Source organism: Antechinus flavipes, chromosome 2 (assembly GCF_016432865.1).
Source record: "Antechinus flavipes isolate AdamAnt ecotype Samford, QLD, Australia chromosome 2, AdamAnt_v2, whole genome shotgun sequence".
In the NCBI taxonomy this organism is placed as follows: Eukaryota; Metazoa; Chordata; class Mammalia; order Dasyuromorphia; family Dasyuridae; genus Antechinus; species Antechinus flavipes.
The window spans coordinates 568,831,316-568,902,182 of NC_067399.1; the positions used below are offsets into that span (position 1 = coordinate 568,831,316).

Consider the following 70,867-nt stretch of genomic DNA (forward strand, 5'->3'; position numbering starts at 1 on the left):
TTAATTTAATGTGTTTTTCATGGTTGATTTTTTATGTATTTTCCATATTTTTCAGTATTTTTCATAGCTATTGTTTCATAAAGTTTGATAGTTCATTACATCAATCTACTTTTTTCCAGTTTTTTTTCCCTACAGTTCCCTACAGAACTGTTTTAGATTTTTTGTTGTATGAGGAATTTTTCTTTTAACATTTCATCTCCTTGGGGATTTATGAACAGTAATAGGATCACTGGATCAAAGAATATGAAAAAAATGATAAATTTTCTTATTATAGGATCATAGATTTTTAGCTAGAAGGGTCTTCAGAGGCTACTGAATCCAACCCCCTCATTTTACAGATGAGGAATCTAAAACACAAAGAAGATAAGTGATTTACTTATAGTCTCACAGTTGGTAAGTATCAGAGGAGAATGTGAATCTAGGTCTTTCTGATTTTAAGTCACTAGATTATTACTCCCACTACCTCATGAGCTCCTCAAGGAAAGAGACTTTTAGCTCTTTTTATCCCTAGCAGTTAGCACAGGGCTTGGCACATAGTAAACACTTGATGTTTATTGACAGATTGACTCTGTCTAAATCTAGCAAGACATTGCCTTTTTTTCATTACAAACTGTTTTCTGGAATAGTTAGAACATTTCCCAGTCCTACCAATGCATACCTGTGCCTAATGTTTTATATTTCTATATTTTCTAATTTGCTAGATACAAGATGAAACACCAGGATTTTATTAATTTGCATTTATCTTTTCATTAGCAATTGGGAGCATTTTTTCCCAAGTGATTACCAATCATTTGCATTTGTTCTTTGAAAACTGCTTGTCAGTATACTTTGGCCTATCTACTGACCAATGGTTATTTCTCATATTTTTGTGTCATTTTGTAAGAGTTTGGAGAAGAAAAGGTGATATTGATAACTAAGCTACCATTCATGCTTTATCACTTCCAGAACCCAACTGACATTTTTTTAGAGGCTTAGGATTCTGAGTCAAGGAGAACTACACAGAAAACTACACAGGCTCAGGAAATTTGAAAAAAAAATAACTGGTTTCAATCAAATCGCCTTTCTCCTTAGGCCTTCATATGGTAAGACCTTAATATCTTCCTAGCAGTAGAATTAAGCATCAGGCCTCAAACCTTGCTGCTTTTACCTCTACTATAAAAATATAAATTATTACTATTATAAAATATGTTATAAAGTATTAAAAAAGGAATGATAGCTGGAATTTACATAGCACTTTGGGGCTTAATAATAATAACAATAGCTAGCATTTATATACACCTTTAAGTGCAAAGCACTTTATATCTATTACCTCATTTGATAAAGTATATCTTAGAAAAGTCTCTATGAACAAATCTTAAACCCTGTGAAAGTAATGACCCTGCCACTGACCTTGAACTTCTAATATCTAGAATTTGCCCCTGTGTTTGCCTATTGATAACCAAGCTTGCTGTGTGTATATAAGGAATTCTGCATGAGGTAGATTGAGGTAAATTGAAGGATCACTAATTAGATGGACATGCAGAACTATAGTCTGCTAGAGCTAAAAAGAGCCTCAGAAAGCAACTAATCCAAGGCCCTCATTATACAGATCGAGAAATTAAAGCCAGAAAAAGTGAAGCCTCTTCTTACCAAATGGTTCTTGGAAGATCTGAAATTTGAACTCAAGTCTCCCTCATCAGTTTTGTTGTGATTTTGATTTCTGTGTAGGGTTACCTCCTTTGCAGTTATGCCTCCTACATAAACATATATGCACTAATACTCAAAGTAATTATGTGTCTTGGTTCATACCGACTCCCAAGTGTATATATTATATCTAAGATACATCTCCATGTGCATGACCTAGGATATATATTCCCAGAAGAATAAAGGCAATGTGGGATTAAATCTAGTTAGTGGGAATGGAGAACCACAACCTAAGACAATTGTTATCAATTCAGGACCTTGGCTAATTCCAGCCAAGAGAGAAACATAGTTAATTGAGCATATTAAATAAGGAGATTTGCAAAAGATAATCTCTCTCCTCTCAGCTTTCAATATCTCACTCTAGGTCCTTTCAGGACAGAAAATTAAATTCCCATCTTTAATGCCATCTGAATTCAATCCCAAACACAATTGCCCTAGACCTTACTCTAAACTTCCTTTTTTTTTGGGGGGGGGGGAGGGGAAAAGGGAAGTTTCAAATGGCAAATCCCTGATAATATCTTGTTTTCCTGACATTCTATTCTATTGTTCCCTCAATCTGTCTCTGAGGAGTCACTTCCTTTTGACTTCCTCTGTATTTAAGGACCAAAGGACATATTGGAGGAAAGAGGAATTTTGTATCATTAGAACTAAAATGTTCTAGGGTTTTGAAAAGAAAATTTAAGATAGAAATGAGAAATGTAATCAAACTTGAAACCATGAAGAATTAAGCTTTTTGTAGCAAGACTTTGCATCTAAGACTATCTTGGGTAAAAAACAAAGCCAGGATAATTTAGGAAGGTTAGCACATCCTTCAAATAAAGACTGATCTGGTCTATCTTTAATCTTTCTAAGGATCACAGAAATAAGGATATTTTCCCCAATGTCGCACGGGTCATTCAATACCTTCCACCTTTAGTTGGGGGAGGGAGTTAGAGAGTAAAAGATCATCCCTTTCACTCTCTATATGATTCAAGGAACATAGCTTGCAACAAATAAGAAGCATTTCTAAGCTTGGGCTATAAGCCATATAAGAAGTCTCCTTGCATTTTCTTCCTACTCCAGCACCCCCTACTTAAGGAAAAATTGGTTCAAATCAATAGCTTAACCCTACTTCTCCTGGGAAAAGTTTGTGGTCTTCCTAAAGGAAATGTCATTGATATCCAATTCAGAGCAGGTAGTTCCCAAGGGAAGGTGGAAGATCATGGAGTCTCCCAGAGACTAGACATGTCTCAAGTCAGAAAGGACACAAAAAGAGGTCTGTGTGACTTCCAGATCCCCTCTGTCCCCAAGCCCCCTGCCTGTCTCAGGGGAGGGGAGGAATGCCTCCTCCTTTTCTCTTTTCCACTTTCTCATCCCACATTCCAAGACACCAGGCTGAGCGGGAGCCAGAGTGGGAGCCTCTGTACTGATTTAGCATTCTCCCCAGCTTTGATTAATGCCAGCGTCTGTTTATAGAGTTACAATCTCCAAATTAGGTTGCCAAAGGCATCCCAGATCTGGACTGGAAACACCTCCTGGGCTGAAAGGAGCCAAAGCTAAGCCCAAAGCAGACGTCTTTATTCAGCCATAATTGACGTTTAACAGAGTCTGTAACTTCGTCTGGATGGATAAAAAAAAAAAGTCCTCTACTCTCCCCCCTCCTTTCTTTATGTTCCCCCCTTTCATCTGGCAGTCAAAAGTATAAGAGACCAACTTCAGGGCCCCACTCCATCACTGTGCAGAGGGGACTGGGACAATAGTGTCCAGGACAAAGCCCATTCCTGGCACTGCACACAGTGTCTTCTAGTAGGTCTATTTACCTCCTAGAGTGTTTTATGCTAATCCAGCATCCAGCATCGACCCCTTCTGCATACTGATGGAGCTGTCCTCCCCTCTCCTCCCACCCCCAGCTCAACCTGTTGTCTGGAACAAGGACCATGAAGTGCTTGACTCACTCTAAAAAGAAGGTATAGGGGTGTGGCGATGATAGAAGCGCTTAGAAGAAGAAGGCTAAATTTTCTCCATTATTTCTCCTTCTATTAAGACACTTCTATTCCAGGTCTATTACCTACTGATTTCTTCCCCAGGCTGATGGGAGCAGGTTTCTCCTTCATGTACCATGAACATTAATAGAGAAGGGATTGTTCTGGTCTCTGTTCTGTAAGTAGAAGGGGATAGAATGAGGAAAGAATAAGGGGGAAAAATTCTACAAAGAGACTTGAAATTTAAAAGACCAAACATGAGAGATGGCATAGATCAAACAGTAGAGATGTCATAGTAGAAAGAGAGAATCAGCAGACCTGCATTCTGACTGTATTATCTTGAGCATATCACTTAACTTCTCAGGGATCAGTTTTCTCATCAGTAAATCAGGAGGGGGTGGAGGGAGATAGAATTAGATCTCTCAGATCCTTTTCATATCTAGTGTTTTGGCTAGAAATTCATGTCTTCACATCATCGTATGATATTTTAAAGGGGAAAGAGACCACAGGTAATTTGATCAGAACTACATACACTTATGTCTGCATGTATGTTTATATGCATACAGATATGGTCTGTGCACACATGCATGTGCATGTGTGTATATATCACATATATGACATTTGGCAGATAGATAAATGGATGGATAGATGGATGGGTGGATAGCTAGTTCTGCTAGAAGAGTAAAATAACTTACAGAAGGACAAATAGTGAATAAATGGCAGAATCAGGCCTAGAGCAAGGATTCTCTCCCTCTCTCCTTGTCCATGCCCTCTCTTTCTTCATTCTCTTTCCCTTTTTTTCTCTCTCCACTTTCTCTCTCTCTCTCTCTCTTTCTCTCTCTCTCTCTCTCTCTCTCTCTCTCTCTCTCTCTCTCTCTCTCGGAGGGACACACACACACACACACACACACACACACACACACACGATACCAGTGCCAGAAGGGTAAAAAATAACAACCCAGATCAAGCAGGGAATGAGTCACAGAGCCAGGACTAGAATAAAAGTTTCTTTGCTCACAATTGGGGTTTATACCCCTATACCCTTCATGTCCCTTGGACAGCAAGAGAGGCTTTTTGGAGGTGGGATGGGGCAAGGAGACTATAATTTCTATATTAATGAGCCCCAGGCCATAATCTTCCCTCAGGGAATGATATCCAGCTTTGTTTCCCACCCTCCTTTTTTTTTCCTGAGGCAACTGGGGTTAAGTGATCTAGGGTCACACAGCTAGGAAGTGTTAAGTGTCTGAGACCAGATTTGAACTCAGGTCCTCCTGATTTCAGGGTTGCTGCTCTATCCACTGTCATACCCAGCTGTCTCTCTTCTCTTCTTTCCATATATATATTTAAAGTAGTATGTCACCCTATGAAACTCAAGTCTCTTCTCCCAACTCCAAAGAATCTATCGAGGGAAGTAGCCTGGAAGTACCATTGCTTAGCCTACTGAATACCCCAAAATCCCTCTGTTGGGATGAAGGATGCCACTGAATCCCACTGACCCCAGTGAATAGCATTACTTCTGTTTCCAGTTGTCCATCCTGTTCACTGAGAAATCTAATTTCCAATTACCACATTTCCTGTCCTTTCATTTATGCTGCTGTTTATCCGACTAGAAGGAGAAATGACAGGTTAATGGCAGCCTGTACAGGTCCCAGCATGGATCCCTGACCTTCCCTCCCAGGCTTGGTATGATCCGACAACACCCCTTCCAGGAGGAGGACAGGAACAAGAAATCAAAAGCCTGAGAGAGAGAAAAGCACCATGTGCAGGGATGGCCCACAGTCATGTGCCACTGTATTGAGAATGTCCCAGGGGATAAGAGAAAGGTGTGGGGGAGGGGAGTGGATTTGAGAGAGGCTAGGAAACTAGAGAGAGAGAAAAAGGGAGTAGGGGAGTTAGAATTTTAAAAGTAACTGGCCTCTGAATTAATTTGGTCTTAACTTTAAGATCCTTCCCATCTCAGATTAAAGGTCTTGGATAAGCACATTGTTGGCACACAAAAGATGCTCATATAATATTTATTAAATTCATTTGAATAGAATTGGGACTCCTATGAGAGACAGAATTAAGGGGAGGAAGATTACTTTCCCTGGGGCCGTAAGGTACAGTCCTGGTAAAGAGCCTCTTTTCTAAGTATAAATAACATTGAACCTGCCAAAAAATTTTCAAAACAAGCCTCCTAAGATTTTTTTTTGCATTAAAAAACATCAGATTTCCAGTGGAGAGTTATTGCAATGTGGTATGAATATAATTGGTGGGCTCACGTACCTGCCAAAAGAAGCCCCTTCTGAACAATATATGAAATTCTCTGAGCAAGGTCAATTATTCAAGAAGCCAAGTTCTTATACTCCAATAATGAATTCTTTTGTTTTTTTGACACTGAGGATATCTACTTGAAAAATATGAACTTTCTTTGTCCAAGGTCCTGATTGCTCTACTGACATGTCAATACCTAGATGAAGAAGGGAATAGATAATTCAATATACCCTTTTAAAATACTTTTTTTTAAAGGAGAATTCCCATGGACTCCAAGGAAAAGAGAAGAAAAATAGAGATCAGAAATAAGGATTTCTATTGGAGAAGGAAGAACTGTTGACCTGGCTGTCTATGGGCTCAGACATGAGTCCTTTGCTTTTTTTATCAGAGAAAATAAAATCTGTCCTATATCTAATATTTCGTTAGCCTGAATGCTTGCATAGGTAATGAGAGTTCTTTTCATTTTTCTGTAGGGACCTATACATGAACCAAATTCTAATTTTCATAAAGGAAATCCTGGGTTAGAGAATGAGTTAAATAAATGTTAGAGAAAAGCCCCCAAACTGAACTAGATCTGGATGAACCACTAGATCTGGATGAGGTCCAATTCTGGGCCACAGATTGTATATGTTTATGCCTTCTCACAATGTTATTAGAACCCTTTCCCTCCACGTTCTATGGTAGTAATATGACACAGGAAAAGCAGGATAATGGTATGATGAGTTAGATGATAGAACATTAGGACTGGAAAGTATTATAAAGATTATCTAAGTTCACTTCCCTCATTTTGTAGGTGAGAAAATTGAGATCCAGAGACATTAAAAACTTAAAAACTTTGTCAAAAGCCACACAGGTAATCCATGAAAAAAAAAGCAGGACTAGATCTCAGATATCTTCTTTTTTAAGTATAGTAGTGTCTAGGGTTACACCAAAGCATAGAATCATTTGAGCTGAATGATAGGTACCCTATAATCTACCTTCCTTCCTGAACCTCAAATGGGATCAGGAATCAGAGAAAAAGCAATTTCAGGCAAGTCAGCTATCAGGTCACTTAGTCACCATGAGACTAAGGTAAGCTGCCATATGGTTATAGTTCTGGGTTATGATGACACCAGAATCCCTCTTTTATAACAGTGCTTCTGTGCTCTTATACCTGTAAGGATCATTAGTCATTGGATGGATCCATTACCTCCTTATATGTTACTATTCTTTCTAGTCTCAGTAGATCCTTTTAGATCAGTTCATTGATTCAACAAACACTGACTAAACATCCAATACATGCATTCCATTATTCAAGAGGCTGGCAAAGGAGTTCCCTTTTACCAACCTACTCAGAGAGGCCTTGAAAAGAATGATACCCTATCTAGGGGAGAGAGTGAGGGAAAGGGAGGGAGAAAAAATTTAGAACACAAGGTTTTACAAAGGTGAATGTTGAAAACTATCTTTGCATAAATTTTGAAAATAAAAAGGTTTTATTAAAAAAAAAACAAGAGACAGTTTTAGAATTTTAAAAAATGATGCTTATAATCTCAATGAGCTAACTCCATAGGCAAGTGAAATCTTAGGAATTTGTGAAGGCAAAATATATATTCAATATCCCATCTTCACTTTCAAAATTACTAGTCTGAAGATTATCTTCTCTTTCTGCCATAAGCACTTCTTTTGTTAGACTTCTTTTTTTTTAATAAGTTTTTATTGACAGAACCCATGCCAGGGTAATTTTTCACAACATTATCCCTTGCACTCGGTTCTGTTTTGATTTTTCTCCTCCCTCCTTCCACCCCCTTCTCAGATGGAAAGCATTCTATACATGTGTTAAATAGGTTACAGTATATCCTAGATACCATATATGTGTGCAGAATCGAGTACAGGGAGAATTGGATTCAGAAGGTATAAATAACCTGGGAAGAAAAACAAAAATGCTAGCAGTTTACATTCATTTCCCAATGTTCTTTCTTTGGGTGTAGCTGCTTCTGTCCATCCTTGATCAATTGAAACTGAGTTAGATCTCTTTGTCAAAGAAATCCACTTCCATCAAAATACATCCTCATACAGTATCGTTGGTGAGGTATATAATGATCTCCTGGTTCTGCTCATTTCACTCAGCAAGAGTTCATGTAAGTCTCGCCAGCCCTCTCTGTATTCATCCTGCTGGTCATTTCTTACAGAACAATAATATTCCATAACATTTATATGCCACAATTTACTCAACCATTCTTTTTTTTTTAATAACTTTTTATTGATAGAATGCATGCCAGGGTAATTTTTTACAGCATTATCCCTTGCATTCACTTCTGTTCCGATTTTTTCCCCTCCCTCCCTCCACCCCTTCCCCAAGATGGCAAGCAGTCCTTTACATGTTGAATGGGTTGCAGTATATCCTAGATACAATATATGTGTGCAGAACCAAACAGTTTTCTTGTTGCACAGGGAGAATTGAATTCAGAAGGTATAAATAACCCGGGAAGAAAAACAAAAATGTAAGCAGTTTATATTCATTTCCCAGTGTTCTTTCTCTGGGTGTAGCTGCTTCTGTCCATCTTTGATCAATTAAGGCTCTCTTTATCGAAGAGATCCACTTCCATCAGAATACATCCTCAAACAGTATCGTTGTTGAGGTATATAATGATCTCCTGGTTCTGCTCATTTCACTCAGCATCAGTTCATGTAAGTCTCGCCAGTCCTCTCTGTATTCATCCTGCTGGTCATTCCTTACAGAGCAATAATATTCCATAACATTCATATACCACAATTTACTCAACCATTCTCCAATTGATGGGCATCCTTTCATTTTCCAGCTTCTAGCCACTACAAACAGGGCTGCCACAAACATTTTGGCATATACAGGACCCTTTCCCTTCTTTAGTATCTGTTTGGGGTATAAGCCCAGTAGAAATACTGCTGGATCAAAGGGTATGCACAGTTTGATAACTTTTTGAGCATAGTTCCAAATTGCTCTCCAGAATGGCTGGATGTGTTCACAATTCCACCAACAATGTATCAGTGTCCCTGTTTTCCCACATCCCCTCCAACATTCCGCATTATCTTTCCCTGTCATTCTAGCCAGTCTGACAGGTGTATAGTGGTATCTCAGAGTTGTCTTAATTTGCATTTCTCTGATTAATAATGATTTGGAGCATATTTTTATATGGCTAGAAATAGTTTTAATTTCTTCGTCTGAGAATTGTTTGTTCATATCCTTTGACCATTTATCAACTGGAGAATGGCTTGATTTCTTATAAATTAGAGTCAATTCTCTATATATTTTGGAAATGAAGCTTTTATCAGAACCTTTGACTGTAAAAATGTTTTCCCACTTTATTGTTTCCTTCTAATCTTCTGTGCATTAGTTTTGTTTGTATAAAAACTTTTCAATTTGATATAATCAAAATTTTCTATTTTGTAGTCAATAGTGATCTCTAGTTCTTCTTTGGCTATAAATTCCTTCCTCTTCCACAGGTCAGAGAGGTAAACTATTCTATGCTCTTCCAATTTATTTATAATCTCATTCTTTATGCGTAGGTCATGAACTCATTTTGACCTTATCTTGGTGTACGATGTTAAGTGTGGGTCAATGCCTAGTTTCTGCCATACTAATTTCCAGTTTTCCCAGTAATTTTTGTCAACTAATGCATTCTTATCCCCAAAGCTGGGGTCTTTGGGTTTGTCAAACACTAGATTATTAAAGTTATTAGCTGTTTTGTCCTTTGAACCTAACCTATTCCATTGATCAACTAATCTATTTCTTAGCCAATACCAGATGGTTTTAGTAACTGCTGCTTTATAATATAATTTTAGATCTAGTACAGCTAGGCCACCTTCATTTGATTTTTTTTTATTAATTCCCTTGAAATTCTTGACTTTTTGTTTTTCCATATGAACTTTGTTGTTATTTTTTCTAGGTCATCAAAATAGTTTTTTGGGAGTCTGATTGGTATAGCTATAAATAAATAGATTAGTTTAGGTAGTATTGTCATTTTTATTATATTTGCTCACCCAATCCAAGAGCATTTAGTATTTTTCCAGTTGGTTAGATCAGACTTAATTTGTCTGCAAAGTGTTTTGTAGTCTTGCTCATGAAGTTTCTGATTTTCCCTTGGCTTTTGTTAGACTTCTAAGTTTCCTTAAGTTTGAAACTTCCCCATCCAATTTTCATCTCCTCAGAGCCCAAAGTATTTACTAGTTAATATCATACATCTAAGATGTTAACTAATCTGACTTAAAAAAAAATTCTACACTAATATGGTAATAGGCCAAAACATAAGTGTGTTCATTTTGAAAGGGACCTTTTGGATTCACTATTCTTACACTGTACCTTTGCTGAATATGGCTTCTTTAATGTTAGGAATTTCATGAACACTACTAGAAAGAGACATATAAAAAAATTGATGAGACTTGATAAATTAAGTTTTCTGGTGTTAGAGACAAGGAGGTATCCAGTGACAAAGTCCATGCACCAGGCTATCTGTATCAGGATGGTTTTGATGTAGCTCTCAATAGCTGGGGGAGAGGAGTGAACTGATACTAAGATGAAAGACAACATTTGAAGAAAAGTGCTTTATTTGACATTGTGGGAGAAGAGGCAGGGAAGATGTGAATCTTGCCTACCATCCCACCAGCTTTCATAGAATCATGATTCTCAGAGTTGGAATAAATAGAAGAGAACATGTCATTCACTCTCTTGGTCAATATAGTTAAATAAGGAGGCAGCATTGCTGTGAGGAAGAAAGCTGGCACTTTGTGTCATAAAGATGGGCCATGGGGCATCACATCTGAAGGAAGAGCAAGAGCCTCCAAGAATGCATTGAATATTCTCTTACCCCCAACCAAAAAAAAAAATCTGTAAAGGTGAAACAAGGACAAAGAAAAAGTGTCAAAGAAGAAAGAAAAATAATAGTTAATATTTATATAACATTTACTATGTGCCAGATATATTATAGCTAAAAGCTATAATCATAACATTATTATACAATAGAAATATATTTAATTTAATCATATATTTATCATATATTACTATATAATATATAATCATTCTATAATAATAACAATAGTTAACATTTACATAGTACTCACTACCAGGTGCCAGGTACTGTGCTAAGCACTTTACAATTATTTTATTTGATCCTCACAACAATTTGGGGAGGTTAGTATTGTTCCCACTTCATAGATGAAGAAACTGAGGCAAATAGAAGTCAAATTATTTGCTCAGGTTCACATAGTTTGTAAATGATTGAAGCCAAATTTGAACTCTGGTCTTCATTCCAGGTCCATGCTCTATCTACTACATTATCTAGTTGCCCTAGAAGAAAAGAGGAACCAAGAAAGGAAAAAAAAAAAAAAAAACATCAAAAAGAACACCACTGGGAGAGTTTGTGTTGGTCAAATACCAGAAGTTTCTCAATTCTCATCATGGTAAACTCATCAGCCTGACCCAAGAGTTGGGACTCAGGATGGGGCAAGGGGCTTCAAAAAAATATAAAACATTTCTGAGTTATAAGATAGCTTAGCCAAGGGCACCTCATGCTGGCAGTTCTAGGAATCATCATATTTGACTTTCTTTTCTCTTCAGTTGTTTGATGATGTGCTATTCTTAATGATCCCATTTGAGATTTTCTTAGCAAAGACACTGAAGTGGGTTTTGCCATTTTCTTCTTCAGCTCATTTATAGATGAGGAACTGAGGCAAACAGAATTAAGTTGCTTGCCCAGGGTCACACAACTAGTAAGTATCTGAGACTAGATTTGAACTCAGGAAGACGAATCCCAGGCCCACTGCTCTATCCACTGCACCACCTTTTTGCCTTATTTTACCAGGTTCTAAACTTCCACAACACTTGCCACTTCCTTTTGCTTTCCAACACTTATTTACCTGTTGTATTGCTCTTATTAGAATATAAGCTCCTTAAAGGCAGGGACTGTTTTGATTTCTTACATTTGTATCTCCAGTGCTTAGCACAGTGTCTGGCACATAGTGTGTGAATAGACCTAAGGTCCACCTAATTGTTAGTGTATGATGGATGGTATAAGCTTCTTTCTCTTAGATTTAATGATGACTATACAAGGAACAGTGTAGTATAATGGGAAAGATACTGGATTTGGAATCAAGGATTTAAATTCCAGCCTATCTCCTGCTTGCTGACTCCGTAACCTTGGATCTCTTCACATTGGGTCTTTGTTCTTTCATATATAAAAGCAAGGACATTCAACTAGGTAGCCTTGGGCTCCCTTCCAACTATTATCCTCTAATCTGTAAGGTGAAGGAGCTAAATAAGCTCCAGTTCTTCTTCTCCTATGTCCATGAATTTGTTTTTTTTTTAAATATAATGTATTTTGATATTTATGTTTCAGGATAATTGATTTCTTTTTGTAATCTAACATATACATATATATATATACATATATATATATATATTTAAAGACATGATTCTAAGAAGTGGTTTACCTCTGTCTAAATCCTTTAGGTTTCATCAGACCGTATATATGGAGGTTCATGCTATATACACAAAACTAAGACTCTGGATTAGATGATTTCCGAGTTTTCTTCCAGTAGGTCTCTTGAACCTTTTAAATTTAGCTAGAAAGAGACCATTCGTAGATCTGAGGAAATAACCTTCTTTTTCTAGGACTTATTGGCTTCAGGAAAAAGGATTTTGATGAAGAGAAAGGAAAACAGACATTAAAAAGATTACTAAAATGGCTTCTTAACTTCCTGCCTCTTCTCTGGAACCAAAGGCCACTGGGTCCAAGGACTTTTGACCCATTCGGGTAAAAATAAAGGAAATAATTAGCTACTAGGTTCTTATCACCCTTACCTCCCAGCCCCTTGAGGCCACAGAATTGTGAGAACATATTAACCTAAAGACCAGAATTCCACTAAAGCTCTGTGTATATGATGGGTGGGTGGGTGGGGGGTGAGCTGTAAGGAAAGAGAATAGGAAGGGGCCTTCTTTGCATAACAAATGGAAAGCCAGGGCTGCTATGGAGAGGGAAGGCATGTGTGGGAAAAGAGCAGGGAGGTGTTTATAAATCTTAGCCAAGAATATGAAGCCATATGACCCAGCCCTAAACTAGGGATCTCTTGGGAAAAAGCTCTATGACTTTCCTTTCAGATGCCTAAAGAAGACACAACAGTGACATATTCCTGTGTCCATTTCTTTACTGCACATTCTCTGCTGCTGATAGAAGGAAGTGTCTCTACCATCCCACTCCTCTTTTTTTCAGCATTTGTCTCCCATAATATCACTAAAAAGGGTTGGGGTAGCTGCTGCTGGGATTATCCAGGCAGGCTTGGCCCCTGAGCCAATCTGCCAAACACTTCAGAGGAAAGCTATTTCTCCACATGGGTATCTTCTCAGAGCTTGGTACCCTTTAATCTAATGCTATATTAAATGAAGCCTGGTATTTACTAAGTGGCTCACTGAGCCTAACTGGTATGAGGTTAGAACAACCCAGGACTTTATTTCAGAGCCCTGAAATTTAAAAGTTGTTGGTAGTACTGCTCTTTGAACAGGTAAAAATAGCAGCTGACATGTAATAGATGCTTAATAAATCCTTGTTTTCTTTAGCATCTAATTAACAAGAATAATCAAAATAGGAAACTTCCAGATAAAGAGTATACCCCAATGGAGCTCCTCGTAGCCAGGACCCACCCCAATCCCTCCTTTATGTTTCCTCAGAAACAATAACACAGTGTCCCAGAGTCTCGATCCACACAGTGCCTTTTTAAAAGTATTGAATTTTATATATATATATATATATAGATATATATATAGATATATATATATATATATATATATATATATATACACTTAACAGTTACCCACAAACACAAACATTCTTTCCCAAAGTTTTGCCATGTTCTTATTCTCTTACCATCTCCACATCATTTTCCCCAGAAACTTAGATTCTCCTCATGTTCCCTAAGATCTCATGCCTTTTACCTTATTTTGCTAAATTCCAACCCTCCAGGAAATTAGGTGTCACAGTGGAAAGAGCACTGCACTTAAAATCAGGAAGACTCATCTTCATGAATTCAAATTTGTCTTCAGCCACTTAGTTGTATGACTCTGGGCAAGTCACTTAATACTGCTTGCCTCAGTTTCCCTATCTGTAAAATGAGCCAGAGAAGAAAATGGCAAACCATTTCAGTATCTTTGCTAAGAAAATCGAAAGAGGGTCATAAAGAGTTAAATACCTGAATAACACTTCCCACAATCTCTGTCAAGTCTCTGATTTCCAACTCTCCTTTTCCTTTTGACTTCATTAGAATATGAACCCCTTGAGGGAAGGGACTGTTTTGATTGTTTATTTTTTATCTCCAGGGATTAGTACTGTGTAAATACTTAAATAAACGCTTTAGCTAAGTCAAAATAATGCATTTTATCCTTACCTGTATCTCAGAATCTCTCTTTTAAGATATGGCTCAAATGTCATCTTCTGCATGTAGCTTTCCTATTTTCCCCAACTAACCAGCACTCTCCTCCCAACTAGCTTATATTATCTGTTATTAACAAAATTTAATAATTTTGTATCTAATTCATATATTTATTTACTTTATATTTACATTGTATGTAATTATATATACACTTTCTTCCTTCCTCATTAGAATGTAAGAGCCTTACTCATTGAATTATTTCATTCTCTGAATTTGTGTTTCCAGTGCTTGGTACCCAATAGATATATAATAAATATTTGTTGATGGAGGAGTCAATTCTCTATACGAAGGAGAACAAGAAAGAGGACTGTGTAAAAAACCTCACAGAAAGTCTTATATCCCAATACCTAAGGGATGTTCTCAAGTTCTCTCCTCCCTCAACAAAATTTGTCTTAAACATGTATTTTGGCTTTTGGTGTCTTGCCCCTAGCACAAGAATTACCAGTAATTATAGTTTTATCATTGAATCTTACCCATCAACTAGCAAGCAGGATGACCTGTCCTCCTTTCCCCCCTCAAAAAAAGCCTTCTCTCTTCTCTATGTTGAAGGTAGGGGAATGAGAGAATTGTCCTTATTCTTTTGCAAGCAAAAAAGGTACTAGTCACATTTTTAGATCATTGTCCAACAGAGATTTCTGGCAGTTCAATCGCACCACACACCATAAAATTATAGAAGAGAGATAAAGAATAGGATGGCAAATATGAGGTAGAGGCAACTCAACTCCTGGCACCATTTCACTCAGGACCACCTAGTTTTTCCCAAGTAAAGGTATTGAAGATCAGCCCACTATCTACTTACTCAAAACTTAACTCCACTAAATATAAATTTCAAGATGAATGGATGGCATTATATACCTCAGATATATATATCTAGATAAATTAGTTTAGAGAAGTGAGAGTAGGTTAAGGTTTTTTCCTTGACCAGATTAGAAAGAGTACGTACAATTGGCAATCCTGTACCTAAGGAACCCCAGGCCAGGGACAGGAAGAAAAGTTGGAGCAGCCCTTTGGGCAAGGAAAGCTTTGCCTGAGATGTTTCCTCTGTGAGACTGTTCTAAGGGATCAAGAGAAACTAGATGAAAAGGAGGAACACTGAAGCCTTTTTCCACTTAGGAAATCTTTGCCCCAAAATCTGACCAAAGAAGATCAGGAAGGAACAACTATATATATATATATATATGTATATATATATATATATATATATATATATATATATATATATATATATCTTTAAATCCTGTATTATATCTATTATTATCTATTGCTTTTATTTTCTAAAATATCTCTTCTGTTCTTCTGCATAGCCAAACATCTTTTATAATAAAAAATTTAAAAATAAAGACATAAAAGCACTACAACAAAATCAATAAACACATCCTTGTGACCAACAGTATCTGCAATATTACATACTCATACTTTCCCACCTCTGAAAAGAAGGGAAGGGAAATTCACATTTTCAGAGGGACTTGTAAGTCACAGCTTCTTTTATCATCATGGCTTCTCTTTTAACTCTTTAATCAGTCTCTCATTCTACCTATACCCTCTCAATCTGTCTCTCAGGAGCCATTCTTTAAAGAATAATAAACCAGGACTCCTAGAGCCAGGAGCCTGCATGGGCCTTATGCTATGGCCTAAATTATTTTTTGGACTGACTTGTATTGGGGTTGATCCTGTCCCCTACTCACTGCTTCCCCCCTTCCATCACAGCCCATCACCCCCAGAGAGATGAGGCCAGATTCCCGAGCAGCAGAGGAGTTACCAGGGAAATAAGAGTTAATGGAAAGGGCACAGCAAAAGACTTGCTTAGAATGACCTATAAACTTGAGGTAGAGACTTAACTAGAATGAGGCACAGGTCAAGCCCCTAATAAATCCTTAACTCAGAGCCCTTCATTCCCCTCATCCTAGAGTTGCCAGGGCTTGAACTCTGAGTGGGTAAAGATGAAACCAGGAAAGAAAGGGCATAGCAATGAGGGCACAATGAACTCTGTTTTCTTCTTTTTTTTTAGGCATTCTTTTCACTGTCCCTTCTTTCCAGGGTTTTGTTTATTAGTTCTCCTTAAGCCTCCTCTGAATATATCTTGAAAACAGGATAAATCCCATGAAGGCAGGAATCATAGATTTTCTCACTCCCTAGTTATCCCGTGATTTACCCAGGTATCCCCTAGTTTCCTAAACAATATGTGCTTAATAAATGTAAATGAATGAATGAATGAATGAATGAAAGGGATGAATGGAATGGGCCAGATAGAGAGAGTTAAAAAAAAAAAAGTCAGTGAATCTTTCAGAGAGTTAAATTACCTCCCATTTTCTATAAATCTTTCAAATCAACAATCAATCTTTTTTCACTTAGTAACAAGCTCTCAATCTTGAATGCTTATAACCTTCCTACTTCTTCTTTTCTAGGCCCAGAACCACTATGCTTCAGTTGTCATGGCAGCAAAAGTGGAATTCCCACTGGCACCAACCACAGAGTCCTGCTTAGGTATGGGCATCTTTTTCTGTTGGCTTCCAGGGTCATCTGGGTGTGGGGCAGGCAGAAACAGGCTGGCTTATGTGCAAAGTGGGAGAGACAATGTGGGGCAGTGAAAAGAACCCTGGACTTGGAGCCTGAAATGCCTTGATTCAAGTTCCAGCTCTTCCATTTATCAGCTATGTGACTGAGAAAATTGTCATATCTCTCTCTAAGTTTCAATTTCCTTTCCTGAAAAACGGTGATAATATTTGTGCAATCTTCCATATAGGGTTGTTTGGGAGTATAAAATACTAAATTAAGTCGGGGTTTTTTTTGTTGGTTTTTTTTTTTTGGTAAACAAGAGGAGTCAGGGATATTTAAAACAAAAATCATCAATAACTAGCTTTATACCTAATTTCAAGAACTATTTTCCAATTCAGTCCCATTCATAATTTCCTACTCCCTACTAGCTTGGCTCCATTATACCAAACCCACATTTCCTCAGTCTTGTAGCATTACTGATATTCTCTGAGGTAATATGCACACACATATACACATACACATATGCCATAGAGTAATTTTTTATTTAACTTTTTTCAATTATTAAAAATCTATTTTCTCTCCCTCTCTTAGCCCCTCTACTTATTTCCCTTCCAGATGTGCTTCTGACTCTTGAGCCTGTTGCTATGATTCAGTTGTCTTCTCATCCTGGAACTTCTACCAGCCCCTTCTCACTCAAAAACAGCCCTCCCTCCACCTTGTCCTTCTCCCATTGGCAGGTTCTTCCAAGGACCTTCATCTTGGGGGATAGGCTGAGGGAGACCATGGTTCATTCTTCTGACTGTGCTTTTAGACTTTGCTAATATGACTCGTCTACCTTCTTACTCTGGAGCTTCCCTCAGAACAAGTATCTTTATCCCTCTCCTTCCTTTTCAATTCCCTTTTATGTTTTATCTTTTTCCATTAAAACAAGGCAGGGCCGAGCAGAGAATATTTCTCTTTTTGCTTGTATTTAAATCCCCAATACTTAGCATAGTACCTGACACATAACAAGCATTTAAAAAATGCTTATTGCCTGCTGGCCCCCCATCCAATAAGAAGAAGGCAAACCCTTATAAGAAATATGCATAGTCAAATAAACCTAAATACTATATTGGTCATATAAAAAAATACATGTCTTAGTTTGCATTCTGAATCCATTATCTCTCTGTCAAAAGTTGATAAGCATTTTTTATCATGGGTCCATTGAAGTCATGGTTAATCATTGCATTGATCAAAGTTCTTAAGGCTTTCAAAGCTGATTTTCTTTATAATGTCCATGGATTCATTTTGACTCCACTCTTTAGCAGCACTCCCAACTAACTCCTTATTGCCTTCAATCATAAATTTTTAGAGTAGCAAATGAATAGTTTCCAGGTTGGTAGATGAACTAGGTCGATGTGATTATTATTTGCATCTTTCCACCCTAGTAATACTACAAAGTTAGCATATTACGTTAGAGCATGAGGTAAAGCAGTATCCCCTTTTTTCAATTCCAATATATTTTAGCTGTATTATTATTCCTTTGGACATTTAATTTTCTATACAGTTATTCCTTCCACATCACAACTTTCCCCAATGCAGTTTTGCTGTATCAAAGGTTGGGATAAGAAATCAAATGGGAATTTGAGGAGAGTTTTATGGAAATCTACAGATAACAGGTGAAGGCCAGTACATGGCATAGAGCCTATGACCAACTATTAACCCCAATTTAATAATAAGGTACCGTAAACCCCTTTAAAGAAAAGGAAAATTCAAACTTCCTTTTTGATTCAAAGGGAGAGACAAAAAAATGTATGTGGATTTTCCAGACCATAGGGGCAATGTGGCCCTAATCCCCATAATGTGGAAGGGATAACTATATTATATTGATAACTTTTAAGATATATTAATCTTGCTTTTCCCAATAAGACTCCAAATTGTTTGAGGACAGAGACTACATGTAGGCTTCTTTTATGCCTTCCTCCTTTCTCCCTGCCCTCTTTATTCCAGGACTTAGCATAATTAAGATCAGTGAGCTTCCCAGGTCAGGTTTGGGTGCAAAAGCAACTGGTTCTGACATCAGAAAAATTCAAGGCAAGAGTGTGGGCAGAAGGCCAGGTTGTCATCGGTTACTTGGAAGAATATCAAGGTAGATACTATGGTAAGGTAGAAAGCACTAGCCTACAGTTCTTTGAGAAGGGTAAGAATTATGCTGGGAGTGTACAAATGGATCTCTGATCTCACCGATTTGGAAAGTGACCCCAAGAATGTCAATTGCTTCCTATCCAAGGTGGGTGTTCCTCTGAATTCAATTCTTGTCAAACCAGTGTTTGCCTCAGGGGTCACCCAACAAGCTGGAGGCTTTCCTTAATTTTTCTCCCTATCTTAAGGATAGCAGAGGGCAGTGCTCTGATTGTCTACCTGACACTTCTCACTCTCACCAATCCATCACCTCTTTCTATTTTATAATTTCTTGATAAAAAGAATTTCCTGAGCTGGAAATATCTCTGTGAAATTGACAACTAGCTCCATGCTTCCAAAACAGCACTGCCCCTGGTTTATGCTATCTTTTTCTTTTTCAAAGAATCATAGGACTTAAAGCTAGAAGGAACATTAAGACTTAATTTTACAAAGGAGGAAATAGGCCCAGAGTAGCTATGTCACTTGCCTAGATTTCACAGATAGAAGGTAGGAGAGATAGACTTCAATCTTCCTTTTGTTGATTCTTAACCCAGTGCTCTCTCTACTACTCCAAAGGGTCTCATGTTCCTTTAATACAAATAATGCTTTTATTGGACATGGTCAATGTGGGATTTTGTTTGACTGTACTGATTATGAGGGGTTTTTTTTATTGCTCATTTAGGATAGAGGAGGGGAGAGGGAGGGAAAATAAATGTTTATTAATCAGAAAAGTACATTTGAATTAAACTTGAAAAAAATATATAGTGCTTTAGTTTCCTTAGCTCAAAATTCCTCTGAGTTGGAAGACAGAAGACATGTTGGAGCAATTGGCAATCTAAGCAACAGGGGAATGATCTCCTGCATCTTTGGGGTCCCTTTAGGTATTGAATTGCTATCCCTATCAGAAGGAAATTTTAAAAGTGGCTTGGAGAGGAAGCACACTCCAAAAGCTTTAGGGGGCTGAAGTTGTCTGAATGGATCGATCTTCAAATCTTATTTTGCTCAGCTCACATCTATCTAATTCTATAAGGCTCACCCCTGTATTTGTAGGCCTACCTACATTTCTGCTTCCTCTGCCACTCACACCTTTTTCTTCTCTCTTCTCTTCTTTATTCTACTCCAATACCCTAGACTCACTGAGTCTTTAAAAGGCATTTAAAAATTATCTGGTCTAACTGCCTATTCAGCATAGGAACCCCTCATTACACTTCCATTAGGATAGTTATCTAAGTTCTCCTTGATAATAGACTAGAAAGATTTCAAGTTGGAACTCTCTTAGTGTTTGTCCCCTCATTTGTTATACAACAGGGTGGGCTTGGTGGCATTTAAGATGCATTTCTGCTTCAAAACTCCTATCATTTATGAGCCTATGACAACAATAGGCTTCTCTGATGCACTCAGCCAATTCATCTGAGTTCATCTCAATCAGATGCCCAATACTGCATTTTGGGGAGTCTAAGGTACCTCCTGTGTGTCACTTGTTCATGGTAACTTTTTTTGCATTATGGAATCTTTTGACATTCTGGTGAGGTTTATGAATCCCTTCTCAGAATAATCTTTTTTGAATGAATAAAATTAAATACACAGGATTACAAGGAAAATTAAGTATATTAAGCAAAGGAAAACAAGTTCACAGACCCAAGGTTAAGAACCACTAGTTTGGATCATTCACTATACTGCCCAATCCTTGATTATCCATATTGATCTCTTTCTGCCAAGAAGAGCAAAAGCTTTATTACATTAAAAATATGTGCACCTACAAAAAGTAATGCTGACCACTATCTTTTGTTGTGTCCCCATCTTATGAGTTGTCCTATGTTTGTGTCTTACTGTAGATAGCATCCCCAAATACACTGCTAGGTTTAAAGAAATTATGGGAAAATAATTTTTAGGGATCTGGGGGAATATTTAAAATCTAGCCTCAGAAAGTGGATTGTTAATAGTCAAGGCATGCTAAATCAAAACTAAAACTCAGTTTATCAGATACTGCTATGAGGCAGCTAGGTGGTACAATGGATAGAGCATCAGCCCTGGAGTCAGAATATGAGTTCAAATCCGACTTCAGATATTTGACATTTATTAGCTGTGTGACCCTGGGCCCTTCTCCCCCCAAAATTGTCATAATGTAAAAAGCTTCTTTTTAAAAAAGCAAACAAAAGATGCTCAATAAAGCACTCTGGAGGACACTCTGCCCCAGCTAGCATCAGCAATATGTTTTCCCTCCTGACTTTGAGCTAGGTGTCCTATGGCCAAGATTCAGACTCAGGATCAGGAAAATCTGAATTTGAATCCGATTTCAGATACTTACCAATTACATGACCCTGAGAAAGTCATTTAAGCTCTTTGATACTCAGTTTCCTCATCTGTAAAATGAGGGGGTTTGACTGGCTGACCTTTCTAGCTCTAAATTTATGATTCAATAATCTATTAGGCCACAATGGGTATTTTAGTATGCATGGGACAGTGACCCTGGAAGCCTATCCTTCTCTCACAAAAGCCTTCAGAGTACAAGCCAAGGGCCAGGAGATCATTGGTTTTATCCTTGAATGGGACATCTGTTCAAGGACGTTCACTGAGATTGAAAAAGGCAGCCACCTGTGAAATGTCATATTCAGTGGAGGAAAAACCATTTCTGTGCCAGGGGGTGGGTACAATTCCCATCCTTAAATGCTGTCATTCTTGTCCTGTGTCATGCACAGCTTCGTGCATGTGTAAAATATGTGCATATATGTTTGTATATGTGCAGTATGCATATTACCCATAGGAAAAGCTAAATCCAGGGAGAGCTGCCTAGCCCATAAGCCCTGCCTTCTCTGCTCAGCTCTGTTCTCTTCCACTGCTGTTCTCTTTGCCTCCATCCCTAGCCCTCTCCACCCAGTGGTTCTGCCATAGTCCCAAGGAAAGATTGCCTTGGGCTTTCAATCCAGATTCTAAACCCTGGAAGGTGGTCCAAGAAGATCAGGAGTCTCAAAGCCTGAAGTTTTTGGAATTCCGGAAAGAAGAGTCAATCCTGTGTGGGGATAAGGGGATATGAGTATTAGAGTTTTCCCTGATGGGAGAGTCTAGGAGATAAAGGCCCATGATCCTGGGTCCCTCTCTCCTGGAACCTCAGCAGAGAATATGGGGACTTTTCACTCCTGGCCTGGAGGCGGCTTCCACCCTGACTGAGAAGGTCAGGGACATCTCCAGGTCCCAGTCAGGAGGCCAGGCTTGTTCCCACATTACCACATGAATAGGGGCACAAGCCCCCACTGTCCACTCAAGCAAACAATTTGGCTAGCAAATTGACATAATTACAAGAGACAGAGAGAAAAGAAAGGCAGTCCCCTCCCCCGCCCTCCAGAGGGCCTGGCTCCTGCTGAGTTCCTTAGAGCCTTTGTGAGCCTCAGTGCTCAGGACTGATTAGAAATCGTGTGCCCTTTTCAAGAGCCTTAAGTGATTGGCTGCCTTAATCTGATTACAATTTACAGAACTCCTTCAGAAGGCTCTGAAGGGCCGTTCACACACATGCACACATGCACACACACACACACACACACACACACACACACACACACCAGCTCAAGCACATGTATTCTCAGCACCCACCCTCCTCCTACTTACCACAGGCGCACTATCTCTCATTCTCTCCCTCATCCTGTCCAGGTGCACCCCGACTGAGTCCCCTTACCCACTGACACCCTTCTTTCAAGTCCCACCGCTGTGGTGAACACGGACTCAGTCACCAAGAGAGTTTCTGACTCAGACCTACATCCATACACATACACACATAAAGAATTGTTCCAGCTTCCATCACACTAGGTCCCCCAATTTTCCTAAAGAGAGATGTGTCCAATCCCATGCCATCACCAGAACACCCACTGTATACCCGAACCAATAGGTATATAGAGGAGGTAGCCTTCCCTCATTCTTCTCAACTTTCCAGCTTTCCTGTTGTATTTTCTTTTTAGAATGTGAACCCCAGCAGGGCTTTTTGCCTTTTTTTGTGTATTCCTGGCACATAGCAAGTGCTTAATAAATGCTCTATCCCTTTATTTATCAATGAATAGAACGTTGGTCTGAGAATCAGGAAGACCTAAGTTCAAATCCAGTCCCAAAAGCTTACTAGCCTTGTGACCTTGGGTAGGTCATTTAATTGTTAACTGCCTCAGTTTCCTCACCTGTAAACTGGAAATAATAATAGCACTTACCTTCCAGAGCTGTTGTGAGATTCAAATGAAATAATATTTGTAAAGAGCTTAGTACAGTACCTGGCATTTATACAGGGCCTATAACAAATGTTAGCTATTATTATTATTACCACCATCATTTCTCTACCTACCTATCTACCGATCTATATTTTTGCCAAATCATCTGGTTCAGAGCAAATGATTTCTCTGGAATTCGCTAAACCAGACTAATAAAGGTAATGCCCTCAGCTCTCCTAATGGTGCAGAGTGAGCTACCCTCTGGAGGATCAGACCTGTGATTTAAGGCCACCTGCCTGCCTATTAACCATGGGATTAAGAGACTTTCTTTCTCTTGCCACCTCCTCAGACCCACTATCAGCTCCACCTCACACTCCCGAGGAGTTGGTCATATTTACATGAGTATTTTTTTCCTGCTCCTTGGGCCAAAAGCTCCCAGGAGATTATCCATGGGGCCAGCAGGGCCCTGGAGACCACTTGAACACAGGCTGTTCCAATCTCTCCCCCCTTGGGAACTTGACTCAAGGGAGCTTTGGTCAATGGTTTCAGCCCTCCCCATCCAATTTGTACCTCTTAATCCCCTGGGCCTGAGGCCTACAATGGCATCTTTTCCCACACTTCCTTCTGGTTCACAATGACACCAAACCAGTCTCTCAAACTCATGCTCCCCCTTCCCTCCACCTCCTCTTTCCCCCACCACAGTATTTTACCTAAAGGGGAATGCAGTGATGGTGAAGGAAAGGAAAGATGAATGAGAAAGTCAGATTAGAGATGAGAGAGGATGAAAAAAGGATGAAACAGTGTCTATCACAATAACTTAAGATGCAATAAATGAAGTAAATTAATGAATAAACTGATGGAGAATTAGAGATTGGGAAGAAAGGAAGTAAAGAGATAAGAAGAAGGGAAGAATCAAGGAGTAGAAGGAGTAGCCAACTATGTCCATGATCCTATCTCCCATGATCCTAGGCCAAGTGTTTAAGAATATTGTGATTATAATATGGCACCTCATTACAACACTTCCAATACTGGTCTCATTGATAGCAAAAGGTGGAAGGTGGAAGCTGCTATCTGGGCCTGTTAGTCCCAGTGGAGTGTGTATGGTGAGGAACTCTGAGGGACTGTGTAGCGGTTCCTCCAATGCTGGATTATTACTATAGTTCCCTTAGGTCTCTCCATAATAATTCTCTATTTTTTCAACTGCATACATTTTAGGAAAGCAGTTCAGAATTCTGGGAAACTGCTTCTGTTTCTTGGTCCCCATTAGCCTCCCAAGAGCTCTGGTCAAACTAGAGACTAGCTCTTTGCCCCTTTGATCCTCAATCTTTTGTTGCCTCCTAACATAAAGTAGGTGAATAGTATCTCAAGGCACCAGCTTTCTTTCTACATACTGAAATGATAATTTCTAAGGTCTTTTCAACTCTTCACTCTATGTGCAGTGGGCAAATACAGAAAAACAGCAAAAATCTAATTTGCTTATAAACCTTAAACCCCTAAAGTGATCCATAGACGAGATATAAGTACAAAATATTGTCTTCTTTTCCAGCTGTTTTAGATCCTTCTAGAAATCTCTGAATGCCCTTCCCACCCCAAATCTCCCCAAAACAGGCTCCTTTGGAATGAGGAATACCTCGATCAAAGTTCATCCAGAGAACTGCTTTCAGGGACCTTCCCTTCCTTTCTGTTTCTGAAAGAAAGTGTGGTGAAATGGCGAACATCAGACTAGGTAGGAATCAAACAATTTGGTTTCTAGGACAGATTTTGCCCCATACTTATTTATCGTTAAGCCCTGGTCAGATGAAAATAATGTCTCTGAACTTTTCAGTCTCTTTAATTTGGGTGTTGTCATGGTATAAGGCTTGGACTTTAGATCAAATAGACTTGGTTTGAATCCTCTCATTTATTAGCTCTGTGACATTGCACAATTTAAAGATAAGTGATGTAGGGTTGGGGGCAGCTAGGTGGTAGAATGGATAAAGTGCTGGGCCTAGAGTCAGGAAAACTCATCTTCCTAAGTCCAAATCTGTCCTCAAACACTTAATAGCTGTGTGACTTTGGGCAAGTCATATAACCTGCATGTCTCAGTTTCCTCATCTGTAAAATGAGCTGGAGAAGGAAGCAGCAAACCACTCTAGTATTTTTGCCAAAAAAACTCCAGATGGGATCGGCAAATTGAACATGAGTGAAATAATGACTGAACAACAAAAAGGGCAAAGGTCAAACACACCTCCAGCAGCTTCATGAGCCACCCCATGCTCCAGGGTACATCGGAAACCAGATTAAAATGTAATTAGGAAATATTCAGCAAAATAAATAAAAATACAATAATATCTAAATAATATTCCATTTTAAAACTAAATCAATATGGAGTCAGCAAGGATCCTTGTGTATAATTAGTGGTCCCCGTTTCTATTTGAATTTGATACCATTAGAATAAGGGATAAAAGGCTGCAGTTGGAATCAGGAAGATCTCTCTAAATCCTCCTCTTTATTCCTGATAGCTGTGTGACCCCGAACAGATCATCTAATATTTCTCAGCCTCGATTTTTCTCATCAGTAAAACTGGAGATAATAATAACACCTACCTCACCCGCTTATCACAGGTGAGATGAATTCGAAGCATTTTGCAAACCTCCAATGAGAACCAAGGACGAACGACAACCACCTCTCTGAGACTCAGTTTCTTTGTTTGCAAAAATGAAAATAAATAATCCTAACACTGCTGACCTCAAAGAGACGGCTGTGAAGAAAGCCTTAGTTAAAACTTAAGGCGCTACACGAATGTGCATTCTCATTATTGCTACTAACGATAAGAAGACTATGGATGTTTACCCCGCCTACTTCACTGGGTTATGGTGAGGATCAAGTGAAACTGCGCGTGTGAAAGGGCTTTAAAAATGGTAAATTACTCTAAGGAAGAAATTATCTGTGGGTGATTATTTAAAAAAAAAAAAAAATCCCCGGGCTCCTGCCCGTCTCCCCTTCCCCAGAAGCCTGGGGGCAGCGGGGCAATGAGCTGGGGAGGGTGGGGGTGGGGACCGGCCCCTCACAGCCCCCTGGAAGGGGCTTTCCCAGCCCTCCCCAGTCGGGGAGCTCCGGGGGCCTGAATCAGCTGAAATCAAAGCCGTCACCCCGCCCGCCGCCCTGCCGGATCCCTCCGCGGCACCCCTTTGTGAGCCGCCCCGCACCTCCTCCTTTGTCACAATGTTTTTCAATTCCGAGAAGCAAACTGTCCAATTAGAGCCGAGGCCTCTTGCTTCCATCTTTGCCGACGTTTAATTAACATGCCCCTCCTGGCAGCTGCTGACAAGTTCCAGAAACATGTTGTAAAGGGTTTTTGTCTTTACCCAGCATGGAAAATGAGGGGTGTTACATCTCCAGGAACATGAATAGGTTACGTTTCAAATCCCTCCTCAGGTGCAAGGAATAAAGTGCTTTTTTTGAGGAGAAGGGGGTCTTTTGCTCGTCCCGCCCTCAACATCCCCTATTTTTTAGGCTCCCCTCCCCTAGGGCAGATTTAGTCAATTGAGATCTTGATCTGCTCCAACTAACAATGGCCTTGAGAATAGTAGACTCATACTATTTATGAGCAAGAGATAAACAAGGTTGGGCTGAGGGTATGGGGATAAGAAGGAGGTCTTTGAAGAAATTGATCTGGGGATGCTGTCCCCTATACCCATCCCTGCAGAGAATTTCAGAAATGGACTATGATTGGTATGACCTTTCTTCTGAAAGGGAACAGGCTGGGTTCCCTAGGATGAGGATAGCTGAGAATCAGTGGCTCAAGCAGTTTAGAGTGATGGTTGGTGTGAGCATGGGAGAGAGGGAGTATATGCTTGAGGTTTGAAAGTGGTGAAGATGATGGATAAAGGAAAGTAAACAGTTCAGCCACGTCCTCAAATAATACCGGGAGCTACATTTCACTTCTTCCCCAAACTTTTCCTCTTGGTAGTCCAATTTTATTGTAAAGCCCACACCAAGATGAGTAGCAGAAGAGTATAGAGGAGGAGGGTTCAGGTTCAGAATCCTTAGAAAGGAGACTGGGTTGTTCTCAGAGGGTCAATTAACACTTAAAAGCTTCAATTCTGATCGGGGAGAGGACCCAGTGTAGGGGACAAGAACTCAGGAGGGAGGGAAGGAAGACGCTATTCTTTGAATAAGGTGGTGGATGAATCTCAAGGAAAAGGCTGGGGAGAATTGGAAGTGAACTTAACAAAGAGAATGTTATAGAAGAGCTGGGAGCTGATCAATTGCGAACAAATCCCCAAATTTATGTGATTCTTCTCCAGTGGGAGGTGTCATATTAGAATCTTCCCAAAGCTCATTTACTAGAATTATGACATTTAGAAACAAGGGTGAGGAGAGTGAGACCCTTGTGTTCCTAAGACCAAAAGCTGAGATGGCAACCAGCCAGAAAAGATCTGTGAGGAAGGATGATTCTAATCTATCAATACGTACCCTCTCCATCCCCAGGATAACCAAGTATATGTCTTTTGCTAAATAGTCCCATTTCTTGAACCAAATCAAAGACTCTCCTCTGCTTCTATCCTCTGCTGCTGCAATAAGGGATAAAAAGGAATACTGCCCTGCCTTATCTCCCCTTTCCTCCACACAGCACCCTCTGCAGTTTTTAAAGACCAGGAAAATGTAGGAAAGAGGCTGTATTTGTAGCATCCCTTAAAAGCATTCAGACTAGAGGCAGGAAGGGGTAACACTGGGGTTTCATTCTAAATGCACCTAATGAACCAACCTTTTCTGAGCTGAATGTTTCCTTTGTGTCAGGTAGTCTGTGGGAAGGTTTTAATTGTAGGACTAAAAGGGCAAGATTCTTGGTTCTATGCCTGGTACCATCATGAAGCCCTTTAAATCTACAAGCATCCACACTCTTTACAATGGACATCACGGCCATTTTATTTGCTCAGGCTGGCATCAACAGCAATACAAGATGAAGTAGGGTAGGCAGGGGGCCGGGAGACTAAGGAAGTGAAGTGTAAGGCATGAGGTACCAGGTACAGAGGCTTCACTATCTGCTCGTCTTAGGAAATATTTCTGGCAGCAGAACCCATCCTCTCTCAAGATCCAGATGATCAGCCCCGAAAAGTCCTTAGTCCAAATGGACCTTGCCTGTTCTCCTCCCCTCCCTTACAAAAACAAGACCTCAGGGCCTAGCCTCCTACTCCCATGGATCCTAACCTAAGCATAGACTCCTTGGTTCCCATCCCTCTGGAACCCAATTTCAGGCCATCTCTTTTATCTGTTCTTCCTCAGTACTCAGATTTCCCCCAGGCAGCCTGTCACTTTCTGCCTTGAAGGTACTTTGGAAAGAGAAAAATCTTTTGCTTGGAGGTAGGAGGTTGAAGTTAGAGAATCCAGAGGGTGGAGATCAGTGCATCAAGTCTGGCTCCAGGGAAAAACAAACTCTCATTCCCGAGGTCACCGAGGCTGAGATGTTCCAAAGGAGGCCTGGAGTTGGAAAAGTCCAAGAATACTTTATCACCCGGCTTCTGCCTTACTGGAGCCCAGGGGGCTAGGAAAGCTAGGGAACCTAACTCAGACTCTGCTGACTTTATTCTTTTTCGATAAAAGGGATTAAGGAGGCAGCTGCTCACCTTTCCCTTTCCCCTCTGATCCCCTAACCTTGCTGGATGCCCCAAATCTTTTATCTGTTAAGCATCAGAACAGCCCTGGTTTCTGCTGCAGGCCTTGTCACCTTCAAGCCTACAGATAAATTTCTGTCTCAGAGCCTTGACAGGATTCAATAACAATGTCATACATTTATATAGAACATGTCCCTCTCTTAGCTTATGTGTTCCTCACAAGCCTCTTGGGAGGGAGCAGGGTAGATATTGGTACCCTCCATTTTATAAATGAGGGAGAGTGAAGTGGTCTGCTTAGCATGACATAACTAGAATAGAACCCTGGTTCCAAGCTTCCTAAATCCAGTGCTTTTCTTCCCACATTTATCAGATGCCCAATGTGAGTGAAGCTCCTTACTAAGTGTATCATACCACATACCACAAGAGAATTAAGGATTAACAGATCCCTGCTTCCTTTAAGACTCAGCATTAATCCTGTCTTCTGTAGGAAGCCTTTCAAAGTTTTCCCATACAAGTGATTGTCTTTCATTTCTACTACACCCATATACATGAATACAGATACATATAAACACCCACATGTAAACAGACAATTTTACCTACATACGGATAGACAGATATGCACACCCAGCTATTGGCATATTGTCTCTACCATTAGAATGTGAGCTGCTTAAGGTCAGAGAACAGATTTTTGCCTTTTTATTTTTCAAATTTCCGGCGCAGTGTCTGCGCAGAAGCAAGGCAGAAGTGCTTATTGACAGACTGACCGTCACCTAGTTGGAGTGGTAAAACACTACACTCCTTCTACCCCAACAGAACACCCATATTTTCCCTCTCTTTTCCTCTGACTTGCTGCCCAAGGGATCCCAAATTCCAAGCGGTAATGTCAGGTAGAGTTTAGCAAGAGAATGAACCCATTTCTCCGCCTCAGTTCTAGGCTGGCTCTGGGGCTGTGGGCCTTGAGCTAGAGAGGCTGGGGGATGGCGCGTGTTCTGCTGATGTGATCAGTTTGGACCTCTTGCAAGTTTATGATGTCTGCTCTTTTGAAGGGTCCGGGCTGTCCTTTGTTTTGTCCTAGAATGGACTTGCTTTCGTGGGTCTTCCCAGACCTGGAGAAATCCCCTTTCTGGGCCTGCCCCCACCTGCTTCTCTCCCAGGGAGTCCGTCTCTGCCTTAGGAAGCCACAGGCTTGAGCGTCGTATCCTCATGATGGTAAGCGTTACTCTTCTCAGCTTCAGGCACCTGCACAAATAAAATGTCACTGGCGCGCCCCATGCACTCTCTCCTAATCCTTTCCTATTGCTCTGTGGTGGCTGCAGGGATGCTCCTGATTAGTCAGTCAAGCTAATGGAAGGGGGGAAGATGCTGCAATAGGTATACGGAATGTCACAAGTGCCACCTTGTGGTCACTTAGCATATTACAATCTCCAAATTGACATCTTCCCATCAAATAAATCCATCTCCTGCTCAGGATCAAACCGTGGCTCAGTCTAGGGGTCCGCTGGGGAAAACCTCCCTTTTAGGACTTTTGTTAGGTCAAGATTTTATGTCTTATTGCTTTTGGCCATAGGCCATTGAAAGATTACATGGTAAAGATAGGTGTAATGTGATCTTTAAAATAAATTATGAAGGTCAAAACAGAACAAAATTAGAATGAGTTTCTGAGGGTAAGAAGAGGTAACATATTAGAGCTGGTTACATAAAAGGACTCGTGAGACTAATACATTCCCTTCTCGTTTTAACTGTAATCTAAAATTGCTTCAGCTCTGAATTTTTAAGCAGCTGGTACAACTAGAGAGACTAATAGTTACATAGGTGTCCATGGTGAAGATTGAATATCCCATCTTTCCTGGAGGTGTGGAAGTGCAGACGCTAGTTAAGATGGCTCCCAAGAGCCAGATTTCAGTTATTCAGGGCAGAATTAAATGTAATGTGGAAGTTCTTTTTTACTGAAAGCCTCCACAGGTAACAGTTCAGATTTTTGCTAAGTGAGAGAAAGAACAGAGCAGTATTCCATATTCGTGAGTTCACAGATTTGGAGCCGGGAAGGATCTGAAAGGTCATCTGGTCCCCTTCCTTAACAGAGGATGAAATTAGGCTCATAGAAATTAAAGTGACTCCATCCACCCACTCATCTATTCTAGGGAGTAAATGGCAGAGCTTGGATTTAACCCTAGGGGCTCTTATCCCAAATTCATAGATCTTTCTGTAGTGCTATACTTCCAGAGAGGAACTTTTTGATAAAGGTAATGATACCCATCTTGTGCTCAGGATAAACCATACTAATGTGGACTGATTGGGAGGAAATGGCAGAGATTCTGAATAGTAATGTATTTTTGAAGTATTGCAGGCTAATACATTGGGGACAGAGAACTTAGATAAAAGAGTTCTTTATGGGATTTTATTTCACGACTCGGAAAGAATGACTTATAATTTGTGCGAGCCTTTTAAGTCTTTCTCTCCCTTACTATAGGGAGAGAATTTTCCTAATTCCTCATTCAGCTATAGCTACTCTACCACTCGAACTTGTAGACAAAGGTCCATAATATATCTTAACTCTAGTTCCTGTCCAATCAAAGAGTTTGACCTCTTACACAGATACCCCTTGCTTACAAATCAGTTTAAACCACCTTTAATTTGATCACTGATACCATGAATCTCTTGGCTAATTCCCTAGTTTATTGATTCTTCATCAATTTCTGGCCTATTTCAAGATCTTTGTCTTGATCTCCTGGATTCTTATCTCTAGAGTTTGTTCCTGGTGACTGTTAGCTGAAAAGCCCTTACCTTTTGTCTTACCTTGCTTATTACTGTTCAATCTTAAGGCAAGCCTTCATGACTTATGCCTTGTGTTGATTGACTATTGTATACTGTATAGTGGGTATATGGATGAGTATTTAGCTAAGATGGTACTAATATATATATATAATTTATAATAATATAGTTAGTATACAGATATATTGGCCCATCTGAGTTCATAGTCAGGGTCTAAAACATCATTAATTCTAGGGAGGCTTTCCCCTACCCATAGTCAATAGATAGGTCCCTTGCTCCCCTCTTTCCAAGAGATTCCCTGATCATGCTATAATGACAGGAGATGGTTGTATATGTATAGTTACAATTATAGTTATACTAAGTTATAGGGAAGTTGTGATCTTTCTGAATTATATAGATATTAAAGTTTTATGCCTAGGAGAAACTCAATAAAAGTTTTTTGAATCCAGTGAAATTAGCTTACTTAGGAAAACCTTTTTGAAAATAGATAAAGGTAAGAAAAATTCCAAAACTGATTATCCCTGATTAATTTCAAATTATCTAACTTCAAATTCCAGATTAATATAGTCTGAAATAATGAGGTTTTATTCCATATTTTACTTATAATTCTGCCCTGAATATCTAGAGCCACGCCAGGTGTGTCCTGGGAGTCATATTAATTAGCACCCACTTTGAGTTATACTGGATGTATTAAAAGACCCAAAACTTTCTTCTTGCCCCTGAGATTCTGAGAAAAGAGCACTTTTGCTTTCATGATCCCTAATAGCTTTAAAAAATGTCACCTGGAGACCAAGTCTCTGTCCATCATCCTAAGCCACAATCAATTATTTCCTGGTTTTATAAAATGAAAAACCAGGATGAGATTACTTATCCTTTGGCACTCACCTCCCAATAGATCTCATCCTCAAAGCAATTTTCATCTGCAGGTTGTCCCCAAAATGGAAGTTTCAAAATGGAACCTTAAAATAAAACCACCCAAGATAGGATCAAATGAAAAGAATAAACAAATCTTCCTTCTTTCCTTTCCAAGAATGCCCTTATGCTTGGGCTCCCAGTCTAGGCTGGACTCTGCATACTTAGATATATGAGGAGCTCGGGAATAGCCACATGTTCAATACTTGAACATGAGCTACAATTCAGTCCTTCCATGTGCACTAAGCTCTAGGAAATTTGTGCATTTCCATGGAATTCTTCTTCCATGTTCTTGTTCAACCCCTAGTCTAAGAGCCCATCTCCATCTTCTTCTCATCTTCCGTCTGTTTTAATCCTACCCCTCCTACTCAGTAGCCATCTAGGTAGTACAATGGATTGAATGCTGGTCCTAGAGTCAGGAGGACCTGAGTTCAAAAGTGACCTCAGATACTTAAGAGTTGTGTGATCTTGGGCAATTCACTTTAGCCCTGAAGGCCTCAGTTCCTCATCTGTAAAATGGGATGGAAACTCCAAATGGGATCACAAAGAGTTGGACCTGACAGAAGGGAATCAATGACAGCAAAACCAAAAAATTTTACTCAACTGGAAATGCTACTTCCTCCAGGAAGTCTTCCCTGAACCTTTGAAATCAGTAATCATTCCCAGCCCTTGAACCCTAACAAACAAAATTTACATAGCAATTATCTTCTTAAGCAATTCTTATTGTCATTTAATAGTCATGATTAATTAGGAGATGAGGATAGAGACCAGACCATGATTTCATTGGCATAGGGAACTCCCAGAAGAGGAAATTCCCTCTAAGGTGCAGGTCAGCATCTTGTATATAGTATATATCAGAAGCAGAATTTGAACCCAGCTCTTCCTCACCATGAGACTTGGTCTTTATCTACAAGGACTCAAAAATTCCCTCTCTCTGCCTGTCTGTCTCTCTCTCCTTCTCCCCACTTCTTTCCTTTCCCTCTCTCCCCCCTCCTTCTTTCTTCTCCCTCTCCCTCCCCCTTCTTTCCTCTCCCTCTCTTTTGGCTGAAGTAATTGGGGTTAAGTGACTTGCCCAGAGTCACACAGCTGGAAGCATTATTAAGTGTCTAAGGTCACATTTGAACTGGGGTCCTCCTGACTTCAGGGCTGATGCTCTATCCACCTAGCTGTCCCTACCTAACAATGTTTTGTATGCATATTCTTTATTCCGTTCCTAGATTTAAATCTCCAGAAGATAAAGACCTTGATTTATTTAATATCTGTGTGTTCCCTAGCTTCTTGCATATAATAGGTGCTTAATAAATGTGTGTGGAAATTGGAGCAGAGGATAAGAGAGGGGTTTACTCCGTTAATAGGCACCTTCTATCTTGGTCTATCCTGTCTGGTTCTTGGGCAGATAATGAAATGATTTTTTTCAAGCCTAGCGGGAAAGTTCACTAGATTGAGAGTGAGTAGACTTTGGTCCCAGAGTTGGCTCTATCACTAATAAATTGTGTGTCCTTGAATAACTCCCTTCCTTAAAATTTAAAAATTAAAACTTTAAATAAAAAAACTGGATTAGAGGAGTGAATGAATATACCTCTCAGTATTCACATTCTATCAACTATAATGGTCAAGAATTAATTTCTTATCCCTCAGAGACAGAAGTGGTAGCAGTTGCCATTGTAATACCAAAGTGAGCCACAGAGTGGCAACAGCAAAATACAGAATGGAAAAGTGAGGCCAGATTTCCCCAAAGAGGATAAAATAATAATTGAAATTTACATAATACTTTAGGGCTTGCAAAGCTTTTTGGCATATATTCTTTCAACTTGAGTCTCCAACAAAACCTGTGGAGCAGTTACCACAGGTGATATTGCCCTCAGTGTCCTGCATATAGTAGGTATTAAAAAAATAATAATTCCCTTTTTTGCAGGGAAGAAAACGCAGGCTTATAGAGTTGTCATTTGTTCCTAGTTTCACAGTTATTATCTGTGGAGGATTTTAACCCAGTTCTTCCTCATTCCAAGTCCAATGCCCTATTCCTACATTTTGTTGCCACTTTAACAGGGAAGTAAAGAATGTTTTTTATATTATGTAATTCTTCTCTGAATCAACATTCTATTGCTCCCATTTCTTCCCAAATGCAACTTACACCCACTTCAAATGTCCTCATAGATGCCAAAGCTTTCCCTTCCCAAATGTGCCCCCAATAACTCACCCACTATGGCACCTCCCACAAAGGCCATGGCCAGAGACACAAAGATGCCTGCTGCCTGATACTGGCCCTGCGTTCGAGGGGTCCAACTACTTTTGGAGCCTTCAAAGTCAAAAGCTTTCTTGAGCCTGGAGGGAAAAAGAGGGGACCCCCCCCCAAGTAAGTTAAGACATGGGTGGGGAGTGATCCTAAGCAGAGTAGGAACTCAACAAATGTTTAATATAGAGGGTAACCTGCTTCCAAGGTGGCCAGTGCCTCTGGGATTAAATGGTTAGCAAGACATTAGACTCCAATACTTAGAACTCAATTTCTTTAACTGATTGAGAGGATTGAGCTAAGTGATCTCCTAACTCCTGGTTTTGCTATTCTAAAGTTCTTTGACAGAGATTCAAACTGGGATGTAAGATGGAAGGGGGAGAAATCCAGCAGAATCATTTTTGCCTTTGTATTTCCACCCAGCAGTGCCAGAAGTTGGGACCAACGGCATAGAAACAAAAGTCCAGGGGACCCCAAGCATCGCCATCCCCTGTATCCCATCCCGACCTCACCCTTCTTCTCCATATACAGCCATGCTAGCTTCGTTGGCAGTGACAGCGCCTACAATGCCCCCAATGATGCCTGGTATGCCGTGCAGATTATGGATTCCACACGTGTCTTGGATGTGCAGCCGAGACTCCAAGAATGGCTGAGGAGAAAAAAGTATGGGCCGTGTGTCCGGCAGCAGAGGGACCAACCAAGGCAGGACAGGGGGGCCAGAATAATCCCGTCCCCCTCTGGAAATGGTTCTTTCATCATGACCCCCCCCCAGCCCTTGTTTTTGTTCCTTTATCCCCTTCCTCTCCACCATTAATAGGCAGCCCTTACTGTCAAGTAGACAAAGCCCACAGTTGATACAATGCCACAGATGAAGCCGACAATAAGAGAGCCATAAGGCATGAGCATCATCTCAGCCGCGGTCCCCACAGCCACGCCACCAGCAAGTGTTGCGTTCTGGATGTGAACCTGATGGGGAAGAGGAACAGAATCATTGCTACAGACAGGAACTCTCATCCCTGCGTGGAGCAGCCCTGGGGCCTAGGGCCCTGGCCACCTGGGAATGTCCATTTAGAAGGGCAAAAACACACATTCAGTCAAGAAATCCAAACGCATAAGTTTATATATGTGTGTGTGTGTGTGAAACTTACATATATGTATATATAACTTATATATGTGTATGTGTAAAACATACATGTATGTATATAATTTATATATGTGTGTGTGTGAAACTTACATATATGTATATATAACTTATATATGTATTGTGTATGTGTAAACTTATATATATATATATATATATAACTTATATATGTATGTGTATCTGTATACACTATTACTATAAGGCAGTGAAGTTGACTGCAGACTCGTGTTCCGATTCTTTTATCTTACATATGTGCTTACATATCCACTCCAATGCACCTGCGGACTTGACATGCATGTATGACCATATCAATCCTTTGGTGTATCTGTATAGTGCAGTAAATTCTAGAGGACTAAATTATCTCAATATGATTTTATTTACACAAAGGTTAGTAGGAATGAAAGTATATATAGGTATATAAATACCTATTTCATGTGATCCAAGGGAAACTGAAGAGTCCTACCTGCCCCAGAATTGCATAGTTCCCACCTTAACCTGAGTTCTCCATCCCCTCTTCTTTGAACTGAAATGTTACTATTATCAACACTAATGGAGTTAATCAAGCTTTCTCAAAAATTTAGCCATGGACATGCTGGTAAATGTTTGTTGACTAGCTCTCTGGGAGGGGAATGATGTACATAACACACTTGTAGGTTTATTTTATATTATTAAACATGTTTATTTATATTATTTATTTATTTGTGATTATATATCAGATAGTATGTTACATACATATAATATTATGTTATTTATTTATATTATTAACGTTTTCTTCATCACTTTCTAGGCAGCAACAAAACAATAAATTCAGCTTTGTTGTTGTTCAATCATTTCAGTCAAACCCACTCAAAACCTATTTGTTTTTTTTTTTGTTTGTTTTTTGGCAAAGATACTAGAGTGGTTTGCCATTTCCTTCTCCAGTTCATTTTACAGATGAAGAAACTGAGGCAAACAGAGTATATAGGATCACACAGCTAGTGAGTGCTAAGGCCAGATTTGAACACAGGAAGTGTTTCTAGCACTATTATTTGCTGTGCTACAAATCAAGCCAGCATTTGCCAATTTCCAAGGTGCAAATACTCATACTAAGAATTAATGATTAGTAAGGCATAGCTGGCCATGAAACACTTTGGTTGAAGAAGTATATTGATGTAGTTTACAAATAATGATATGGAGCATCCTCTAGAAATATTACTCTCAGTTCCAGGCACTACATTTTAGAAAGGACCTGTATATCATGACTTACAATTCAATTCTCTTTCTACTACATCATTGTATACTTTAATTTAATTGGATGGTGTTCAGCGGATGGTGACAGGTCTCAGTGAGCATCAAGCAAAGATGCTTAGTTTGGAGAAAGGAAAACAGAGGAAAAAGAATAGCTGAGTTGAAATACTTGAAGTGCTATCAGATGAAAGAGTAGACTTGGTCTGCTTGAATCCAGAGGACACAGTTAAGAACAATAGAGTCAAAAGTTTAGAAGCAAATTTAGACTGGATGGGTAGGGGGGAAATACCACCAAAAGAATCATCCAGAAGTGGAATTGGGTTGTTTTATAATCTCCCTCCTGAGATATTTTTAAGCAGAAAATGGATGACCATTTCTTAGTTATGTTGTAGATAGGATTCTTATTTAGGAATGGATTAGATTAAATGAACTCTAATGGATTAGATAAGATGGACTTTCAACTCTGTTGGGAAACAGACCAAAAGTAGGTTGAGTCATGGAAATTTTAGAACAAAATAGAGAAAATTCGGCCTATTTTATAACATCACTTTTAATATTATTTTGTTTTGTATTATATATTTATATATAATTTATCATAGACTAATTAATGTCTAATATTTGAGGGAAAAATTTTTGTGCTATCAAAGTTTATTGGTGAAATCCTTAATTCACATCATGCAAAAGAACTGGGGTCCATGAAACATAACATATGAAAAGCATAATATATTATCCCCAGAAGGCTTATGTTAAACTGTCCAAATACGCATTTGGGGTAGGGGGTAGAAGGACCTTAAGAGTCTCCGTTAGCATATTAGCAAAGAAGCATGGATAAGTCTAGCTGTTACTTTGGACACCATAGGGATCCAGAGAGTCTGGCCTGAACAAGAGGTAAAATTTAGGAAAGAAGAATACAATGGGTAGCTGAGAGAGCAATAAGGAATATCATGGTGTTCCAAAGTCACAATTCGCAATTGTGTTTAGAGCTATTCTTGAGCATTTCTCATTTTTTCCTCTCTCTCTATGGCTTAGAATTAGGAATTAGAATTCCCACTGTACATGGGATATCAATCCTCTGCTTATCCATCTGGTTTCTACTCAGAAGCTCACACAGTCTAAGATTATCACCTAATTCTGATTTTGACTCAAAAAAATTTTAAAACCCACCATTTACTGAGTATGTGAAGCCCCATGCTAGAGCCTATTCTCAGTAAAATGGTAGGAATAAGACAAGTTCCTTGATAGCAGCACTGATAACTTGCGGTATCTGGAGAAGTTTCTTGAATCATCCCAAGCCTCCAGATATCACAGGGGCATCTATCTGAGTTTCCCGAACACCAGCAGCCCCCCCACATCTTGCCTCCCACTCACCATGTCAAGCTTGCCCTTCCGTTGTAGGGCACTGGAGAGGGCCACGCTGGTGAGCACACAGGCAGCCAGGGAGCAGTAGGTATTGATGGCTGCCCGGTGCTGGGCATCTCCATGGTTGGAAACAGCTGAGTTAAAGCTTGGCCAATACATCCACAAGTACAGGGTACCTGGTAAAAAGGAAGTTAGGTAGGCCTGAAACAGTTTATGCTATAAGGAATAATTTAAATAAAATGGAAAAAAAAATACACAGGATAATGAACCCTTCCCACCTGTCCTGATGCTGAATTTTTGCCTACTGCTATGTCTGCCAGGGGGACACATTGAGGACAACAGGCTAAGGGACAGAGTTTTGAGAGTCGGGGAGAGAATGAATAATCCCAGAATCCCTCTCTTTTCACTTCCCCATCAGGGACATCTCTGGGATTCCATGACCTTCTGAAAGGTTACTGAGTTTCAGACTGGAGGACAGAAGTGTGGGATGGATACTGCTGAGTCTCACCAGGTTACTAGATAAACAGAGATTTCAAAAGTCAAATAAAGCTCCCCCCCCCTTGATCCTGCCAACGTCAGTGCTGAATTTCTCACCAATCATGGCAAAGAGATCTGAGGTATACACAGAGCTCTGCCTCTCCTTGCTCTGCTCCAGGTTGGGTCGGTAAAGGATCCAGGTCACTGTAAGTCCAAAGTAGGCCCCAAATGTGTGGATGGTCATAGAGCCACCAGCATCCTTTACCTTGTCCGTAAAAACAGAGAGTCAATCCTTGCTTGTCCAGATTGCATTTCCCCCAAGGACAGAGATGGAGATTCTAGGAAGGCTGTCAGTGTCAATCCACAAAATTCATGAATCCTCTAAAGGCTTAGCTGATATGGAACATAGGCTTGGGACCCCCAAGGTTCCCTGCTTCTCGGGCTTTCTTCCCTCCCCATTCTTCCCTGTGGGCCCCTTTTGTCATTTTGTCTGCTCAAAAACAATCTCTGATTTCATCTGAAGTTGAACTCACTAGACAAGGACTGAAGGTCCAAGGACTAAATAGATTTCTGCTTTTGCCAGGATCATGCTGACCTACTTTGGCTCATTTAATTTAAAATCACATCAAGGCCATAGTGACCTCACCTGGAGAAGGTTGAGAAGAATGAACTCATTCACTGAAAAGAGGGTCACTTGGAACAGGGTCATGATGAGCAGCTGGATGGGGCTGACCTTGCCAAGGATGGCTCCGAAGGCCACGCAGACAGAGCCTACACAGAAATCGGCATTGATGAGGCTGTAAAGAAACAGTTTCAGAGGAATATATGAGTTGCCTTGGACTCTGAGATAGCATGGGATCCCAGAAGTCAGAGTCTGGGCACTCTAGATGGAATAGAAATCCCTTCAAGACAGGGAAATCCCTCAATCTTTTCTCAAGTCCAAATTACCTAATTGAACATCTGGCACTGGATTAGTGGCCAACAACCTGCCTTATCCAACCTTATTGCCCACTCCTCTTCTACACATACCCAACATTCCAGCCAGAAGGTATCAGTTATTGACTGTAAGTGCTTATGTGCTAAGCCTGGAGAGAGGAAATCAGGTTCAAAAACTGCCTCTGAGAAGTCATCCTCAGCCTGTTTTCTTATCTATAAATGAGGGAGCTAGACCAGATGGACTACTGCACTTTCTAGCTCTAAGTCTATGTCTTTCCTTATGCCCTTTACCATGCTGAAATGTCTTCCCACAACTCCCTATTGCTTCCCTTCCTTCAAGGGCTTGCTCGAAGGAGACCTCTTTCTTCTTTGACTTCCCCAATCAGATGTGGTCTCTTCCTCTTTTGAGCTCCCATCACCATTGAGTTTAACTCTTACGGGACTGATTGCATCCTACCTTATATCACTATTGATATAGACATCTCATCTCTTCTGCTTGGACTCTCAGCTCTTTAAGCACAGGGTCTAAGCCTGATTCAGCCTAATATTCCACACAGGCATCTATCTGAACACAGAAAGCACTCATTTAATGGAACCTCAAAATAAAGGCAGAGAGGAGATTCTCCTATGATCTCATTTGATCATCTCAACAATATTGTCTCGTAGACAAAAAGGATATGCTAATTTCCTTTTCATATATGAAGAAATGGAGGCTCAATGAGAGAATAAATTACACATTTCTGACTCCTGACCAGTGTTCTTTCCACTACTAGATTTAGAGATTGTTATCACAGACAACCATACTTTAGCACCATACAACCCAAGGTGCAACTATTAAAACAAAATACTGGGCTGGAGGGATGTTTGCTATGTATGGCATTTCTCATGTTGTTATAACAATTCTCAATGCTACACAAAGGCTAGAGGACCCAGCACCCAAATACGGAAAGAATGTGGGATAAGTAGCCCTCTAACTTCCCCTAAGGAAGGACCAGATGTTCTTGCAGCATCCAGATCTCACTGATGTCTCTCCACCTCCAAACAAACCCCAATACCTAGGACAATCATTTGCCCATAGTATTTGCTTAATAAATATTAGTTGAATAGAATTAAATGTACTAGTTGACCGTGTAAGGAAGATTATATGTTGAGTACTAGAGTTAGTATGTGTGAGATACGTGTATAGGGCAGTTGGACCAGACATTGTCACAATATATAATGTTGAGTGAGTTATCTTGTGTTTACATGCATCTCTGGACCTCAGTTAATTACTGTTTTTTGTGTATGACATTTCATTCCTCTTGCCTTCTTCCAGTGCCTTTATTCAAGCTGCCCACCCTCTCCATGCTTCTTTCTTTCTTTTTTTCCTCCTTCTTTCTTTATTCAATTTGATAAACATTTATTAATTGCTTACTTTGTGCCAGGCACTGTGCCAAGCTTCCTTCTAGGCTCAGTTAAAGTATCAACTCTTGCTCAGAGCTTTTCCTGATTCCTCTAGCTGTCAGTGTCCTTGATCCCAAAGAATTAAATTGTGTTTACCCCTAAGTATATTTTACTTGGATTTTATTTGGGTTCATGTTGCTTCTTCTTCTAGTAGAATGTAATCTCCTTAAGTGCAAATACCAGTTCACTTTTTTGTGGGCAGTCTCAAGGACACAATGCCTGGCTCATACTAGATCATTAATAAATACTTGAAGAATGAATAAATTAATGGTATTACATGATGATTGCTAGGATCTTTTACTTTGGTTTCAGATTTTGTGATTGTAAAATGTGACAGAAGTTTTCGTTCATTTCTCCAAAGCTTTTCCAGAACCCATGCCTTCCACCCCAATTACCCAGTCTCTCTTACTTCTCCACACTGATGAAGATGTATCCATCATGGAAGGAATGGAACCAGCCTTGCATCAGCAGTGCCCACTGGATTCCAAAAGCCGCAAGGAGAAAATTGAAACCAACAGAACCAAAACCATAGCGCTGCAGAAAGGTCATGAGGAAGCCAAAACCCACAAAGATCATAACATGGACGTCCTGGAAGCCTGAAGAAGGAAAAGCCAGGAACCCTTATTATAAAGGCAGCATAGCTTTTTAGTGTTTTTGGTCTCTCCCCCAACCCTCTATTATCAATGAATGGGTCTCCTGAATTGCCTTTGACAAGAGTTCCATAGTCATAGTTCATTATCTTTTAGGCCACTGGAAATCAGACTTAGAACCATGTTTCTCTAGAGCATATCCTTAGACAAACACAAGAAGCAAAATCTGGAACTGAAAGTGGGGGAATCACAGGTTTAGAAATCAACAGTTAATTGTGCTATAAGAAATGACTAGTAGTATGCTCTCAGAAAACTCAGAAAGTATTATATTAATTTATGCAAAGTGAAATAAGCAGATCAAGAAGAACATTGACCACAGTTAATACTGTAAAGATGATCAACTATGCTTTTCTGATCAAGACAATGACTCAAGATCATTTCAAAGCACCCATGATAAAAACTGTTATCCATCTCCAGAGAAAGAACTGATGTTCTGAATGCAGATTGAAGCATACTTTTTTTCCTGTGTCATTATTTATTATCCAATTTTAGTAAAATATCTGAAAATACTTAAAAAGGTGTATGCATTAACTAAGAGAGTTCTTGGATTATTTGCGAGTTTAACCCTGCATTTTAATGATTAATATTAGTGTCAACTTATATTTATGACCAGAAATTGAAAAAAATTATAACTTTAATGAATACAGTAAATATGTATATATACATACTATTTATACAGCATGTAGTCTATATAGGGGCAGGGAGATGTTGCAGTATATATGGCACTGATCCTGAAAGAACTAACTTCAAATCTAGCCTCAGAGACTCAGAGAGCAGTTACAGGCCCCTGAGCAAATCCCTTTAATCTCAATTTTCCTTAGTTTCCTCATCTGTTTTATTTTTTTTCAGAGAAATATGGGAAGATTCTTTTTATTTTTTTATTTTACTTTTTTAATTAAAGCCTTTTATTTTCAAAACAAATGCACTGGTAATTTTCAACATTTATCATTTGCAAAATCTTGTGTTCCAGATTTTTTCCCTCCTCCTTTAGATGGCAAGTAATCCAATATATGTTACATTTCTTCTATACTATATTTCTACAATTATACTGTACAAGAAATATCAGATCAAAAAGGGAAAAAATGAGTAAGAAAACAAAATGCAAGCAAAAAACAACAAAAAAGGTGAAAATACTATGTTGTAATCCTGAATCATCTCATTGTTGAGAAAAGTCATGTCCATCAGAATTAATCATTGTATAATCTTGTTGCTGTGTACAATGATCCCCTAGTTTCTGCTGACTTCACTTAGCATCAGTTCATGTAAGTCTCTTCAGGTCTCTCTTAAATCAACCTGCTGATCATTTCTTATAGAATAATATTCCATAACATTCCTTTACCATAGCTTATTCAACCATTCTCCAACTGATGAGTATCCACTCAGTTTCTAGTTTCGTGCCAATACCAAAAGGGCTGCAACAAACAGTTTTGCACATATGGATCCCTTTCCCTCCTTTATGATCTCTTTGGGACACAAGCCCAGTAGAAACACTGATGGATCAAAGAGTATGGACAATTTGATAGCCCTTTGGGCATAGTTCCAAATAGCTCTCCAGAATGGTTGAATCAGTTCACAGCTCACCAATAGTGTATTAATGCTCCAATTATCCCACATTCCCTCTAACATTTATCATTACCTTTTCCTGTCATCTTAGCCAATCTGAGAGATGTAAAGTGGTATCTCAGAGTTGTCTTAATTTGCATTTCTCTGATCAATAGTGATTTAGAACACTTTTTCATATGACTAGAAATAGTTTCAATTTCTTCATCTGAAAATTGTCTGTTCATATCCTTTGACCATTTATCAATTGGAGAATGGCTTGAATTCTTATAAATTTGATTCTATATATTTTAGAAATGAAGTCTTTATCAGAACCCTCAAATGTAATGTAATAAAGATTTTTTTCCCCAGTTTATTGCTTTCCTTCTAATCTTGTCTGCATTGGTTTTATTTATACAAAAACTTTTAAACTTAATATAATTAAAATTATCTATTTTGTATTCAGTAATGTACTCCAGTTCTTCTTTGGCCACAAATTTCTTCCTTTTCCACAGATCTGAGAGGTAGGCTATCCTTTGTTCTTCTAATTTGCTTATAATATCATTCTTTATGTCTTAATCATGAACCCATTTCAATCTTATCTTGATACACAGTGTTATGTGTGGACCACTACCTAGTTTCTGCCATACTAATTTCCAATTTTCCCAGCAATTTTTGCAAATAGTGAGTTCTTATCCCAAAATCTAGGGGTTTAGGGTTGTTTAAAACACTAGATTGATATAGTCATTGACTATTTTGTCCTGTTCACTATTCCACTGATGGACTACTCTGTTTCTTAATCAGTACCAAATGGTACTTTGCTGCTTTATAATATAGTTTTAAGTCTGGTATAGCTAGTCATTTGCATTTTTTTCATTGATTCCCTTTAAATTCTTGACCTTTTGTTCTTCCAGATGAACTTTGTTATTATTTTTTCTAGCTCTATAAAATAATTTCTTGAGAGTTTGATTGGTATGGCATTGAATAAGTAGATTAATTTAGATAGTATTATCATTTTTATTATATTAGCTCTACTTACCTATGAGCACTTGATATTTTTTCAAGAGATTAGATCTGACTTTATTAGTGTGGAAAGTGTTTTGTAATTGTGTTCATCTAGTTTGCCTTGGCAGGCAGACTCCCAAATATTTTATATTATCTACAGTTTTTTAAAATTGAATTTCCTTTGTATCTCTTTCTGCTGGACTTTGTTGGTAATATATAAAAATGCTGATGATTTATGTGGATTTATTTTGTATTCTTCAACTTTGCTAAAGCTGTAAATTGTTTCTAATCTTAGTTGATTCTCCGGATTCTCTAGGTATACCATCATATTATCTACAAAGAGTGATACTTTAGTTTCCTCATTACCTACTCTAATTCCTTTAATCTCCTTTTTTTCTCTTATTGCCTAAGCTAATTTTTCTAAAACAATATTGAATAGTAATGGTGATAGTAGGCAACCTTGTTTTACCCCAATCTTATTGGGAATGGTTCTAGTTTATCCCCATTATATATGATGTTTGCTGATGGCTTTATAGATGTTATTGATCATTTTAAGGAAAACTCCATTTATTCCTGTACTCCAGTGTTTTCAATAGGAACAGGTATTGGATTTTGTTAAATGATTTTTCTGCATCTATTGAGATAATCATATGATTTTTGTTAGTGTGATTATTGATATAGTTAATTATGCTAATAGTTTTCCCATTGTTGAACCAGCCCTACATTTTGGGTATAACTCCTACTTGGTCATGGTATATTATTCTGGGGATATTCTCTTCTGTAATGTTTTATTTAAGATTTTCACATCAATATTCATTAGGAAAATTGGTCTATAATTTTCTTTCTCTGTTTAGGTTTCAGCACCATGTCTGTGTCATAAAAAGAAAGTGCCGTGGGTAGAGAACTAGCCCTAAAGTCAGGAGGAGCTGAGTTCAAATCTGGCCTCAGATATGTAACACTTCCCAGCTGTGTGGCCCTGGGCAAGTCACTTAACCCCAATTGCCTCAACAAAGTAAAAAAAAAGAATAGAATTTGGTAGGATTCTTGAAGCATACTTTTTAAAAACTTTTTTTTCTGTGTTTTCTTTTGCAATGTAGCTAATATGGAAATATGTTTTGCATGATTTCATATGTATATCAATATCAAGTTGCTTGTCTTCTCAAGAAATAGGGAGTTGCTAAGGAAGGAAGATAATTCAGAAGTCAAAATTTTAAAAAATGAATATTTTAAAAATCACATGTAATTGTGAAACAAATTTTAATTTTTTTTTAAACCAAGTGTTTGTCTTTTATTTAAAAAAAAAAAGAGAGAGAGAGAGAGTCCAGTCCTGGATCCTGCCTTAATCTCTCTATAAGATGGGGGTTGAAAGTGTGCAGGGGGGATGACAAGGGAGCACAAGTTCTAGAAGAAGATGAGAGGAGACCCTATGGTTACATCAAGTTGAAGAAGTAAGAGCTCAGAGTAAAGGATTCAATTTCTTGGAGTTTGGGGTGTCTGTTTTCTCCTCAAGAGAAAACTACACATTACTAGTGGAAAAATCCATAATTTTGAATATACCCTCTCTTTGGTGACTTGTCACAATTTGTGATGATCCATAGCCAAAGGTTTAGTGTACTCAATGAAGGAGGAGTAGATGTTTTTTCTGAAACTTCCTTGCTTTCTTCTTAATCCAGTGAATGTTGGCAATTTGGTCTCTAGTTCCACTGCCTCTTTGAAAACCAGCCTGTACTTCTAAAGATTCTCAGTTCACTTATTGCTGAAACTTAGCTTGCAGAATCTAAGTATAGCCTTGCTAGTGTGTGAAATGAGCATAACTGTTCCCTTATTTGAGCATTCTTTAGCATTGTCCATCTTTAAGACTGGGACATCAACTGATCTTTTTCTGCTGAGTTTTCCTAATTTGCTGGCATATTGAATACAAGTTTAATAGCATTATCTTTTAGGATTTGAATAGCTCAGCTGCAAATTTGTTACTTTCACTAGCCTTATTGTCAGCCATGCTTCTCAAGATCCACTTGACTCCTGTTTCCAGAATATATAGCTCTAGATCAATAACCACACCAAAGTAGTTATCAATGATGTTAAGAGCTTTCTTATATAGTTCTTTGTATTCTTGCCAACCTATCTTTATTTCACCTACTTCTGTTAAATACCTCCATTAGCTATAATATGTAAACATTCCCATATTCATGCTGCAGGTGTTCTGAGAGGGCTATAACTAGATTACTCAAGGTTAAGTCCTCTTGCTTTCTCATGCTCCAATAATGTTTAGTATGAAAAAGAAGGATCAATGATCTGGTACTAAATTGATTCTTTCCCTTCAACCCAACTATTTAACTATTATCTGGGCATTGTGATATTAACCTGGATTGGAGAATGAAGATAGACCTGGGTGCTTGTTCGTTATATTTTTATATGTCCCTTGTCTCCCCACTCTCCATGCCCTAAGTTTCCTGAGGGCATGGACTTTGTAGCACTTTTTTAAAGAACATTTTCAGAACAGAATAGGCAGTAATTAAATATTTATTCATATTGCTGAGGGTTACAATTGCTTTTATATTACTTAGGGATGGGAAAGTCTCTGGTTTTGGCTAAATACCAGTTTTCTAAAACAAACAAAAAACTACTACATGCTTCTATGGTTTTGCTATTAAATTGACAAACAAAATTTGTAAAAACCTGATCCTTCTAGGTTGTCTATCCTTCCATCTTTACCTATGTGAGTCATTCTGAGCTGGCACTCTCAGAAACAGGAGTAGACACTAGGCAGCCAAGTTTCCAATGGTAGTTTTGGCTTCTCTCCTTCTGGCTCTCTCCTCTCAACTTAATTTCAAAAGCTTTCATTTATTACTTGTTATTTACTGAGAGGAGCATGGGTTTGGAGGGGAAAAAACACTGGATTTGAGTCCGAAGAGCTGGGCTCAAACATAGATCTTTTATCTAGTCTGACTTCAGGCAAGCTACTGAGCTCTTAGCAACAGTTTCTTTAACAATGAAACGAGAATGTTGGACTACCTCTAAATTCTATTATCCATTGCAGTGTGGATGGTACAACCAACTTGCTATGTAGATATAGAACCAAGATATAAGAGTAACTGAAATTTGTAGAAAATTTTAAAACTTCATAATATAATATCTTTTATTGATTTTTAAATTTATAAATTTTTAAATTTTAAACAAGCATTTCCATAACATACATAGTATAATAAACAGCTGGTTGCACATGAAACTGCAAATCTTTTATGTACAAATTGCTGCTCCTTTTAAATATATAATAAAACATTACATACTTTTTAAAACTTTCTTCCCCCAAGTCCATCCTAGAGATATCTAACATTAGACACAAATAAGTATGTATTGTGTGTGTCTGTATATGTATATGGAAGGAGGTTGGGGGATGTAAAATTATTCTATACATCTCCTTATCTTTTTTTCTGGGTGCAGATAGCTTCTTTCTTCATATGTCCTTTATAGTATCTCTTAGTTAAAATATTTGCACATTGGAATTTTGAGGCAGTGTGATAGACAGGAAAAAGCCCTGAACTGGGAGCCAGCCAAGACCTAAATTCAAATCTCATCTCTGACATTTTTTATCTTTGTCACCAAAGGAAAGTCATAACTTTTCTGAGCTTCAAATTTCTGATTTATTAAAAAAAAAAAAAAAAAAAAGAGGGGGAAGGGAGACTAATAGCAGTTGCAGTACCTACCTCACAGAGTTTTTATTAGGATCAAATTAGCCTAAGTTATTATCTTTTAAATTTTAGAATATTATACAGGTTGTCCTAAATGTCTTAGTGCCATTTTAAGCTTTTTAAAAGATAGCTTGACAGTAATAAATTGAACCAGCTACATCCAATGAAAGAACTCTGGGAGATGATCATGAACCACTACATAGAATTCCCAATCCCTCTAGTTTTGTCTGCCTGCATTTTTTATTTCCTTCACAGGCTATTTGTACACTATTTCAAAGTCTGATTCTTTTTGTACAGCAAAATAACTGTTTGGACAGGTATACTAATATTGTATTTAATTTATATTTTAACATATTGAACATGTATTGGTCAACCTGCCATCTGGGGGAGGGGATGGGGAGAAGGAGGGGAAAAATTGAAACAAAAGGTTTGACAATTGTCAATGTTGTAAAATTATCCATGCATATAACTTGAAAATAAAAAGCTATAATAAAAAAAAAGCTTGAGCAATTAAAGCTTATTTTTATTATCAACAATTATTTTCATTTTTATATAATATAAATATAAAATGTTATTTAATACATTTAATAAAAAGCTTGATTAATGTTTTTTAAATGATTAAAGCTATTAAAATAGTTTTAAACTCTACTAAGATTTTTGAGACATATTATTATCCATTATTATGATGATCAGTTATTATTATGTGTTATATAAAAGTTATTATAATGATGCTGATCATCACTCAGCATTTCAGTAGGCACAAACCTGGTTAGGGATGGGATCTGTGACTAAAGAAATGCAAAAGATACATAGTTAACAAATGAAAAATAATCTGAAATTATATATTATTAGGTGCAAAAATCAGTGGCGTGTACAGGAGGTGCCTCAAAGATTCAGAGAAAGAAGTGGACGTGGTCTAGAAAAGACTTCAAGAAAGCAGAAAACTTGGAGATGAGTCTTAAAGGATGGGTAGGATTTAAATAGGTGGGGAAAGTGGATGGTATTTTGGGAAAAGGAGAAACAATGAGTAAAAGTGGGTAAGGCAATGTGGGAGGGGAGGCTCACACAAGACAAAGTAGACTCCTTAGTCCTCAAGATTCCAGACCCTGAGGCAGTTCATAATGCTAACAGGCTATCTCTGCTTGCTCCTAGATGGAAAACATTCAGGTTACTCAGGGATATGATTGGTCCTCATTTTACAAATGAAGAAACTGAGACTTGCTGGAGTAATTGACATCTAGGATTGAGGCAGGATTTGAACCTGGATTTTCCTGATTACAAATCCAACTTTCTAGCCACCTACAAATGAGGAAATTGATGCTCAGAGGTGGAAAATGATTTGCTCAAAATCACTTATTTAAAAAGTAGCGGATTATATCCCAAAGAGATATTAAAGAAGGGAAAGGAACCTGTATGTGCCAAAATGTTTGAGGCAGCCCTCTTTGTAGTGGTCAGAAACTGGAAACTGAATGGATGCCCATCAATTGGAGAATGGTTGGGTAAATCGTGGTATATGAATGTTATGGAATATTATTGTTCTGTAAGAAATGACCAGCAGGATGAATAGAGAGAGGCTTGGAGAGACTTACATGAACTGATGCTAAGTGAAATGAGCAGAACTAGGAGATTTATTATATACCTCAACAACGATACTGTTTGAGGATGTATTCTGATAGAAGTGGATCTCTTCGATAAAGAGAGCTAATTCAGTTTCAGTTGATCAAGGATGGACAGAAGCAGCTACACCCAGAGAAGAAAAACTGGGAAATGAGTGTAAACTGTTTGCATTTTTGTTTTTCTTCCTGGGTTATTTATACCTTCTGAATCCAATTCTCCCTGTGCAACAAGAGAACTGTTTGGTTCTGCTTACATATATTGTATCTAGGATATACTGTGACATATTTAACATGTAAAGGACTGCTTGTCATCTGGGGGAGGGGATAAAGGGAAGGAGGGGAAAAGTCAGAACAGAGTGAGTGCAAGGGATAATGTTATAAAAATTACCCAGGCATGGGTTCTGTCAATAAAAAGTTATAATTTTAAAAAAGAAGCTATTAAAAAAAATAAAATAAAATAAAAATAAATAAAAAGTAGCAGAACTGGAAGGCACCAGGCAAATAGTACATCTACTTTTTCTGAATCTTAGAGGCACCTACTGTATATGTCACTGTTTTTGCCCCTAATAAAACTTCAGGAGGTAATCAGAACTTGCCCTAATTTCCCCAAGTCAGTACGAAGGACATTCAATATGTTAGTATTCTGATTCAAATAATAGAATCTCATCACGTTCCTATTCCCTTCTTAGTATATGTGCCCCCTGCTTCAAAACTGAGAAGTAAGTAAGAGCTTCAGGCAAGCAGCCTACCTAACTATCAATCATCAAGAATTGGGATAATGAGCCCATGGACCAGGGCCCCTACCATGAGACTGCAGCAGGGAAGAGGGAAAGAAAGGAATCTAAAGCAGAGGAGTGAGACACAGAACTGCCCAGGGACAAACTCAGCCTGGTCTGCCGTTTTAGTTCATCATTCTGGCCATGTGTTAACTGTATTGCTTTGATTTTGCTAAAGCACCAAGTATAATGGACACCCTCCAAATCTGGCATTTGAGCACAGCCCAGTTTAATTACAGTTCTGGGTTATAGTTCAGGTTCCAAGCCCCTCATGGGCTCAGAATTACAGATTTGGAAGGCCCTTTCTAGAAGACATCTTCTCATGTCTAGTTCAGAAAGACACTCTAATATTCTTGTTAAAGTGATTCCCACTTCTACTTACATGCTTTTTTGACAAGGTGGCTCTCACAGCCCTTTCCATTGATGGTTAGCTCTGTTAGAATTGCTCAATTAAGCCAGAATTCATTTCCCTATAACTTTTACTTGTTAGCACCAGACCTGGCTTCTAGGGAAACACAGAGTAAGTTTAATAAGCCCAATATCATATATTGAGAGGTTAGCTAGTCCCCAGGTTCTGAAGCTGGGTCTTGTAAGTGAATGTTGCAGGGCTGAGAAATTATGATTTAGTATCAGTAAATTTAATTTTACATCCCTTTATATTTGGGTCATGTAAAAATTTCTCAGGTGAAAAGAGTTCACAAGTGAAAAAGGTTTAAGGAGCCTTGCTCTAGTCTAACCCCATCATTTTACAGATGAGAAAATTGAGCCCCAAAGAGCAGAAATGATTTGGCCAAAGTAATGCAAAGCTTGATTTAATAGCAAGCTCAGAGTCTTATGACTGACTAACTCCAGGGCTCATTCTCCTGTGCCATTTTGCTTCTCAATATGTCTATAAATATTTAAAGACAATTACCATGCCTTTGAGGCAGTTGGATAGCACAATTCCTAGAGCACTGGACTGGGAATCAGGCACATTTAACTTCCCGAGTTCAGATTCAGCCTCAAATACTTACCAGCTGTGTGGCTTTGTGTAAGTCACTTAACCCTATTTGTCCCAGTTTCCTCATTTGTAAAATGAACTGGAGAAGGAAATAGCAAACTACTTTGGTATCTTTGCCAAGAAAACCACACATGACCACTCTTTGTAGATGATATGATGGTATACTTAGAGAATCCTAGAAAGTCAACTAAAAAATTACCAGAAATAATTAACAACTTTAACAAAGTTGCTAGATATAAACTAAATTCACACAAATCATCAGCATTTCTATATGTTGCCAACAAAGTCCAGTAGCAAGACATAGAAAGAGAAATCCCATTAAAATAATTGTAGTTAATGCTCAAAAAGTTATCAAACTGTGCATACCCTTTGATCCAGCAGTGTTTCTACTGGGCTTATACCCCAAAGAGATACTAAAGAAAGGAAAGGGACTTGTATGTGCCAAAATGTTTGTGGCAGCCCTGTTTGTAGTGGCTAGAAACTGGAAAATGAATGGATGCCCATCAATTGGAGAATGGTTGAGTAAATTGTGGTATGTGAATGTTATGGAATATTATTGTTCTGTAAGGAATGACCAGCAGGATGAATACAGAGAGACTTGGAGAGACTTACATGAACTGATGCTGAGTGAAATGAGCAGAACCAGGAGATCATTATATACCTCAACAACGATACTGTTTGAGGATGTATTCTGATGGAAGTGGATCTCTTCGATAAAGAGAGCCTTAATTGATCAAAGATGGACAGAAGCAGCTACACCCAGAGAAAGAACACTGGGAAATGAATATAAACTGCTTGCATTTTTGTTTTTCTTCCCAGGTTATTTATACCTTCTGAATTCAATTCTCCCTGTGAAACAAGAAAACTGTTCGGTTCTGCACACATATGTTGTATCTAGGATATACTGCAACCCATTCAACATGTAAAGGACTGCTTGCCATCTGGGGGAGGGAGTGGAGGGAGGGAGGGGAAAAATCGGAACAGAAGTGAGTATAAGGGATAATGCTGTAAAAAATTACCCTGGCATGCGTTCTATCAATAAAAAGTTATTTAAAAAATTGTAGTTAATATAAAATATTTGGAAGTCTACTTGTGAAGACAAAGCCAGGAACATAAAACACTCTTCATACAAAGTTAGATCTGAACAATTGAAAGATTATCAAGTGTTCATGGGTAGGCCAAGTTAAAATAATAAAAATGACAATTCTACCTAAAGTAATATACTTAGTCAGTACCATACCAATCAACTGCCAAAAAATTACTTTATAGAGCTAGGGGGGGAAAAATAACTAAATTTCATTTGGAGAAACAAAAGGTCAATATTTTCAAGGGAATTAATGAAAAAAAATGCAAAGGAAGGTGACTTAGCTATACCAGACCTAAAACTATATTATAAAGCGGCAGTCATCAGAACCATGTGATACTGGCTAAGAAATAGAAGGGCTAGATTCACAACACACAAGTCAATGACTATAGTAATCTAGTGTTTGATAAACCCAAAGACTCTAACCTCTGGGATAAGAACTCACTATCTGACAAAGATTGCTGAGAAAACTGGAAAATAGTATGACAGAAACTAGGCATTGACCAAAATCTAATACTCTATACCAAGATAAAGTCAGAATGGGTTCATGATTTAGACATAAAGGACGATACTATAAATAAATTAGAAAAACAAAGGATAGTCTGATGCTTAGTTCTGTGGAGAAGGAAGGAATTTATGGCCAAAGAAAAACTAGAGAGCATTATGAAATGCAAAATGAATAATTTTGATTACATTAAATAAAAAAAATATTTTATACAAATAAAACCAAGATTAAAAGGGAGGCAGAAAGCTGGGGGAAAGGGAGAAATTTTACATCCAGTGTTTCTGATAAAGGCCTAGTTTCTAAAATACACAGAGAATTGACTCAAATTTATAAGAATACAAGCCATCCCCCAAGTGATAAATGGTTAAAGGATGTGAACAGATAATTTTCAGACAATGAAATTAAAGCCATTTCTAATCATACAAAAATATGTCCTAAATCACTATTGATTAGAGAAATATAAATTAAGACAACTCTGAGGTACCATTTCACACCTCTCAGACTGGCTAAAATGACAAGAAAAGATAATAATCGTTGGAGTGCATGGGAGAAAACTGGGACCTAATGCATTGTTGATGGAGTGTAGAGGGCCACAGATAATGGGGAGACTCTGGGTAAAGTACAACAGCCCAGAGGGAACTTGCTGACAATGTCTGGTTTGGCTCCCTTTGATGCTCTCACCCTTCCTGAGAACTCAAGGAGGGCGTGACCACCTATGTTCTACTTGAAATGAGGGATACTTTACAGTAAGGATGCATTTACATATCAATAGCAGAGTGATTACATGTCAATAGCAAGTTAACACTTGCTCAGTGTGCCATAGTGATGTAATCGTACTAAGGTATTTAAGGGCTGAGAGAACTTGAAATAATCAGACTCCATCTTTGACCATCCTTGGGGGTCTCCTGCCTCCTTCACTCCTCCACCAGGACCAAGGACCTGGGCTGGTCCCAAGATCCTCCAGAGAGCTAGTCAGGATGCTATATTTTGGCACCCCGGCGTGGAGGCTCTAGAAAGCACACTATAGAGGACTTGTGAATGTATCCAACCACTCTGGAGAACAATTTGGAACTATGCTCAAAAAGCTATCAAATTGTGCATGTCCTTTGATCCTTTCTACTGAGTCTACATCCCAAAGAAATCATAAAATAGGAAAAAGGACCCATGTACAAAAATATTTGTAGCAGTTCCTTTCATGTGGCAAGAAACTGGAAATTTCCCATCAATTGGGGAATGGCTGAATAAGTAATGATTTATGAATGTAATGGAATATTATTATTCTGTACAAATGATAAGCAGGCTGATTTCAGGAAAGCCTGGAAAGATTTATATGAACTGATGCTAAGTGAAGTGAGTAGAACCAGGAGAATATTATCTACAACTATAGCAAGATTACATAATTATATATTATATATAATATTTTATAATATTACATATAATATATATTTTATATATAATTGTAATGATATATATATATATATATAAGATTATATAATGATCAACTTGGTTTTTTTTTTAATAATGAGGTGATTCAAGGCAATTCCAGTAAACTTGTGATAGAAAGTACTACCTGTGTCCAAAGAGAAAATTGTGGAGACTGACTGAATCAGCAAAAAGCATCGTGTTTTTGATGATATGTGAATGAATGAGATCCGTTCTACTCAGAGACACAGGTTCAGAAGTGAAAGAATTCACTAACCCCAAAGTCTGTGGCCAAAAAAAAAAAAAAGGAAGTTTTTTTTTTTTTTCTTCACTAAGAGGTTTTCCCTTAGTGGCATATTTTTTAATGAAGAAAATTTTCAAAGAATGATTGGCAAAGACCTATTTTATGAGCAAATCTGGAGACAGTTTGAATTGATAATCCAACCAGGATTTCTCAATTGAATAAAAATTACATTGGAGGTTTTAGAATTTCCTGAATGAAGATATGACTCCCCCAAAAATCAATGGGAGTTGATTTGTCCTTGAATAATGCTGCTTATCTCACCCTGGGAGGATATCTTTTTAAGACTCTGGAGCCTGGGAGACCCTGATCTCTCTTCTTTTGCAGATCAAAGGGCACATGGTTTCAGTGATTATCTTACACAGTTTTTACAGACACACATCATTTTCATCATTTTTTGTTGTTTGCTTTTTTTTTTCCTCGTGTTTTTTTCTTTCTTCTTTTGATCTTGCACAGCATGACAATGTGGAAATGTTTAGAAGAATTGCATATATTTAATCTATATTGGATTGCTTGCTGGGAGGAGATGAAAGGAAGGTGGGGGAGAAAAATTTGAAACACAAAGTTTTGCAAAGATGACTGGTGAAAATTATCTTCTGCATGTATTTGGAAAAATAAAAAGCTATTTAGGAAAACCATAAATGGTATCATGGAGAGTCTGAAATTACTCAACAGCAAAACCCATACACACCATCCCTTTCCCTCTCCATCAAGTCTTTTCTTTTCTAGATTGCTTTTGTTCCAGGATCTGATTCTTTTAACTCTTCTTTTAATGTCTCTATACTCCTAAACTATTCTGGTTCTCAACCTCTACTACAAAAATTGTATCTAGGATATACTGCAACATATCCAACATATAAAGGACTGCTTGCCATCTAGGGGAGGGGGTGGAAGGAGGGAGGGAAAAAAAAATCGGAACAGAAACGAGTGTCAATATAAAGTAATTATTAAATAAAAATTTAAAAAAGAGAGATTAAAAAAAATTTATAACACTGCTAAGATAACCTTAGCACAAATTTTTTAAAAAATTGATAAGATTTTTCAGAATAAATTGCCCACAAATGAAATATTGAAAAAAAAAAAAACTACTTTGTTATCAAATTCAGTTCTTATTGGATTACTGCCCTCAGCTGACCCAGACTTCACTAGAGATCATTGATTATAAGAGCTTTGCAGCAAATCCCCTCAAATTAGCCATGGGGATTAAAGTTAAATTCTGAAGAGGTATTCCCTAGCCGGCTGCTCTGACTACTAGTACACCACAGGTAAGCCTACTTTTTCACCACCCCTTCCTTATATGACCTGATCCTGCTTAAACTGATCTCTCCACGGAAAGTAAAAGAGAAAAACTGGCCCCACTAATGGGAATTGGGGGGTGGGCACTAATGGGGAACTGAATGAAGATGAAATTCCTGCACAGGTGTTAGCAATCTCTTGCCAAAAACTGAGAATGTTTAAAAAAAACAAAAAACAAAGAAACAAACCCTTTGCCTCACCCAAACTATTAAAATGGTTATATTCCCCCTCTCTCACCAAAAGGAGTAGAAAGCTGAAATTTAAAAAAAAAGATTGATAGAAAAAGATCAGTGCATTCCTTCTTTCAGTTCCACAGCCTTCCTGAACTTCCAGCACTGTTTGGTTCCTCTGATTCAAGCATTTAAGATAAGAGATGCTCAGTCATACATTAACTCTTAGATTTGGCAGAATTTGTATTAGAAGGGGGAGGAGGTGTTTATGGTCCCTATGTTGAAAGTATCTGAAATTCCACTATTAGAGATTCATTCCTTTGGCATTTTTTCTTCAAGGATCCTTCATTAAAATGCAAATATCCACTGGTGGACCTTACACTTTAGATACTATAAGCAAATTAAACGAACAAAGGATAGTCTACCTCTCATATCTGTGGAGATGGAAATAATTTGTGGCCAAAAAAGAACTAGAGTACATTATGGAATGCAAAATGGATAATTTTAATTAAGTTAAAAAGTTTTTGTACAAACAAAACCAATGTAGACAAGATTAGAAGGGAAGAAGTAAACTGAGCAAAAAAATTTACATCTAGTGTTTCTGATAAAAGACTAGTTTCTAAAATACATAGAGAGAATTGACTCAGATTTATAAGAATACAAGCCATTCTCCAACTGATAAATACTCAAAGGATATAAACAGACAATTTTCAGATGAAATTAAAATCATTTCTAGTCATATGAAAAAATACTTTAAATCACTATTAATCAGAGAAATGAAAATTAAGACAACTCTTAGATACCAGTATATATCTCTCAGATTGGCTAAGATGACAGAAAAAGATAATGATAAATGTTGGAGGGGAAAACTGGGACACTAATGCTTTGTTGGTGGAATTGTGAGCTATCCAACCATTCTGGAGAACAATCTGCAACTATTCTCAAAGAGCGATCAAACTGTGCATCCCTTTTGATCCAGCAGTATCTCTACTGAGCCTGTATCCCAAAGATATCTAAAAAAGGAAAAAGACTCATATGTGCAAAAATTGTAGCAGCCTTTTTTTTTTTTTTTTTTTTTTTTTTTGTAGTGGCAAGAAACTGGAAATTGAGTGAATGACCATAAGTTAGAGAATGGCTGACTAAGTTATTGTATATGAATGTTATGGAATATTATTGTTCTGTAAGAAATGATCAACAGGACAATTTCAGAAAGGCCAGAAAGAAAAGACTTACATGAATTGATGATAAGTGAAGTGAGTAGAAACAGGAGAACATTGTACTAGCTACAGCAAAATTATATGATGATCAATTCTGATGGATGTGACTCTTTTCAACAATGAGATGATTTAGGCCTTGTTCAAATGGTCTTGTGATGAACAGAGCCATCTATACCCAGAGAAAGGACTGTGTGGGAACTGAATGTGAATTACAACATAGTATTTTCACTTTTTTTGTTGTTATTTGCTTGCATTTTGTTTTCTTCCTCATTTTTTCCCTTTTTGGTATGATTTTTCTTGTGCAACATTGGACATTTAATGTATACTGGATGACTTGTGAAGTAGGAGGTAGGAGGAAGGGAAGGAGAAAAAAAATTTGGAACACAAAGTTTTGCAAGGGTGAATGCTGAAAACTATGCATGTATTTTGAAAATAAAAAGCTTTATATATATAAAGATCTTATACTTAATCTCCTTCTATTGAAGTAAAAGTGAGGGCACATTGGGGTGAGAGAATTTGAAAAAAGATAACCATTGAAAAGAAATCTTTATTTTACATTTTCTCTAAAGTCTGTGTAGATATAATATATGTATCTACATATTCCATGAACTATTTGTATCCAAGTAAATAATGAATACAGCTCTTTCTCTGTAGACTTTACCACCCCCTACTTCCTATCCTCACTCACATCCTGGTATCTTTTTAAAAACCTAATCTCTTTTTTTCTTATTCATTTTTGTAGTTAGCAGGGAAACCTTTCCTACCCACCAAACTCAAGTCAAGAATCTGACAAAAAAAAAAAGTTTTCTTTTGGGTCCTTACATCCTCCTACCATACCAAATTGGATGGTTGGGAGAATGTGGTCTCCACTTCCTCTTGACCCTATTACTTGCCACAATCCAGATTCATTCCATGGACAAATCAGATACTGGTAGCCTTTGATCTTTTTTTTTTTTTTTTTTTTTTTTTGCCTGTATTCTCCTGGTATTTTCCAACCATCAGAATGTCACCCTGATAAGACCACCTTCATAAACATTTTGCAGATGTATAAGCCAAAAATCTTAGAGTGGGGTAGGATCCTTAAGACTTAATGTCAAATACTATGGCTATTCCTTGGGTTGCTTCTATCCTTCATAAGGGTATTTGTGGAGTTAAAAGAAAAACATAGAGGAGATCAGATCAAGAAGTTTCCCTTGTTATATTCAGTCCAGGACAGAATATAAAACTGTTTTTTTTTTCCTTTTTTAGCTCATTAGATCATGATTTTGAGTTGGAAAACACCAAGAGATCCACTAGTTAGTGTTATAAACTCCTGTGGCAGTCTGGTAAAGCCTTCTCAGAGTAATGTTGTTAAATACATAAAATAAAATCTATAGCATTGCATACAAAACTAATTATGGTAAAAAGGTGTTATTTTCAAGTTCATGGATCTCCTGAAATCTATCTACAGACTCTTTGCCCATGGACTCTAATCCTGACTTAGTCAAATCAGAGATCACCTAGTCCAAGTCAATTATTTTGGCCCAGATATATGAAGTAACTTGGCATGAGTGATTCAAAGTAGCAGAACCAGGAATCCTTTGGATCCAAAGTTTACTGCCTTTTCTCTCTCTCCCTTCCCCCATTACTTGAATTACTGTTGTATCCTAAAGTTTCAGACTATGAAAATTCTTCCTTTCCTTAGGAATTTTTCCAGGTATGGTAGGTCAGTATTTTGATCATACCAGACATGAGACAAGGTTTGCTGTCAAAGAAAGAACATTCTTTTTTCCCCCTGTTTAATATTATCTTATTTTTTTCCAGTTACATGTAAAAATAGTTTTAAACATTCATTTTTGTATGATTTTGATTTCCAAATTTTTCTTCCTCACTCCTTCCCCTATCCTCTTCCCAAGGCAACAAGCAAACTGATATAGGTTACACATGTACAACTGTGAAAAGAATATTCTTAAGGGGCAGTAAGAAATTAGAAATTAGTTCAACACTGTTTTCTCCTTAAACCTTTTTTCTTTGAAGAAAAAAGTCCCATGTGACCTACACACACACATATCCCTTCTGCCTCTGCTCTTATTTGGCCAACCACTTTCTACTATCACTCCTTCACAATGAAGCCAGACTCTGGAACTAAGATCCCAGTGAGGTCCCACCCAATTTAAACCTCAAAAGTGTCTATAATGTGGATTATGGGAATGAGTGGGCCAGAGTTGGGTATCTTGAACTTTATGATCTCCTTCTGAGTCCGGGATATTTGATGTAAATATTGTGCTGAAAGCAAAAGGGTGTTACCTGGCTCAAATGTGGAGGTGGAGGGGTTGTCCAAAATCAGGAAGGAAGTTTTGCCAAGTACAGTCAGAGATTTCAATAGGATGCCAGAGAAGGGTGTTTGCCAGTTACCTTGAAGGCAAATCCTGTATTTTTACTTACTTGGGTACCGGTAGTAGAAATCATTCTCTACATCACTGGAAATATTGCGGAGTCTCTTCTCTTCAATCCAGTGTGCATCAGCCTCGGGATTATAGCGCACAAACACCCCAAAAAGGACTATCATGACCACCTCTAAGATGAAGCAGGTGAGTGGCAGTCGCCACCTGAGGTTAGTGTTCCAAGCCATTTGGAAGACTTCCTTAGCTGTCCTGGCAGCCCAGGCACAGGCCCTCAGAGGAGGATGAGGAGCTAAGAAGCCTTGGTGCTCTGTGGTGGCTTGGAGAGAAAAGGAGATCTTATAATTCAGGGACAGGAGGTGTGGTCAGGGAGGGCAGGGATCACATTGCAGAGCAACTCAGCAAGGTTATGAGCCGACCTGTTCTGCCTCCTGCCCAGAGAGATGGAACTGCTGGGGACCAGTTCTTGCACTATTCTCAGTAGGAGACTGAGGTCACAGTAACAGCCCTGAAGAGCTGACCTTGTGTGCTAACACAAGAAAGAGGTGTTTCAAAGATTGTATTTGTCCTTAGAAGAGAAAAGTCATCTGCATTTGGTCACTGTTTTCCCAGCTGATAGTAAAGATGAAGAAAAAAGATTAAAAGGTACTAATTAAAAAATTGTTACTACTGGGAATGGGAAGATGGGTGAGAGAAATGACCATTTTTATTACTCATCAGATTTCCAGTGGCAATTAGGTAAGGGGAAGATTTGAGATTAATTCAGATGTTAAGGTTTCTTTGAATCTCATATCTTTTCTTTTTTCTTCTTTTGTAGGTAGAAATGTAAAAAGTGTTATGTGCCAAACACTAGGACAGAGAGAAGGGAAATCCTACATTTTTTTCCTCCAGCGTCAGTGCCTTGGGTAAACTATAAGTCTCAGCAATTCATCTGGATTTGGGTCCAAAAAACCCTATATTCACTTCTATAATCCAATGCTACAATCATGTATCTATGCTGTCTGAAGTGCTTCATGAGTTCCTGCTTCAGGACAAAGTGGGTAATACAAGGATAATGGGCCATTTGAGGAAAAATTTGAGCCAGCCCATGGCTCTTTTCTCCTCATTCATGCTTTTGGTTTTGTTTTATTGTTTCATGCTTTCTTACAGTCATTAGCTTCCATTCCTCTCCCTATTTATGCTAGATTTGTCTGACTCCCTCCTGCCCAGCCCTTTCTACTTCTCCACAATCACCACAGGTTGCCTGCCAAGCTTTCCTCCCAGCTATTCCTGCCAAGGTTTTGATTTGGGAGGGGTTGGGGAAGTAGCCCATAGAAGGGCACAAGGAGAGAAATATAACTTCAGGAGGACCTACCCACTCATCAATTTCAGATAATTAAACAATCCCTAATCCCAAAACTTAACCTGAGGAGTTACCCAACCAAAAATAGCTGACTGCTGCTGCCTCTTTTATTACTAGGAACTATTTTGAACTAATAGAAATAATCTTATTCATTTCCATTACTGAACAGCACCAATCAACAACTTCTTCCTAATAATGAGTTCAAATCTGCCTCCTATAATTTCTACCCATTGAACCTCATGGCATTAGAGACACATAAAATGTTTACTTCCTTTCAAATTCAAAAGATTTTAAGCTAGAATCTCTGCATCACCTAGTCTGGTGATCCTGGACAAACCTCTGGGTCTCAGTTTCCTTCTCTGTAAAATGTCAAAGTAGGACTGAATGATCTCTAAAGTCCCTAACTATCCCAAGACTCCAGGGAACCTGATCTCTGAATACCTTCCTCATCTTTACCCTTTAGAGTTTCACTTCAATTCACATCACTCCACAGTGCCTCTAATCTTCCCTCTCCCAGGACTTGGATTGTTCTTAAACTAACCTGAAATAAGTTCAGATAATATTTATGAAGTACCTAATGTGGGGAGAGGTCTGTATGAAATCCTGGGAGGAATTAAAAATTTTTTAAAAGATAAAATCTTCATCTTATGAAGCTTACAATCTAGTAGAAAAACATGGCTGATATTTGTATCATCCATTATAGTTTTTGTTTCATTTTCAGACAATCAGTGATTTCATTGACACAGGAAATTCCTGATAAAAAAATCTCCCTACCCGATGCAGAGGCAGCTGCTCTACAAACTATGAGCTTGGAGAGTTGGCTAGGGACACTGAAAGTTTCAGTGATTTGTCCAGAGTAACAGTGTGAATTTGAGTAGGTCTCAAACCCAGGTCTTCCAGATTCTGAAACCAGCTCTCCATGCACAATGACCCTATAAGAGTGCTTTATATGCATCATTTCATTTGATATCCCTCTCCTAGTGATGCTATATAGTTGTAAGTCATGGAACCCCATAATATTAGGAGAAGCATGATTGCAGGTAAAGCAGCATGCAATGGAATGAGCCTAGTGGATACAAATGGGACAGTTGATTTATTAGCAACCTTAATTGTACCTGGAAAATGACATCAAAGACATCATCGTGGGGACAGGAAAATTGGAAAAAGAAAGATCTAGTTATATACAGAGATAGCAGACACCCTCAATATAACATTCATACCCTCAAAATAGTAAAACAACTAGACAAAGGCCTCAGTTATGTGGGGAAGGTCTGCAGGGGGAAATTTACAGAAAGACAGGGGCAAGAATTTCTTACTGGGAAGTAGGTTCTCTGGGAGCATCATCTTATCTGGACACATTCATCCAATCCTGAAAATCAGATGAAAGAGGTTATTATTGGTAGGATGTTGGTTCTCAGCATAGAATGCCATTTATAGGATTCTGACCCTCAGCCTGTGAAAAATGATATGTATTTCCTAGAGGGCTTTCATTCCATAAACACTCTCCTAGGTCTTTCAAGCCACATAATGTTTAAACTTTCCTTTTGCTTTTAAAACTTTTCCACTCCAGACTCCCAATTACATTTTTGTGACTCTGATAGCCTAGACCTTCAACACCAATTATTTAAACTAAGCTCTTAGTTATCCTTTCTAAGAAGCAATCAACTAGATAATTTATTAAGCATCTACTAAGTGTCTACCACTATTCTAGGACCTGTGGGAAATACAAAGAAGTATAAGACATGGCCCCTACTGTGGAAAGAACTAATAGTCTATTAGAGACCACTATCTTGTTTCAAATCCTTATCATTTGTCACCTGGACTATTATAAGAACCTCTACATTGACCTCTCTGCCCTAAGTCTCTCCAGACAATTACATGTTAAGTGTCTTCTAAAGTCTTTAAGTGCTTGCATGAGACTGCGGAAGATGCTGGTTCTTTAGCAAACTGCTGCTCTGATTTGTTTAGCTAATTAAAGATTTGTTGGAAAAGTCTGTGGCTTCCTGCTCATTTGCCTGAAGTCTATGTGTTAACACTATGGCTTGCTGAATAATTGGACCGGATGACTATTCACAGCAAGCAGAGAAACAGGGCAGGGCTTATGATTTGGCACAAGCTTAACTGGGAATGTGAGTGGGGAGGAAAACTGATCCACAGTTGAATCAAAACAGGAATTGTTTACCTTTTCTACCAGCACAGCTGCCGTAAATCTGGGCTTCTCCTCAAATCAGCAATCCTTGCACTATTTATCCTGGGACAATCACTAATTTTATTTTAGACTCCCTGTCTACTTCAGCTACTTCAGGTCATTAAAATCAATAGAAGGACACTCTCAAGTCCTTAAGAACTTTAGAATTGATTGTATGACATGGGAGACACTGGCACTCCCAGCATGACCACAGAGAAGGTGCTCTATGAGCAAAGCAAATTGAATTAGCTCAGAAAAAATTCAATATGTGAAAAGTTAGAGAAGCCACCCCAAATGTTCATAGGAACTATCTGTGTCTGACTTGTGGCAGAGCATTCCAAGCATGTATTGGTCTGATCAGCCACAGTTGGATGCCTTGGAACCACATAGTGGTGCCATTTTGGTCCTCTTCAAGAATGAAGGACCACAACCAATCCCTTAGTGAGTAATTTCATCACTTTCTGTGGATTCTGTGGAATCAACACTATTCTGATGATTATCAGACCTATTTATTCAACCCTAATGTCTTTCCTTACTTCCAGACTCCTATCTCCAACTGGAGATATCTTGAACTAGATGTTTCATAGACATCTTAAACTCAAAATATATGAAACTGAACTCCTTGTCTTTTCCCCAAATTCTCCCATCCTTCTAATTTTCTATTGCTTTTAAGGCTACCATCATTCTTCCAGTCACCCAGGTTTATAATCTAGTTGTATTCTTGCCTCTTCAGTTTCACTCCCCATATTCAATCTGTTACCAAACTTTATTAATTCTACTTGTAATCCTTTATAATCTACCCCTCTCCTATCTTTCCAGTCTTTATATATATTCCCCAATCTGGGATCCAATGACACCTTTCCATTCTTCAAACTACACACTCTATCTCCCCAACTGAGTATTTCCTCTGGAGGTCTACCATGTCAGGAATTCTCCCTCATCACTTTTACCTCCTGGCTTCCCTCAAGTTCCAGCGAAAGTCCTACCTTCTACAAGGCTTTTCTGATCCCTCTTAATACTATTATCTTCTCTCTGACATCATCTCCAATTTAACCTGTATATATCTGGTTTATACATAATTGTTTGCATGATGTCTTTCCCATTAGACTGTAAGTTCCTAGAGAACAAGGACTGTCTTTTGGCTTTCCTCATATCACTATCACTTAGCACAGTGTCTTGCACATATCAGGTGCTTACTAAATGCTTACTGACTGACTAGAGCCCCTGAAAAACGTCTAGATACCTTGGTGTATTTCCCATCATTCTAGTGTTTACCTTCCTCTTCTCCCCACAGCTGATCTTTCTAGTACTATAGCGTTTAGCACCCAGCTTTGCTTCAGACTGTTGGGGACTCATAAAGGGTATAATAGAGGCAAAGGAATAGGACTAGAATAATCCTACAGCTCCTTCTCCCCAAAGTGGACTTTGGGGTGTTCTAAGTTGGAGTTTTCCAATAATGACTTGGGACAGAGGCTAGAGGTGTTCTGGCCCCTGTCTAACGCATCAATACTGTAGGCAATAATACAATGTGTTTGGCAAGATGGTGCTATGTAATAAATTTTGAATTAGATTGACAAGTGAGGAAGCAAACTATGCATGATCATTAAAATATTCATAAAAGCAGAGGATTTAGCATTAGAAAGGATCTTAGAAATCCTCTCTCACTTACATGAACTGATGCTAAGTGAAATGAGCAGAACCAAGAGATCAATATATACTTCAACAATGATACTGTTTGAGGATGTATTCTGATGGAAGTGGATTTCTTCGACAAAGAGAAGATCTAATTCAGTTCCAATTGATTTATGAGGGACAGAAGCAGCTACACCCAAAGAAAGAACACTGGGAAATGAATATAAACTGCTTGCATTTTTGTTTTTCTTCCCGGTTATTTTTACCTTCTGAATCCAATTCTCCCTGTGCAACAAGAAAACTGTTCGGTTCTGCACACATATATTGTATCTAGGATATACTGTAACATATTTAACATATATAAGACTGCCTGCCATCTAGGGAATGGGGTGGAGGGAGGGAAGAGAAAAATCAGAACAGAAGTGAGTGCAAGGGATAATGTTGTAAAAAATTACCCAGTCATATGTTCTGTCAATAAAAAGTTATTTAAAAAAATAAACAATATTTGCAAAAAAAAAAAGAAAAAAAAAGAAATCCTCTCTCTCTCTCTCTCTCTCTCTCTCTCTCTCTCTCTCTCTCTCTCTCTCTCTCTCTCTCTCTCTGTCTGTCTCTTTCTCTATTTCTGCCTCTATCTCTGTCTCTGTTTCTCTTTCTCTCTCTCTCTCTCTCTCTCCTCTCTCTCTCTCTCTCTCTCTCTCTCTCACACACACACACACACACACACACACACACACACACAGACACAGAAACTGAAGTCAAGAGGAAGAAAGTGAGTTACTAAGGAAGGAAGAGAGCCAGGATCTGCACCTAATTCTTATGACTCCCAAGTTAGGGTTTTTTCTACTACATCTCTACAATGATATTTCATCATCCTCCATTTCTACTCTATCTTCCTTTTAGCACCAAGTTGTATGCTGATTGTACCAAAGAAAAGAAGGACAAAGAGTCAAAAGACATGAATGCTTGGTTCTACCCAGCCATTGTGGGACTCCTAGCAAATCAATCATTTTTCCAGTCTGTGAATAGAAAAGATTATAACTACTGTCAAGAAATCCCAAAAGAATTTACCAGCATTGCTATTTCCTTTTTTTTTAAAGTCCCTTGAGATCTTTGATAACAAAGAAATTTAAGTTCTACCTACTTTTCTTCCTCCTAACCTTGTCTTAAAGCTTTCCCTCACCTTGATTTATGAGTTCTTGAACTAATGCTTTGGAAACACACAACCAGCATGCCATTTGTACACACTGAAATAAATGGGAGGATTTGGGTAGAGATGTCCTAAAATTAGCAGTCCTGTCTAGTTCTGGATACCTCCCCCTAGGAAAAAGGACCTGAAGAAATGACTTCAGGGACTCAAGATTTCTCTGAGATGTCAGAGTCTTCCCTTGGTGAAAAGTCAAGGGAGTTCAAGCAAATGAAAAATGGGAACTATAGCCAGAGGAGAGAAAAGCAAGCTGTGCTTTGGGCTTAGGAAAGGATTATATTCAGATCCAACTCTACTGGTTTAATTCCTCCAGTTCCAGAAGAAAAAGGTGTACCCATTTAACACAAATCTAGCTCAGAAAGAATTAGCTCAGAAAGCACACTCCTTTTTGAAAGGAAGAACATAAATTTGCCATAAGAGTTAAAAATAACAAGCTAAGGATACTCTGGGTTTTGCAAGTTTCTCTTCATTATTTACACAATAATCATTTAATAAATATTCGATGATTTAGTGACTCATCTCCCTTCCACCAGAACCTGAGATTCTACCCTGGGAACCACCCTGATAGTTGAACTTTTCCTCGACCTTGGCCAGAATCAGGCTTTCATATCTCTTGAACCATTTCCAACCAAGCCTCTTAGACAGTATCATTGTAGCTCTAGGATGCCAGCTCTGACTCAATGTGTTTGCCTTCCTCAAAATAGTAAAGAATGAGTTCTAAAAAGACATTACTCAGTGATATATCTCCAACCTCAGTTTACTATAACTTTCCCTTATGTAATAAACTTGAGCAAACTATTTCAGTGTCCAACACACACACACACACACACACACACACACACACACACACATACTGTCACTTCACTTTTCTGCTTCTCCTGCCTTCAAGTGAGGAGTTTTAGGATTAGAGAGACAGAGGCAAGTTGATCTCTATCAGGAATTTATAACTTAAGAGTCAGATAGAAAAAAAATTACACCTTTATTTTTACTAATTCCTAACTGAATTTGAGTATTTCCTTCAATTATGACTATAAATAACACAATATTTTGAGCTCTTTAGACCTCATCAAACTGCCAAAGATATCCATGACAAAAAAAGGTTAAAAATTCGGATCCAGATTACGTAGGTCTCAAAGGCCACAGTAAATAAGGGTCAAGACTAGGCAAACAAACATGAGTATAGGAAAAGAGTCTCAGGAAAGAAGAAAAAAGAAGGGAGAGAGAAAAAGCAAAATGATTACACTCCCACAATCACCAAAGCCAAAAAAAGTTGTCAAGCAGAATATGGAGCTGTTAAGGGAGTCACTGCCCTCATGACCAGGAAGCAGCAATGGGGAAAGCTGAGCTGCTTTGCTTAATTTTCACGTACAGGTGTATATGTATAAATAGAGGCCCCATTGGGGTCAAAAGCACCTTGGGGTGGGGAGAGAAGGGGGATAAGAAATCTGCTTCCAGTTGTAGCAGGCTCCCCTCTGGGTTATACCTGTTGACCCAAACCTCTTCCCCATGACCAGCTTTGAGCGTGGGAGCAGGAAGGAGAACAATATTCCCAGGGCTGGCAGTCTCTTCAACACTAGCTAGGCTGGTGTCACTGGTGTGGGAGGGGCTCACGCTCTGAAAACCTGTAGAAAGTTTCTTTATTTTGTTCACAGCCTTCATCCTGCAATCTGACGTGCCATCAACTTCTGGATCTCACTTCTTATGTTTCGGGGACTCCTGAATCCTGTCTTTCAGCTACCATTAGAGCTATCTCATACCTCTCTCCCCTCAGTTCCTGAAGGGCAGGAAAACGAAATGTGAGTGCTAGTCTCCTTACCCTAGCTCCAAGAAGTCCCGAGTTTTCTAAGAAAAGGTTGCATTGCTATACTTCCATATGCCTCAGGAACCAAATTTTCATTGGTCTAGAAAGGAATCTCTCTTCAGACCCTGAGAGGATAAAAAGAGAAGGAAAGAAGCATTTATTAAACACTTCCCATGTGCCAGCCACTTCACAAATGTTATTTCATTTGATGCTTATAACAATTATGGGAGGTAGAGGCTATTAATATCATGTTACAATTGAGGAAACTGAGGTAGCTTACTCAGAGTCACAACAGCTAGTAAGAGAAAAAATGTTTGAAACTGAACTTGAACTCAGATCTTCCTGACTCAATGGCATCATCTGGCAGCATCTTAGTATAAGGTTAATTATTTTGCCTCAGTTAACCAACAAGCATTTATTAAATGCTTGCTATTTGTCTTGCATTGTGCTTCTGAACTCTTGAGTCTAAGGGAAAGGCAAGACTGATAATGAAGTATGCTTCTTATCTCCTGACAAAGAGATGATAGACTCAGACTTCAGAATGAGACATCTTTTTAGACATGGCCATCATAGTTATTTTTAAATTTTTTCCTTAACAATGTATATTTGTTACAAGGTTCCCACCCACTCTTACCCCCATTTACTGGGGTGGGAGGAGGCAACATCAGAGAAAGAAAAACTTTTTTTTCCTTTCTTGAGAAAAACAAATTAAATTTAAAAGAAAGGCAAAGATATGATCCATGATCCCAAGGAGCTCACATTCTAATGAGAGCGACAAGATGCAAATCACTCTATATGTATACGATATAGTCCAGTGTAAATGGGAGGTGATCTCCAAGAGACGCTCTCATGGGTCCTTGCCCCTTCCACAGCAACCTGCCTTACCAATCCACAATGGGGCCTCCAACAAGGGACTGAGAACAAGGTTCATATTTTTTCTTCTGGGTTGATAGTCTCAGCTCATTGCACTTGCCACCCCCTAACCTGTTCCAACCTTATCTTGGGATGATCAGAATTTCTCCTGCCAGATTTTCTGCATAAGGTCACCGACACGTTACAGTGGTTTCCCTTAATCTTGGCCCTTGTCTTCCCCTGTCCAGGAATGGAAAAAAACATTTTAAAGAGCCAGTCTTACCTGTTTTCCATCTTCCATAGCTAAGGACAGAACAGGAAAATCAAAGAATCAGAAAATACCAAAGCTGGAAGTTACCCAGACACAATTGGATCTACCCCATACCTGAACAAGAATTCCCTCTATCACATATTTGACAAATGATCATTCAGACTCCATTTGAAGACCTCCAGTGAAATTATTTTGCCATAGTTTTCATTATTAGAATGAGGTTCCCCTTATATGGAGCCTAAATTTGTCCCTCTGCCACTTGTTAGTCAGACAACAAGCATTTATAAGCAAGTTATTAGTCCCTATACTAAATACTGGAGATACAAAAAAGGCAAAAACATGAATCCTAACTTGGAAGAATATATATTCTGAAGTGAGTGAATTATGGTTCATCGTTTGAAAGAATTCAAAGAGATTCTCTTAAAGTCACAAAGGAGTTTATTTAAACTATAGCTGACAGGCTAGCCTCTAAAGGAAGTCTAGCAAATTAGAAATAGTTTGGGAGGGCTCTATATACTAAAAATTTGGAGCTTAGCTAGCAGGCTAACAGCTTACAAGGTTATAAATTATAAAATTGATGAGAAGGAACTAGGATGTCTATTTATCCAGATAAGGAGATAGGATGTCTTTTAAGAAGGTATTATGAATGAGACTGGATGGGTTTTTTGCAGAGGACAAATAAGGAGCAAGAGATATTACTCTACATTTCTTAGCTAAGTATGCAGTTTTCAGAAGACCCTCCATTCTGACCCATCATCTCCTTCTTGTCTTTTGAGAAAGGAAATTCTAAGGATAAGGTCTGGGGACCCATCAGTATTAATAGTAAAATTATGGGGAAATCCCTCCTGCAGAAGATAAAATTTAAGTTAAGATATGAGGAAGCCAGAGGCAAAAGTGAAGAAGGAAAGTAACCCACAGATGGGCAACAGCCAGTGCAAAGGCAGATCCAGAAAATGGACAATTGTATGTGAGGAAATCATAGCTGAGCTCAATGTAGGGACTAGATCAGATGATGTGAAAGGGACTACAATGTAAGAGGGCTGGAAAGGTAGGAGGGGGCCAGGTTGTAAGGACTTTAAATACCAAACAAAGTATTTTCTATTTGACCCTGGAGATAAAAGGAAGCCACCAAATTTTATTGAATATGAGATAGATGAAAGGTTTGATGTGGTAAGACCTAAGCTTTAGGAAAATCTCTTTGGCAACTGAATAAAGAATAAAGAACTGAATAAAGAACTCTAATAAAGAATTAGAGTGCGGAGAGACTTGAAGCAGAAAGATCAATCGGAAGGATATTGAATTGTCTTAGGTAGGAGGTGTTGAGGGCCTGAATCAGCGTGGTGGTGATGTGAATGAAGAAAAAAGAATATGTACAGAAGCAATTGTGGAGGTTGAAATTTAAAAATTTGACAATGTATTAGATTTGTGAGGAGTCAAAAATGACCCTTAAGATTTTGAGACTAGGTGAGGAGTGGTGGTGTTCTTGATAATAAAGTCAGAAAGAGAGAAGTATCTGAGAGGAAAGTTAATTTTGTTTTGGACATGTTGAGATGTCTACAATATATCCACTTCAAGATGTTCAAAAGACAATAGATTATGAGGAACTGGAGCTCAGGAAAGAGATAGCAGCGCTAGATGCACAGATCCTGTAGT

At 38.5% G+C, this 70,867-nt stretch overlaps 1 protein-coding gene across 1 annotated transcript; it reads right to left on the reverse strand.

Moving 5' to 3' along the window:
- Positions 1-28,059: 28,059 nt before the first annotated feature.
- RHCG (Rh family C glycoprotein) lies at positions 28,060-60,220 on the reverse strand. The gene is made up of 11 exons (XM_051981086.1): positions 59,968-60,220; positions 41,680-41,866; positions 39,538-39,688; positions 39,009-39,156; positions 38,424-38,590; positions 35,516-35,653; positions 35,200-35,336; positions 34,655-34,779; positions 32,428-32,501; positions 29,910-30,009; positions 28,060-28,636 (listed from the first exon to the last, which is right to left on the reverse strand). The coding sequence occupies exons 1-10, from the start codon at positions 60,152-60,154 to the stop codon at positions 29,941-29,943; spliced, it is 1,383 nt and encodes a 460-aa protein (XP_051837046.1). The 5' UTR covers positions 60,155-60,220; the 3' UTR covers positions 28,060-28,636; positions 29,910-29,940.
- Positions 60,221-70,867: the final 10,647 nt, after the last annotated feature.

Coding starts and splice junctions, on each gene's coding strand:
- RHCG (XM_051981086.1), bottom strand. CDS start 60,154: ATGGCTTGGAACACTAACCTCAGGTGGCGACTGCCACTCACCTGCTTC. Junction 41,867..59,967: donor TTTCTACTACCGGTACCCAA/GTAAGTAAAAAT, acceptor TTCCTTCTTCAG/GCTTCCAGGACGTCCATGTT. Junction 34,780..35,199: donor GCTGTATATGGAGAAGAAGG/GTGAGGTCGGGA, acceptor TTTTCCCTCCAG/GCTCAAGAAAGCTTTTGACT.